Source organism: Hypanus sabinus, chromosome 9, assembly GCF_030144855.1.
Source record: "Hypanus sabinus isolate sHypSab1 chromosome 9, sHypSab1.hap1, whole genome shotgun sequence".
In the NCBI taxonomy this organism is placed as follows: Eukaryota; Metazoa; Chordata; class Chondrichthyes; order Myliobatiformes; family Dasyatidae; genus Hypanus; species Hypanus sabinus.
In genome coordinates this window covers 137,844,232-137,916,320 of record NC_082714.1, presented here as the reverse complement: position 1 = coordinate 137,916,320, position 72,089 = coordinate 137,844,232, and the positions used below count along the sequence as shown (strand labels likewise).

The window sequence follows — 72,089 nt, the reverse complement described above, 5'->3', positions numbered from 1 at the left end:
CTGTAGACGCTAGAAACTGCTGAGGTCCCAGGAGATCAACAGTTTCTGAGATTCTCAAACCACAGACACATGGAATGGATAGTAATTCCACAGTCAAAGTCACCTAGATCTAATTTCTTCCCAACAGCAGATGTTTGGTCTGAACAACTACTGAATCTCTTGACCATGTTTGTATGCTTTTATGCACTGAGTTGCTGCCACATGATTGGCTGATTAGATATGTGTATTAACAGGTGTACCTATTAAAGTGGCTACTGAGTGTATGTTTTAATTTTAGAAGTAGTGTAAAATTCTTTGAAGATTTATCAAAGCAATAAATACCTTACTGCTTATAAAATAATTGCAGCATTTCCCAGTTAGCCTTTGCTAGGGGTTTCATCACTTACTTCTTTTAGTATATGGTAGACAACATATGCTATGCTGAAACAAATCCCAGAATAGTATATGGTGACATATATGTACATTGATAATAAATTCACTTTGAACTTTTGTGAAGTATAGTTTTTTGGTGTTGCCAGCAAAAATATTTTGATAAAGCCTGTAGTATATCAACTATGTTCCTCAGCTACCTTGTGTGATAATGAAGTTCATATTCTACCCACTTTATAAATTTCTCTTGAATTGCTTGTTGGGTAGGTTAGTAAATTTCTTGGTTACTAGTTATTGATTCTAATGTGAAATACATCACACTATTTGTGGAAAACAGCTGAAACAGCAGGTTGGAAATATCTGAAGCCCAAACAGAAATGCTGGAAAAACTCAGCCAGTCAGGCAGCATCTACAGAAATTGAAAAGTTGATAATTTCGGCCAACGAGCCTGCTTCAGAACTAAGGGAAGAGTGGAGGATTTACAGTTTTCATTGCAGAGCTGGGAGGGGGTCATTCAGTTTGTTCCAGGATAAGCTTAGAATTCAAATGCAAGAGCTTTGGAATTCCTATCCAAGTGATTAAAATTTAACTTAAGAAATACAGGTAGGAATGTTTAGGTCCAGTTGTGTTTAACACTGTCTATGCATTTTTCAGAGTTTTCTGGACATGTATCAACTATAAATTGTTCTGCTTAAGGATTCTTGCACAACTTTACTCTGGAGTTGATTTAGGCCCCAACCATCAAATTACTGAACAATTTACTTCCTCTGCTAAGTGAGAATTGTCTTCTAAGGTTACAATGTTTACCTTTCTGCTTCATTGAGGCTAACACCAGTGAAAGTGGACTTTGAAATTATTGATGAGGAACTAAATCATATTCTAATTTGTCTTTTTCTTCCTTAAAGCTGAACTTTACATGATTTGAAACCCATCCAAATATAGATGACTCAGTGTTGAATAAAACAGGTGGAGACACAACTCCATAGAAACTACGAAAGATTAATAGAAACAACCAAGTTGAGAAGTTCTGAGCTTGAAGCAATATTAGATTAAAGCCAAAATTCATAACTAATACAAACACGTTATGCCACGAAACTTTCTCCATCAGATAAATACGAGGGAAAAGCCATGTATAGGACTTTGCTTATCCATGTTTCGGACTCAGTGCTAGCTATTGCTATTACCATTACTATTGCCGCTGCTTTTAATGCATTTCATTTCCTACTCCACCCTTCCCATTTTAAAGACTACTAAAAATACTCTTCAATGCCCATCCAGTCTCCAGTAAGTTTGTAGAATGTGACAAAACAACACACACGAAATGCTGAAGACCTGAAGAACAGTCTGAAACCAAAATGTTGACTGTTTACTGCTTTTCCATAGACGCTGCCTGACTTGCTGAGTTGCTCCTGCATTTTGTGCATGTTGCATTAGATTCCCAGCATCTGCAGACTTTCTCATATTTATGTAGAATGCAACATCTCATTTGTGAACCTGAAGTTGATAAAGAAGACACAGCTAGTCTTGACAGCCAAATAAAGTGCAGGTCATTTGGAAGGACTGCTTTCAACATTGGCAATATCTTATCAGAGCTTAAATTCATAATGATTTATCTTACACTTATAGTTAAAGATTAATAAGAAGGAGCTTAAGGTAAATGAATCCTTAGGAACCAGTGATCACAATATGATTGAGTTCAGTTTGAAACTTGACAGGGAGAAAGTAAAGTCTGATGTCGCAGTATTTCAGTGGAGTAAGGGAAATTACAGTGGTATGAGAGAGGAGTTGGCTAAAGTAAATTAGAAGGAGTTGCTGGCAGAGATGTCAGCAGAGCAGCAATGGTGTGTGTTTCTTGGAAAAATGAGGAAGGTGCAGGACCTGTGTATTCCAAAAATGAAGAAATACCCAAATGGTAACATAGTACAACCATGGCTGACAAGGGAAGTCAAAGCTATTGTAAAAGCAAAGGGCATACAACAAAACAAAAATTAGTGGGAAGATAGAAGATTGGGAAGTTTTTAAAAACCTGCAGAGAGCAACTAAAAAAAATCATTAGAAATGAAAAGATGAAATACGAAAGCAATCTAGCAAATAATATCAAAGTGGATAGCAAGCGTTTTTTCAAGTATGTTAAAAATAAAAGAGAAATGAGAGTAGATATAGAGCAGCTAGAAAATGAGGCAGGAAAAATAATAATGGGGGACAAGGGAGATGGCTGATGAATAAAATGAGTATTTTGCATCGATCTTCACTGTGGAAGACACTAACAGTATGTCTGAGGTAGTGTGTAAAGAAAGAGAAGTGGGTGCAATTACAATAACAAGAGAGACAGTGCTTAAAAAGCTGAAAGACCAAAAGGTACGTGAGTCACTTGGACCAAATGAACTGCACCCTAGGGTTCTGAAAAAGGTAGCATTAGACATTGTGGTGGCATTAAAAAAGATCTTTCAAAAATCATTGGCATGGTGCCAGAGGACTATAAAATTGCAAATGTTACTCCACTCTTTAAGAAAGGAGGAAGGCAGCAGAAAGGAAATTATAGACCTTGACCTCAGTGGTTGGGAAGGTGTTAGGGTAAATTGTTAAGGATGAGGTGAGGGAGTACTTGGTGACACAGGACAAGATATTACAAAGTCAGCATGGTTTCCTTCAGGGAAAATCCTGCCTGATGAACCTGTTGAAATTCTTTGAGGAGATTACAAGTAGGATAGATAAAGGGGATTCAGTGGATGTTATACATTTGGACTTTCAGAAGGCCTTTAGCAAGATGCCACACATGAGGTTGCTTACCAAGTTAAGAGCCCATGGTACACCAGGAAAGTTACTAATGTGTCTAGAGCATTGGCTAATCAGATAGAGGCAGTGAGTGGGAATAAAAGTATCCTTTTTTGGTTGTCTGCCAGTGACTAGTGGTGTTCTGCAGGGGTCAGTGATGGGACCACTTCTTTTTATGCTGTATATCAATGATTTAGATGATGGAATAGATGGCTTTGTTGCTAAGTTTGCAGATGAAACGAAGACTGGTAGAGGGGCAGGTAGAGTTGCAGAAACAGATACAATGCTGAAGGATCTAGACAGATTAGGAGAATGGGCAAGAAAGTGGAAAATGAAATACAATGTTGGAAAATGCATAATCATGCATTTTGGTAGTAGAAACAAATATACAGACTGTTTTCTAAATGGAAAGAAAATCCAAAAATCTGAGATGCAAGGTGATTTGGGTGTCTTTATGCAGAACACCCTAAAGGTTAACTTGCAGGTTGAGCTGGTGGTGAGGAAGGCAAATACAATGTTAGCGTTTATTTCAAGAGGTCCAGAATACAAGAGAAGGGATGTGATGCTGAGGCTTTCTAGGGCACTGGTGAGGCCTCACCTTGAGTATTGTGAACAGTTTTAGGCCACTCATCTTAGAAAAATGTGCTGGCTTTGGCAAGGGTCCAGAGAAGGTTCACAAGGATGATTCCAGGAATAAAAGGGTTATCATGCGAGGAAAGTTTGATAGCTCTGGATCTGTACTCGTTGGAATTCAAAAGGATGAGGAGGGATCGCATTGAAACCTTCCAAATGTTGAAAGGCCTAGACAGAGTAGATGTGGAAAGGATGTTTCCCATGGTGGGAAAGTCTAGGACAAGAGGGCATAGCCTCAGGAGAGAGGGGCACCCTTTCAAAAGAAAGATGTGGAGAAATATCTTTAGCTAAAGGGTGGTGAATTTGTGGAATTTGTTGCCACGAGCAGCTGTAGAGGCCAAGTCGTTGGGTGTATTTAAGGCAGATATTGATAGGTTCTTCACTGGACATGCATCAAAGGTTACGGGGAGAAGGCCGAGAACTGAGGTTGAGGAAGAGAAAAAAAAAAGGATCATCTATGATTGAATGGCGAAGCAGACTCATTGGGCTGGATGGCCCATTTACGCTCCTATGTCTTATGGTCAAATAAGGAAATCTTTGTTTACTTCAGTAATACTTTAAATGGTTCAAATGGTTCAATTTAATATCAGAGAATGCATACGGTAAACATCTTGAAATTCTTACTCTTTGCAGACATCCAAAAAACCGGAAACCCTGTAGAATGTATGATAGAGAACATTAGAACCCTGAAGACCCCACTCCCCTCCCATCATACAAACAGCTCCAGAAGCCTCGACTTACCCCCTATGCTCATCTGCGCCAGCAGAAGCACCGACTCCTCAGCCCTACTATGTAAGCAGTAGCCAAAGCCCCAAAGAGATCTTGATCTAGAGTCCATCAAAAACTACAGTATATCACCAAGCACTTTGGTATCTCCTGCAACAATGAGAGCAGAGACCAGCAATTCACTGTTCTGATCTTACTAACAGTGAGAGGGATCACTTGAGTACAGAGACACATACCTCCTACTGTCTCAACATTTCAGACCCCACGATGCTTCAGTCAACAAAATCAGCGAGAAACCAAATCATCTACCAGGCTGGTCTCTGAAGGTGCATGTCTTCCAGGCTTTTCCTGGAGATAGTGAAGTGCCAGGCCACACACTGACCCGAAGATCTGCTGCGTGCAAAGAACTGTAGTTTTTGCCGTAGATCATGGACCGCAGCAGATGCTTGAAAAGTAACGAAAGACGTAAGAGAAGAAGAACAAGCTGTTTTGTGGATGAACTGAAAGAAGTCGCTTGAGTCCACTGGAGCCATCTTTCTGAGCTCCTCCTGCAGCTAATTTGATCAGCACATATAATAGATAAGAAATAAATCTTTATGTTTCAGTTTAGTGATAAAAAAACTTACTGATGTGTTTGAAAAGTTATTTTTAATAACATTATTTTAAGGCACCTCCAACAGGAAAGGATATGTTCTCACAATTTTATTTTAAGTACTTGCAGAATTCTTAGTAAGTAGGGTAGTCTCCTTTTCCATGTGGGGACCCTGTGGTATATACGTGCCTATAGTGATGGCAAAGAGGTTTTGCCTCTGAATTTGTTGCAGGTATGACCTCAAACTCCACTATGGCAGCAGTGAAATTTGAAATTCATATAAAATAATCCATAATCTTAAAAGTGATGACCATATAATTATACAAGTTGAACACCCTTATCTGAAATGCTTGGGGCCAGAAGTATTTTGGATTTTGTTTTCTTTTGGATTTTGCAATATTTGTATTTATATACTGAAAAACTTTGGGAATGGGATCCACGTCTAAACACGAAATCCATTTACATCACATATACAGTTCTATAGTTAATAACTATCACTATCTTGGTTGCTCAGGTGGCCAGTCAGTTTCTGTTTGGCATTGCCATCATTTCTGACTCTGAATCTATGTGCTACAGGTAAGCAACCTTTGTCTTACACTTTGGTACCACACATATGTACTGATGGAGCCAATCAGCATGTTAGATTTTCATCAGCAACAATCTCGGTAAACTCATCAATGATTTTCTCTGCTGCTTTGTGATTAGCAGATGATTTATCACTGCAAATCTTTAAAAATTTAATGGCTTTCTTCAACCGGCCTGCTGAATATTCACAATTACCTTCAATTTTAGTTCATCGTGATAGACCTTTGCTTGCTTCATGATCAACTTAACATTAAGCGGCATATGATCACCCCAACGCTGACGAATCCCCTCTTTCAGTACACGATAGAGACTTTCATTTTTTGTGTTTTCAGTGATTTTCTATTTTTCATTAATTTCTGCTCATGCTTCAACAGCATGGGCCTCAACCTGGACTATCATCCAATAGCATTCATTGGAAGTGCTTTGGGAGGTTGGTCATGGCTAGAATCAACACCTGTCCCAGGAAAGACCTGGACCCTCTGCAATTTGCCTATCTTCACAATAGATCTACAGCATATGTGATCTCAATGGCTCTTCACACAGCAGTGGATCACCTGGACAATGCAAATACCTATGTCAGGATGCTATTTATTGACGACAGCTCATCATTTAACACCATATCTCCTACAGTCCTGCTTGAAAAGCTACAGAACCTAGTCCTCTGTAACTGGATCCCCGACTTGCTAACCAGAAGACCACAATCTGTGGAGATTGGAAACAATGTCTCCACCTCACTGACAATTAACACTGATGTACCATAGGGTGTGTGCTTAGCTCTCTGCACTACTCTCTGGACCCTCTGACTGTTTGGCTAGGCATAGCCCAAATGCCATCTATAAATTTGCTGATGATACAACCATAGTTGGTAGAATTTCAGATGGTGATGAAAGGGCAAAATATACCAACTAGTTGAGTGGTGTCTCAGCAACAACCCTGCACTCAATGTCAGCAAGACTGAAGAGCTGATTGTGGACTTTAGGAAGTGTAAGACGAGGGAACACAAACAAATCCTCAAAGAGGATTAAAGTGGAGAGAATGAGAAATTTCAAGTTTCTTGGTGTCAATATCTCCGAGGACCTAAACTGTATGCAACATATATGCAGCTATAAAGAAGGTAAGACAGCAGCTTTATTTTATGAGGAGTTTGAGGAGATTTGGTTTGTCAACTAAAACATCTGAAATCTACAAATATACCACGACTGGCTGCATCACTGTCTGGTATTCAGATGGGGGAGTCGGGGTGACTACCAAACAAGATCGAAATAAATTGCAGAAACTTGTAAAATTCATCAGATTCAGATTCAACATGGGTACCAGTCTCTGTAGTAATGATGGTGGCGTCCATCTTTAAGGATCCCCATCATCCAGGACATGCACTCTTCACACTGTTACCATCGGGAAAGAGGTACAGAAGCCTGACTGCACAAATTCCTGGCTGCAAGGTGGTGATGACTGGGAATTAAATATCCAAGGGTATCAGGTAATACAGAAAGATAGGCAGGAAGACAGAAGAGGTGGAGTGGCGCTTTTGATCAGGGATGAGATCAGGGTGATTATGAGAGACGATATAAGATCTACAGAGCAAAATGTTGAGTCCATCTGGGTAGAAAGTAAGAATAGTAAAGGGAAAAAATCATTGCTGGGTGTTGTCTATAGGCCACCTAATAAAAACATTGCAGTGGCATAGGCGATTAACCAAGAAATAATTGAGGCTTGTAAGAACAGAACAGCAGTTGCTATTGGGATTTTAACTTCCACATAGATTGGGTGAATCAGGTTGGTCAAGGAGGTCTTGAGGAGGACTTCATAGAAAGCATCTGTTATGGCTTTCTTGAGCAGCATGTTAGTGAACCTACAAGGGAAAATGCTATCTTAGATCTATTCCTGTGCAATAAAACAAGTGAGATTAACAATCTTGTAGTCAGGGATCCTCTTGGATAGAGCAATCATAGTATGATTGAATTTCACATTCAGAGGGAGGATGAAATAGTTATATCTAAAACTAGTGTATTATGCTTGAATAAGGGAGACTACAATGGGATGAGGAAGGAGTTGGCTAATGTGGATTGGGAGCACAGGCTATTTGGTAGGACAGTTGAGGAACAGTGGAATGCTTTCAAAGAGATTTTTCACAGTGCTCAACAAAAGTATATTCCAGACAAAAGTAAGGACAGTAAGTGTGGGGAGAGCCAGCCTTGGATTATTAAGGAAATAAAAGATAATACCAAATTAAAAGCTCATGTGTACAAAGTCACAAAGAGTAGTGGGAAACTGGAGGCCAAGACAATTAGCACAAAATATAAAAACAGATAGCAAAAGTTTTTATGTATATAAAGTGGAAGAGGGTGGCTAAAGTCAACATAGGTCCCTTGGAAGACAATAAGGGGAAATTGATATTGGGTGATAAAGAAATGGCTGGTGCATTGAATGACTATTTTGTGTTGGTCTTCACAGTGGAGGACACATCTTATATGCCAAAGAAAGATGTTATGGATGAAATGGGAGGTGAGGACCTCGATAAAATCACTGTCAGTAAAGAGATGGTGACGAGCAAATTACAGGGCCTGAAGGTGGATGAGTCCCCTGGTCCTGATGGAATGCATCCCAGGGTGCTGAAGGAATTGGCGGAGGATATAGTAGATGTGTTGGTAATCATTTATCAAACTCTCTGGATTCTGGGCCAGTCCCTGCAGATTGGAAGACAGCAAATGTCACGCCACTTTTTAAAAAAGGATGTCGGCAAGAGATAAGCAACTATAGGCCAATTAGCTTAACATCTATAGTTGGAAAAATGCTGGAAGCTGTCATTAAGAAAGAAATAGCAAAGCATTTAGAAACGAGTGGTTTCATTTGATAGATGCAGCATGGATTCAAAAAGGGCAGGTCCTGTTTGACAAAGTTACTGGAGTTCTTTGGGGACATAATGAGTGCAGTGGATAGAGGGAACAGGTGGATGTTGTATACTTGGATTTCCAGAAGGCGTTCGATAAGGTGCCGCACAAAAGACTTATAAGTAAGATATGGATGCATGGAGTCGGAGGAAGTGTATTGGCATGGATAGTGAATTGGTTAATCGATAGAAGGCAGAGAGTTGGTATAAATGGGTGTTTCTCCGGTTGGCAGTCAGTGGTGAGTGGGGTGCCGCAGGGGTCGGTGCAGGGTCCGCAGCTGTTTACCATTTACATTGATGATTTGGAAGAGGGGACTGAGTGTAGCGTAGCAAAATTTGCTAATGACACTAAACTAAGTGGAAAAGCAAATTGTACAGGGGATGTGGAGAGCCTGCAGAGGGATATAGATAGATTAAATGAGTGGGCCAAGGTCTGGCAGATGGAATACAACATTGGTAAATGCGAGATCATCCACTTTAGAAGGAACAATAGAAGAGCAGATTATTATTTAAATGGTGACAGATTGCAGCACGCTGTTGTGCAGAGAGACTTGGGAGTGCTTGTGCATGAATCACAAGAAGTTGGCTTGCAGGTACAACAGGTTATCAAGAAGGCAAATGGAATGTTGGCCTCCATTGCTAGAGGGATTAAATTCAAAAGCAGGGAGGTCATGCTGCAAATATACAGGGTACTGGTGAGACCGCGCTGTGAGTACCGTGTGCAGTTCTGGTCTCCATACTTAAGGAAGGATATACTGGCTTTGGAGGCAGTGCAGAGGAGGTTCACCAGGTTGATTCCAGAGATGATGGGGTTAATTTATGAGGACAGATTGAGTTGCCTGGGACTATACTCTCTGGAGTTCAGAAGAATAAGAGGGGATCTTATAGAAACATACAACATTCTGAAAGGGATAGATAAAATAGAAACAGAAAAGTTGTTTCCATTGGAGTGTGAGACTAGAACTAGAGGACATTGCCTCAAGATTCAGGGGAGAAGATTTAGGACGGAGATGAGGAGAAACTGTTTTTCCCAGAGAGTGGTGAATCTGTGGAATTCTCTGCCCAGGGAAGCAGTTGAGCCTTCTTCACTAAATATATTTAAGAAGCAGTTAGATAGGTTTTAGATAGTAAAGGGATTAAGGGTTATAGGGAAGAGGCAGGTAGATGAAGCGGAGTTTATGGACAAATCAGCCATGGCGGGGCAGGCTCAATGGGCCAGATGGTCTACACCTGCTCCTCTTTCTTATGTTCTTATTTCAATGTGCTGCTGCTGTTATGTTAACAAATTCCTTGACATATGCCACTGATATAAAATCTGACTCTGATTCTACGTACGTGAGCTCACCTCAGAAATTTCTGTGGTACATAGAGACCTGAGCATTGCCTGGAAACCTTCCATCGCCTTGTGGAATTTTCCATTTGTGATGTAGCGTCAGCGCTCAAAAAAATTTTTTGGATTTTTGAAGTTTCTGGATTTTGGAATTTTGGATAAGGGGTGATCAACCTATATAAAGTACCATTTTTAGCATTTGCAATCTCTTTTGATTCACCGTAAAACCACTGTTTGCTTTGCATAAACCTATCTGAATTATTTGTGATTGCAGGCTCACAGGTATCTTATGATGCCTGGCAAGCTGTTTAGTGGTATCATAACCACCATGTCAAAAGATGAAGAGAGCTCAACATATCACCTGGGTACAAAATTTGGACATGACAGTACACTCAAAAGTATCTCTTAAAAATATCTTGGGAGCAATATCTAAATTAGAAGAACTGAACACACAGGCAAAATGCTGGAGGAACTCAGCAGGCCAGGCAGCATCAATGGAAATGACTAAACAATTGATGTTTCAGGCCAAAACCTTTCAGGCCTTGACCTGAAATGTTGACTGTTTATTCATTTCTATTGTTGCAGTCTGACCTGCTGAGTTCCTCCAGCATTTTGCTCTGGATTTCCAGCAACTGCCAAATCTTTTGTTTTAGAAGAGCTGAGCCACAGACAAGCTATGAAATAGCCCAGCATAGACACACACAGAAATCTGCATTCAATATAAAACACCAGGCTCATCCATCACTGTCCCTCGTACTGTGTTGACTTGCCAGAAATTGTGCTTTGCAGATGACATGAAAGGAGTAACCCTGGAATCCTCAACATTAACTCCAAACTCCATGAAGTCTCATGAAATCAGGACAAAGAGGCTAACAATTTAAACCCCCACTTCAGCTCATGAATCAGTGCACTTCCTCTTCGAAAAATGATTGAAAGAAGCATTATCAAATGTATTCTGGGTGGTTGGCTTCAGCATTGTAGCACCAGCACTGACCAAGGTGGTTGAACCAGAAGGACAGTTTACAGACTGGATCTGTCATTGAGTGAATCAAGAATCTACCTGATCTTGTCCTCACCATATAATTCCGTCTATAATAACACTTGTGAGGGTGATCTCTTGCAGCCTTTGTGGAAAAAAGATCCTCATATCAAACATCCCCCACTGTGTTGTACGTTGTTTTAAAATGGAATAGATACATGGTCAGCACAACATTGTGGGCCAAAGGGCCTGTAATGTTCTGTAGAGTTCTATGTTCTATACTGAAAAGGTCTGGCAGTTCAAAGCATAATATACATGAAACAGCGGCAGAATAAAATAATTACATAACAATCTGTAACCTTGCAGCTTTGTAAGTATCTCACTCTACAATGCAATCAAGCCTGAAGAAGCTCAGAAAGATATCACCAGGTATATCTAACTGTGAGGTACCAACCAGTAAACTGCATCTTCAAATAGAGCATGCAAAGAATTGGTGATCTCATAAAAGATCAGATAAAAGTACTGGAGTCTGGTATTAATCTAGTTGGCAATGGTGCTGGATAACTAAACCACTGACATGAGGAGGAGGCTTCAAAAACACTACGGCCTTCAGTAATTGTAGAGCAAAACATTATGATTGCACAGGAGTGTACAGTAGCAACACACACAAAATGCTGGAGGAACTCAGCAGGTCAGGCAGCATCTCTGGAAATGAATAAACTGTCGATGTTTCGGGCTGAGACTCTTCGTCAGGACTGAGAAGGAAGGGAGAAGACACCTGAATGAAAAGGTGGGCTAAGAGGAAATAGGCTAGCTGGAAGGTGATAGATGAAGCCTGGGGTGAGAAATATCAAGGAGAAGAATGAATCTGATAGGAGAAGAGAGTTGTCCAAGGGAGAAAGGGAAGGAGGAGGGGACCCAGAGGGAAGAAATAGGCAGCTGAGAAGAGATAAAAGGTCAGAGTGGGGAACAGAGGAAGGGAGGCAATTGTTTACCAGAAGGAGAAATTGATATTCATGCCATCAGGTTGGAGGTCACCCAAACGGAATATAAGTTGTTGTTCCTTTACCCTGAGAGTGGCCACATCTTGGAACAAGAGGAGGCCCTAGACTGATACGACAGAATGGGAACTGGAATTAGAATCAAAATGTTTGGCCACAGGGAAATTTCGATTTTGTCTGATGGAGTGGAAGGGCTTGACAAAGCGGTCCCCAATTTACAACTGGTCTCACCAATGTACAGCAGGCCACATCAGAAGCACCGGACAGAATAACCTACCTCAGCAGATTCATAGGTTAAGTGCTGCCTCATGTGGAAGGACTGTTTGGGGCCCTGAATGGAGGTGAGGAAGGAGATGAATGAGCAGTTGTAGCACTTAGCTGCTTGAAAAGGAAACTGCTGGGCAAGAAGTTAGTGGGGAGGGACAATTGGACAAGAGAATCCCAGAGAGAGCGATCCCTGCAGAAAGCGGAGTGAGGGCGGGGAACGTAAAGATATGTTTAGTGGTGGGATCACTTTGGAGATGGAGGAAGATGTGATGGATGTGGAGGCGTATGGGTTGGTGGGTAAGAACAAGAATTCTATCGCTGTTAGCATTTGTAACAAGGTGGATGAATTGAATGTGCAGATAGTTATGAATGAATATGATATAGTTGGGATCACAGAGACATGGCTCCAGGGTGACCAAGGGTGGGAGTTCAACATTCAGGGATATTCAATATTCAGGAGGGATAGACAGGAAAGAAAAGGAGGTGGGGTAGCATTGCTGGTTAGAGAGGAGATTAATGCAATAGAAAGGAAGGACATTAGCCTGGAGGATGTGGAATCGATATGGGTAGAGCTGCATAACACTAAGGGGCAGAAAACGTTGGTGGGAGTTGTGTACAGTCCACCTAATAGTATTCTTGCCATAGAGGGAGTACAAAGAAGGTTCACCAGATTGATTCCTGGGATGGCAGGACTTTCATATGAAGAAAGACTGGATCGACTAGGCTTATACTCACTGGAATTTAGAAGATTGAGGGGGGATCTTATTGAAACGTATAAAATTCTAAAGGGATTGGACAGGCTAGATGCAGGAAGATTGTTTCCAATGTTGGGTAAGTCCAAAACGAGGAGTCACAGTTTAAGGATAAAGGGGAAGCCTTTTAGGACTGAGATGAGGAAAAACTTCTTCACACAGAGAGTGGTGAATCTGTGGAATTCTCTGCCACAGGAAACAGTTGAGGCCGGTTCATTGGCTATATTTAAGAGGAAGTTAGTTATGGCCCTTGTGGCTAAAGGGATCAGGGGGTATGGAGAGAAAGCAGGTACAGGGTTCTGAGTTGGATGATCAGCCATGATCATACTGAATGGCGGTGCAGGCTCGAAGGGCCAAATGGCCTACTCCTGCACCTATTTTCTATGTTTCTATGTCAAGATGGCAGGAAGATTTGGTGAGTGTGGATGTTCGGGAAGTGGAAGAGATGTGGGTGAGGGCAGCATCGATAGTGGAGGAAGGCAAACACCATCCTTTGAACAAGAAGGACATATCTGATGTCCTGGAAAGGAAAGCCACATCCTGTGGACAGATGCGGTAGAGGGGAAGGAGGCTGAGAAAAGGGAATAGCAATTTTATAGGAGATGCTATGGGAAGAGTCAAGATAACCATGGGAATCAGTAGGTTTATAAAAGATGTCAGTTGACTGCTTGTCTCAGAAAGCTTAAGAAAGGGAGGGAGGTGGCAGAAATGGTAGAGTAGATGATCCATCTTAGAATCCTCCTGAGATCCCCACTAGTCTCAGGCATTTCAATTTACATCATGTAACCAGCTGGGAGTGCTGGATACCACAAAGACATCCCAGCTGTGGTACTGAAAGTTATGCTAAGAAAAATGATTCAGTTCATGCCTACAGCCAAATTGTTTTGTATAATTACTACACTAGTCTAACAGACAACATGTACAATTGTCTGGATTTGTTCTCATCACAAAATGCAGGAAAATTCAGACTGGCTGACTGTGATCCAATCAGTCTTCCTCCCAATAAAATATTGAAATGTATTGTAATTGTAATTAAGTAGCTGTTACTCTAAAAGAATGTGCTCAACAGTACCAGTTTGGAATTTTATCAGAGCCATATAGCTCCAGATCAACCATGGACAAAAGAGATGAGGTGATCATGATTTCCTTTGATTTTATGGCCGCCTAGATCAAATGGGGCAATAGGGAGCCCAGGTAAAGGTGAAGTCAATGAATATGAAAAGGAAATACTTTAATTACTCAAAGAATACTGTACTGGCTATTGCAAGTCCTCATACAAGCCTCCCCGCTCCCCCCCCTACCCAGGCCACATAATCTTACGTTGCTTCAATTCTCCTATCATAAAGTCATTGGGAATGTTTGATAATGATTGCACTAAATACAGTTTCATTAGCAATTCCATGTAAAATGAACCAGTCCATGCATGCATGCAGCAAGACCCAGACAATATACAGGCAAAGTCCAATAAAGTTACAGAATTCCAGGAAGGATTCCTGACACAGCCTGTGGATAATTAGAGGAGAGGCCATACTGGATCTTGTACTAGGTAATGAAATTGGATAGGTCATAGAACTTTATACGAAGCTGCCTATGAGGTCAACAATGCACCAACCGAAAATCAACCAATTGGTTGTCCTTTCATATATTGGAAATATCTCAGAAATGACAGCCTGACTGCTCCTAACGTGGGATTCAACTCGCACACAAGCCAACAGCAATTTTGGGAAGAGTACCTTGCAGACCAAAAGAACAAACCAAGCTGTTAAGACAATACCAATGTGGTCTAGAAAATCAATACATGGACTGCAGCAAATATTACGTCAAACTGGGAATAAACTATCCACAAGCATCCATGAAGATCCATTGACTGTAAAGTGACATGATCAATTCTCCCTTGTCTCTACCCATGAAGATTGAGAAGGGCACGAATTCAACTCACCTTCTGTAAAAGTCATGGTGCAAGTGAATACATGGCATGCAAGAGAATTCCTAGGGGTTTCTCACAAACAATTCTGTAAACAAACATGCTGATCTTGATCCTATTTATGAGCCACCTAATTCCAGCCCACGAGGCACGAAATTCGCCACAAAGCCAATCAGATTTCCTCCTTATGTCACAACTGAGTTTCCAATATTACGTCCAATCAGCTAATTGGAAAGTCTATAAATGTCAAGCATTCCAAGGAAACACCACAATCAAAAGCACATTGACAAAATATCTTTGCATGATGACGAGACATTTGCAAGTAAGTTGCCAAGGTAGAACAATTCAGCTCAAACAAGTCATAGAATTCTTGTGAGTTGAGCACTTTGAAGACAGTGACCATAGCTCCCTGATCTTCAGTATAGCCATGGACAGGAGAAGTCAGTATAGGAAAACATTTAATTGGGAGAGGGCTGATTATAATGGAATTAGGCAGGAACTTGGGAGCTGATGTTTCCAGGAAAATGACAGAGGAAATGTGGAGATTGCTTATGGAGCACTTGCATAGGGTTTTGAATAGGTTTGCTCCACTGAGGCACGGAAATGATGATAGGGTGAAGGAATTATGGCTGATAAGAAATGTAAGATGTCTAGACAAGAGAAAGACAAAAGCATACTTAAGGTTTAGGAAGCAAGGGTCTGATAGGGCTCTCGAGAGATGTAAGGTATTCAGGAAAGTGCTTATGAAGAAAAGGAGAGCCAGAAAAGGACATGAGATGGCCTTGGTAATTAGGATTAAGGAAAATCCCAGGACAATCTACACTTACATGAAGAACAGAAGAATGATTATTGTGAGAGCAGAGATGTAAGGTATTCAGGAAAGTGCTTATGAAGAAAAGGAGAGCCAGAAAAGGACATGAGATGGCCTTGGTAATTAGGATTAAGGAAAATCCCAGGACAATCTACACTTACATGAAGAACAGAAGAATGATTATTGTGAGAGCAGGACTGCTCAGAGATGAAGGGAAACATGTGCCTGGAGTTTGAGGAGGTAGAGGAGATCCTTAGTGAAAGGACCTCGATGAATGTGAAGTCAGTGTAGAATAGGCTAATATACTGGTGCAAGTTGTGGTTAAGAAAGAGGCAGTGTTGAACCTTTTGAAAAACATTAGGATAGATAAATCCCTGGGGCTGGATGGGACATACCCAGGTTACTATAGCAAGCAAGGGAAGAGATTGCTGGGGCATTGAATTGATCTTTATCTCCACATTGGCCACAGAGGTAGTGTCAGAGGATTGGAGGATGGTTAATGTTGTTCCTTTGGTCAAGAAATAAAATAAGGATAATCTTAAAATTATTGACCAGTGAGTCTTAGTGGGCAAACTGTTGGAGAGGATTCTTGGGGGCAGGAATTATGAGGATTTGGATAAACATAGTCTTATGAGGGACAGCCAGCAAAGCTTTGCAGGGGACATATTGTAACCCACATGCCTGATGGATTTTTTTCTAATGAAGTGATAAGGTAGAGGTGTATATGTATTTTAATAAAGCACTTCACAGGGATAACCATGGAAGGCTCATTCTGAATATCATGAGGCATGGGCTCAATGGAAACTTGGCAGCATGGATTTGGAATTGGCTTGCTCACAGAAGACAGAGCGTGGTACTAGATGGTGCAAATTCTGCCTGGAGGTCAGTGACCAGTGGTGTGCTGCAGGCATCTGTTCTGAGGCCCCTACTCTTTGTGATTTTTATAAATGACTTGGATGAGGAAGTGGAAGGGGGAGTTAGTAAGTTGCACAATCACTTACTGACATCCATCCTGTGCTTTTTCTCACACTCTACAAAGTACAAGTTAAGAGTGTGTTGGTAGTATTGTGGATGGCGTAGAAGGTTGTTGTAGTTACTACTGAACATTGACAGGATACAGAGTTGGGATGAGAGATGGCAGATGGAGTTCAATCCAGAAATGTCCAAGTCTATTAAACCCTCAAAGTTAGCATTCAACTTAATTGTTTAAGAAAGCATATGTTGTGTTGGCCTTTGTTAGTTGGTAGATTGAATTCAAGAGCCATGGGGGTAATATTGCAGGTCTATAAAACTTAGATTAGACCACACATGGAGTATTGTGTTCAGTTCTGCTTGTCTCATTCTTTAGTAAGAAGTGGAAACATTAAAGTGGATGCGGAGAATGTTTCTCAGAATACTGCCTGGATTAGAGAACATCTTTTATGCCAAAAGTCTGCGTGAGCTGGGGAATTTGTCTTTGGAGTGAAAGAGGATGAGAGGCAACTTGATAGAGGTTTATAAGATGTTAAGAGGCATAAATAGAGTGGACAGCCAGGGCCTATTTCCCAGGGTAGTGATTGTTAGCCAGAGGACATCCTTTTAAGGTGATTGGAGAAAAGTTTTTTACACAACGTGACAGATTTTTTACACAGAGAATGTCTGGAATGCTTTGCCAGGAATGGTGGTGGAGGCTGCTGCATTAGGGACCGTTAAGAGACTCTTAAATAAACACATGAATGAAAGGAAAATGGAGGGTTATGGTCTATGTCAGAGGGAAGGGTTAGATTGATTGTGGAGTAGGTTAAAATGCAGGCTCAAGATCATCTGCCAAAGGGCCCATTCTGTGCTATGATCTATTTTCTAACAAATAAGCTACAAAATTACAAAACATCTCAAAATGTGACCACCACATTTTGGTAACAAAATAATATTATTATTGCTGGCCTCTCTGGAATCAACAACTTTTCAATCACAATTGACTGTCAAGCTATAAGAGTAAGTTATAGGCTGGAAACTGTGCCATTCGTGACTCACTTACTGACATCCACCCTGTGCTTTTTCTCACACTCCAAAAAGTACAAGTTAAGAGTGTGTTGGAACATTCTCCACTGTGTATTTAACTGTTACCAACATTACCCAAGGTTCTCAATACCATCCAGTACGAATTAAATTATTTAATTGGAACCTCATCCATCACTGACCAGCAACAGCACCCACCACGTTCAGGAACAATAGACAATAGGTGCAGAAGTAGACCATTCGGCCCTTCGAGCCTGCACAACCATTTTGAGATCGTGGCTGATCATCTACTATCAATACCCGGTTCCTGCCTTGTCCCCATATCCCTTGATTCCCCTATCCATAAGATACCTATCTAGCTCCTTCTTGAAAGCATCCAGAGAATTGGCCTCCACTGCCTTCTGAGGCAGTGCATTCCAGACCCCCACAACTCTCTGGCAGAAGAAGTTTTTCCTTAACTCTGTCCTAAATGACCTACCCCTTATTCTCAAACCATGCCCTCTGGTACTGGACTCTCCCAGCATCTGGAACATATTTCCTGCCTCTATCTTGTCCAATCCCTTAATAATCTTATATGTTGCAATCAGATCCCATTTATTACCCTTCAACCATCAGGCACCTGAACCAACGTAGATAATTTTATTCACTTCAACCTTCACTGATTCCACAACCTGTGACTCACTTTCAAGGATTCAGCAACTCGTTTCCTCAGGATTATCTATCTATCTATCAATTTATTTATTTATTTATACCGTTTGTCTTCTTTTGTACGTTGTGTCTTTGTCAGCTTTTCGTTGATTCTATTGAATTTCTCTGTTCTGTTGTGAATGCCTGTAAGAAAATGAATCTCAAGCTAATATATGGTGAAATACATGTACTTTGATGACAGCTAATTTCAACTTTGAACCTTAGCATACATAATTTGATTATAAATGTACTTTGAACTTTGAAATTTAAAAAGTTATTCTTTCCACTGCGGCTCTATTATGTGCCATCTTTAAAGTGACTACTATAATTTGACTAATCTGTTGGAGTTTTTTGAGGGTGTAACAAGGATGTTAGACGAGGGTAAGCCAGTGGATGTTGTGTACCTAGATTTTCAGAAGGCATTCGATAAGGTGCCACATAGGAGATTGGTGAGTAAAATCAGAGCTCATGGCATTGGAGGCAGGGTTTCAACATGGATAGAAAACTGGTTGGCAGATAGAAAGCAAAGGGTAGCAGTGAATGGGTGTTTCTCGGACTGGCTGGAGGTGACTAGTGGGGTACCACAGGGCTCTGTATTGGGACCACAGCTCTTTACGATTTATGTCAATGATTTAGATGAGGGCATTGAAAACTATATCAGCAAGTTTGCTGACGATACTAAACTGGGTGGCAGTGTGACATGCGAAGAGGACGTTAGGAGAATACAGGGAGACTTGGATAGGCTGAGTGAGTGGGCAGATACTTGGCAGATGTCATTCAATGTGAATAAATGTGAAGTTATCCACTTTGGAAGCTGGAACATGAGGGCAGAGTATTGTCTGAACGGTGTCGAGTTAGGTAAGGGAGAAATGCAAAGAGACCTAGGAGTCCTAGTTCACCAGTCAATGAAGGTGAATGAGCAAGTGCAACAGACAGTGAAGAGGGCAAATGGAATGTTGGCCTTTGTTACAAGGGGAATTGAATACAAGAGCAAGGATGTACTTTTGCATTTGTACAGGGCCCTGGTGAGACCACACCTGGAATATTGTGTACAGTTTTGGTCTCCAGGTTTAAGGAAGGACATTCTGGCAATTGAGGAAGTGCAGCGTAGATTCACTAGGTTGATTCCTGGGATGGCAGGGCTGTCTTACGCAGAGAGATTGGAGAGATTGGGCTTGTACACGCTGGAATTGAGGAGATTGAGAGGGGATCTGATTGAAACGTTTAAGATAATTAAAGGATTTGATAGGATTGAGGCAGGAAATATGTTCCAGATGTTGGGAGAGTCCAGTGCCAGAGGGCATGGATTGAGAATAAGAGGTCAGTTATTTAAAACAGAGTTGAGGAAGAGCTTCTTCTCCCAGAGAGTTGTGGAGGTGTGGAATGCACTGCCTCGGAAGACGGTGGAGGCCAATTCTCTGGATGCTTTCAAGAAGGAGCTGGATAGATATCTGATGGATAGGGGAATCAAGGGATGTGGGGACAAGGCAGGGACTGGGTATTGATAGTGAATGATCAGCCATGATCTCAGAATGGCGGTGCAGACTCGAGGGGCCGAATGGTCTACTTCTGCACCTATTGTCTATTGTCTATTGTCTATTTACTTAGATTACTCTGACCATTCTTCCCAAATCCACAACCTTCCTCTCCAAAAGGACAAGAGCAGGAAACATTTGTGAGCACCTCCACATTCAGGTTCCCCCCCAAATCACTCACAATCCTGACTTAGAAATATCCTTCATCATGGCTGAATATAAATACCAGAACACACTGCCAAAAATTTTACCAGGAACACCCTGCTAATGATTTCACTAGAAATACAATGGCTGTTCAAGAATGTGGCTCAGTTTGCAACACAAGTGAAGTATGCATCATAAAAGAACACATAAGGAAAATATATAGCAACGTCCTTGTTTGGGAAGTGTATGCACAATGCTATGATCTGCTGTAGAAGTGCTTTCAAACTGAAACGTTGACTGTTTGCTCCCCTCCATAGATGTTGCTTGACTTGCTGAGTTCATCCAGCACTTTGTGTGGGTTGCTCAAGATTTCCAACATCTTCGGAATCTCTTTTGTTTATGACAAATATTTTATCTAAACCAATCTGCAAAATGCATTACTGAGTATAGAGTAGTTGAATCAATGGAAACTGGCCTACACAAATAAATACCAAAATTATGAGCAATACTATTTAGCATCTAACAGTCTTTTATTTGAACTTAACGATCAAATAGTGTTTTTTTAACTGATAACCAAAAGAAATTCAGTCATAAGCAGTTAAACTATCGAACTTCAATGTCATAATTAATTGCATTCCCATTTGGTAATGTGAACTAGTCAAATCTTATTTCCAATCTAGCAATAATATCTATTTAAAATAGAATCTTCATGTATAAATTGTATTTGATTAGAATTGTCAAAATACAATTGTCATACACAGAGCTTGTCATGGGGTGCTGATTCCTTGATCTGCTCTTCCTGGCACAATAGATTACAAGGTGTAATAACAGAAAGTGGTAGTCATGGTGAGTGTAAACTCAATCACAGCATGAAGAGCATGACAGAGTGGTTTTTCTGACATCAGAAGCTGACATTTACCATCAGCTATTACCTTCATTTGTCCATTTGGATAAATTCAGCAAACTGCTAGAAAATGCACTTATAGCAGTTGTGTATCACAAATCCTTTCCAAAGTTTAGACTACCAATAAATATGAAGAATTTTACAATAACACCACAGACTCTATTTTTTTAAAGAAGTAGAGTTACATTTAAGAGGGTATCTTCTATCAGATAAACTGTTAACGAGTTATTACTTGTAAGGAGACACTTTGCTGTTTCATAATTGCGTACAGATACATCAAATTTTTCATTTTGAAATAAATGATGCAGGAAGTAGTTAAATGATAAAGAATAATGCTAATATATACTTGGACAAGAATAATTAAGTTGAAAAATAAATAGATTTCTTCATTCCATTGGGATTGAAATATATACCTGAAAAAGGATTTCTCCGATCAAACTTATAGAATTATAATCTCTATTGTTAATTAAGTAGATCCATCAGTTGGGACTCCTCTTGGGTCAGGGAGCTGGTGAGTTAATATAAGCTGCAGCAACGTCAGCAACTGGATAAATTGAAAATAGCACTCATTGTCATCTTTTCCCTTCCTGGATATCAGCTGAGGAGACATCTGCAGAATCAAAATTCAGTACCAGCTGTATGTACTTGGCCATTACTGAGCGTGGACTTGGCTGGTACTGAATATATTTTCCTCATAAACTTCTTTGCCAGTTTTTGCACAATTACTGGATGACGGAAATGTTTATGTTTAGGTTCTATTTAATTGGTGTTGCCGAATTCCTCCTCTAAATATATTGATTAACTGATTATACAACATTCTTACAGTTTTATGAGGCTTACACAATTCCACTAATTGAACAGTTATTTACAGTAAAAGGAAGAAAGTATCAATTGAACTTGGAATTACCTGACCTTTATCAAACGAAGTCACTGAGCCATAGAAAGATACAGCAAGGTGAAGTCCCTTCAGTGTATTGAACTGCCTCCCCAGAGCCTAATCAATTCTCTCCACATTCTCATCAAATCCTCTCAGAAGATAGTATTTACCTATACAGCAATAAATTAACCTTCCAACCCATGAGTCCTTTAGAAGTCAGAGAAAAGTAGAGCATCCAGAGGAAAATATCCTCTCCTACAGTTGTTTTGGATTGGAGTATATTAGCTATAACCAAACTTGAGTTTTTTTTCTGAAGTGTCAGTAGCTGAGAGGAGACCTGATTGATGTATACATACACAAAATGTTGAAAGAACTCAGCATGTCAGACAACATCTATGGAGACAAATAAACAATTGATGTTTGGGCTGTTGCCCTTCATCAACACTTGGAAAAAGGGGGAAACAAGCCAGAATAAAAAGTTGGGGGAGGAGAAGGAGAACAAGCTGGAGGGCGATAGGTGAGGAAGCCAAATGAGAGAAAAGGTGTTAGGTGGGTGGGGGAGAGGTGATGAAGTGAGCAGCTGGAAGGTGATAGGTGGAAAAGATAAAGGGCTGAAGAAGGAGGAATCTGAAAGGAGGGGAGAGTGGACCAGGGGAGAAGGGGAAGGAGAAGGGTACCTGAGACAGGTGATAGGCAAGTGAGGAGAAGAAAAGGGGTAAGAGGGGAGCCAGAATGAGGAGTAGAAAAAGAGAGACGCAGAGGGGGGAATCTACCTGATGTTGGAGATATCAATGTTCATTCTGTCAAGTTGAATTCTATACAGATGGAATAAGAAATGTTGCTGCTCTAACTTTACAGAGGCCTCATCACAGCAGTAGAGGAGACTGTGGATATTATGTTCAGTAACTGCAAAATGTAAACAAAATATTAATTGAAATAACAACACAGAGTTGAGAGATAACTCATGTACATTCGTTTTTACTTATAGCGAAGCGTTCACGTATGACGTGGCAGTGTCATGACATATGCCATCCAAGTACTATTACATATAACCTGTAATGAATTATTTAAACAAACAACAATGCTTAGTCAAACATTATTTTTTAAAATATTCCAAAAATAACACTCATATATTAAATACATAGCATTATATACAGTATATTGTACAATACAATTACTATATACATCTACAGCATGGTAAATTTTAAGTTGACCCATTTAGGCCTAAAATGTTAATCACTGTGGAGGCTTTCATACTCTTATGTACTCTTACTCTTACTCTTGTAGTCTTGGCAGATGAGACTTGTGGCTGTGACATAATCACAGGTTCTACGCTCCCCACCCTCCCATGGTGGTTGTAGGAGTTGACTCTGGGACTGCTAGAAGTGATCATGACAGCCCTGGTCATCTTTCTTCTGGATGTGTTGGCGTCTGGAACCATACATGGCAAGCTTCGCTGGACAATGTGGATCATAATGTGTGAGTACAGTGCCTGATGTCACCACTTCCTTTACCTGATGGAAAGCCACCTCACACAGCTTTACCTCACAGTCTCTAGTAATGAGTTCAAGGGGTGGTGCACATTAGCCAGGTTTAACAGGAACCTGCCATAGTAATTGACAAATCCTGAAAAGGACCCCAACTGTGACACTTCCTTTGGCCTTGGCATCCATCACTGCTTGAATTTTATCAGCATACTTGTGTAAATCTTGTGCATCAATGGTGTGGCCACGGTAAGAGATGCTTGAATTTATGGTAAGAATTTATACTTGCTGTTCATGCACTAAACCTGTAATCTTCTAAACCTTTTAACATTGCTTTGAGATTTTGGAGCTGTTCCTTGTCATCCTTACCAGTAACAATGATGCCATCCAGGTAACACTGTGTGCCTGGATAGTCTTCCAGCACCTGGTCCATTGCTTTCTCCAAAGTGCAGGTGCAGATACTACTCCAAAAATTAGTCTATTATAGTGATAAAACCCTTTATGAGCATTTCTTATGAGGAACACTTTGGACTCTTTTCCATCTCCATCTGTAGGTAGGCCTCAGCTAAGCCCACTATGCTGAAGTGAAAGGCTTGCAAAGACATCCTCTATCCTAGGCAAAGGGTATTGATCTACTTTCATTACTAAGTTGATGGTGACCTTAAAATCACCTCAGATCCTGACAGATCTATTCTTCTTTGCTACTGGACCATTGGCATTGCCCATGAGCCCCACTAAAACTTGGAAAGAATTCCTTCAGCTGCCATGCGATCAAACTCACTGGCTATTTTCATCATTGATGATAAAAGGAACTGAATAGGCTTTACAAAGCAACTTGGGTACGGCATTTTCATTTAACACTAGTTTACCCTTGATATGTTTGAGTTTTCCACTGCCATCCTTGAGCACTTCTGTGCCATTATCCAGTACCTTCCTTAAGTCATTTTCAGTTGACTCTATTACAGAGGATGTGGCATGCACATTGTGGATGGAGCTGCAATCATGATGTAGTTGTCTCAGCCAATCACATCCTTACAATGCTGTCCCTCCTGTTCTTATCATATAGAAACCCAATGGGGTTTCTTGTTTGCTGTAGTTCACTGTTACATGACAATGCTTAGATATCTTCTCCAGTTCAGCCAGGTATGCTGAAATGGACTACCCTTCCTTTTTATTCTGCTTATGAAACCTAAACTGTTCTGCAGTCAACAATGGTTTCAGTTCTAAATATTCTTCCATTACTTTCATGATAAAGCAAAGCTCATTTCAGTTGGATTGGTTGGAGCAGTCAAACTTCTAAGTAAACTGGATACTTTTACACCCAAAGAATTCAGCAAAACTGGTACTTGTATCTTCTTGGCTATTCCATTTACTTTAATGTACTGCTCAATTTGGTCAGTATACATATGCCAGTTATCTCTTGTGCAATTGAACTATCTTTCCAACGTGGTCAGCCATTTCTTCTTTTTTAAATCTATGATTATTATCACCTGGTACTCACTGTTTATGAACCTGTGAACTTGTCCATCTTCTGCCATTTTCAACTCATAAACATCTCCTTTTCCGAAGAACCACATCCTGCACTGTGATTAATCTGACCGTTTCTTGCTGCACTTTTTTAACTCGAATGTCTCACTGCGCAGCAATAGGGAGACAATCATCTTGCATTCATTTAAAACTTCCTCATCACCACTGTTATGTTTTTCAACTCCAAAGTATAAATCTAATCAAAATAACACCATGGTGCCATGAGATACCTCGTGCACGTTCATTTTACTGTAAAACAATGTGTGCATGAATGACGTGGTAGTGTCATGTCAAATGCAATTCACTTATTTTTACATCTAACTCATTATGAATTATTTAGACACACACAAAATGCTTAATCAACTAATATATTTACAGTATTACTCAAATATCACTGAAATATTAAATACACAAGAATGAACTTGTATTTCTGACTGAAGTACATAACTTCATAAGAGTTATAGACAGGTTAGATGGTCAGAGTCTTTTCAGCAGAGTGGAAGTGTCAAATACTAGTGGGCATAAGTTTAAAGAGAGGGTGGAAAGTTTAAAGGGCATTTTAAACTCCCCCCACTTTTCTTAACAGAGCAATTGAAGTGCTTATCTAATTAATTCTTACATGATGTGATGGCTGCTTCCCACCTGCTTCTGACACCTCCTTATCAACCTCAAAACTGCTTCCAAATTCTACTATATTCTGTGGGATGAAATGCCTCCCCAGGTTTCCTCTGAATCATTTACCCCTTTCCTTAAATCTATGCCATCTGGTCCCTGAAACGATCTTAATAATAAAAAGCAAAATGTTTAAGCTATTATTGCTTTAGCAACAACTAATCAATAATTCTTTCTTGGAGCTACCAGGAATGTTCATAGTATAAGACTCAGTAGTGAGAGTAATGTTTAGTGTCCTTCTTTAAGGGAATATCTTTGTAAATACAATTTGTCATTTTTTGTATTGCTTTTAGCAATTATATAATGTTTTAAAATATTTCCTCAACTTCCTGATGTTCTCTTTTCAAGCAGAAGAAGATTACTTCCTTTCTTCCTGGATAAAGATCATCCACAACATAATACATGTAGTGGTGAGCTGTAAGTTGCAACATATAGTGGGTAACACCCATTGCCTTTTGGCATTATCTGGAGGCAAAGAAATATGAGACAAAATGTCCACTATCCAAGCAGGCATGACCGTTTTGGTATGAATATGTGGTTGGAGATCTAATTAACATCTTAACAGAGGAGAAAGAGAAGAAGGAGGTGCTCAAACAGAATCATAAATGAAGACAATTTTCGCCTTCAAAATAATCTAAAAACTTTGAAGGTTTTATATAGAGGAGGTGATAAACTCTCCCCAAGCCAGTTCCCAATAAACCTAACCCTGACTATGCTTAGGTACAGGATTGGTGTCATCATAGTCAGGTTACTCATTACTACAATTTCTTGTTTTACCTACACCACTGTGAGCTATATGACCTAGACTAGATAGCCCTGCCAAATAAAGATGTTGATTAAAAAGACTGGCTGAGAATAAACACATGACTATGTCACACAGGGATTTTCATAAACAAAACATATATTTCTATAGTCATTCACATAATTGGCTGCATGGTTTATTGAGAGTCTGGACACTTTCAACTATTGTGGACTATTGTGACTTTGAAGAGAAAACTCATAATTTTCACTGAACAGGACATCCACACTATCCACAGCCACTTTAGACCAAAGTTTACTGTTCTAAGTTTTGATTCATGCTTTGATTATGCTTTATTTTAGCCACAGGACTTATTCATTTAACTTTGTCTTTATATCTGTTCTGATGAAATATCTTTACTGTGTCAAAGTCCCACTCATAGAAAATTGTTAACCAGGGATGTATAGTTATGGAAGAATGAATTGCATACAGTTTGCAGTCATATGCATGTGGAAGTGGCAACTTTGAGAGATCAAGACATAGAACAGAGCACAAAGATACCAATCTGTTGTGGTCAGATCCTTTGACCCCTTATCAATGTCACAGGAAGGGTACCATAAATGTTGGTTATTCATTTCGAGCATCTACAATCTCTATTGCTTTGGTGTAGCGAATAGTCTTTAAGTAAATGAGCTATGTAAAAATTCAGAGCAGCTTCCAATTTAATGTACAATGTGTGTTTACCCAAGTGCAATGCTTTTCCCTCCTGTTTAGATTAAATTTACTGTTCATTATTTACTCTACACATTAAATTAGACCTGAACTAATATGATGGATCAGAAGTCCACTGTTATAGTATGAACAGCTTGACCATCTTTGGCTGCATACAAAAATACAGCTATGTGCAAGCATCACTAAATTTGTATGTACCTACATAGCAAAGAATTTTCTTACTGGCATTTGATAATCTCTGTTACCTTTTCAAATGAATATCCAATTTAGCCCTTTCTGTGTTAAGACAATGTTGAAATATGAATCAAGAAACTTACATCATGACAATGACATTCGTCACTGATGCTAATTTTAAAAAGTACCTTTGAAATTACTTGCTGAAATTCAGAAAGTAGATATTGACTTCTAAATAGTTATTTTGAACTTTTGACAACTGTCCTCAAAAACTGGTAACATGACACTGCAGTGCAATGTACAATTCCATGTTTTCTTATTATACACACCAACAATTACATTTCTCAGATAAAATCAAGTTTTGGTCATTTTTATTTTATTAAAAGTTCAACCTGTTGTTTGCATTCACTAATTCCAAAATGATTCATAATCATTACAAGATAATGGCTTCAAAATACTGTAGCATCAGGAAGGGATCAGTACCTGTGCTCCTTTTTACCTCAGTGGTGCTGAGGTCAAGAGAGTTGAATGCTTCAAGTTCCAAAGAGTGAACATCACTGATAGCCAGTCCTTCTTTACCCACATTGTTTCAATAACCAAAAGAATTCAAAGTGTCTATAGTTTCTCATGAAGCTAAAGAAATATGGCATGTCCCCTTCGACCCTCACCAATTTTTATTGATGCCTCATCTGGATGCCTTATGGCTTGGTATGGCATCTGCTTTGCCTGAGACCACAAGAAACTGCAGAGTGCTGTAGATGCAGATCAGCACATCATGGAAAACAGCCATCCCTCCATGTCTGTGGTGCTCGCTACTCTGTCAAACAGCCAGCATGATCATAGACCCCACCACCCCAAAGATTCTCTCTTCTCCTCCCACCCATCAGGCAGAAGATACAAAAGCCTGAAAACACATACTATCTGGATCAAGAACAACATTGTTCCCCATGTTGTAAGACTATTGAACGGATCTGCACTGCACATTCTCTGTAACCGTAACACTTTATTCTATACTCGGTTATTGGTTTATATTATTCTACCACAATGCATTTTTGTAATGAATTAATCTGTACGAACCATATGCAAGACAAGTTTTACACTGTACCTTGATACATGTAACAATAGTATCTAATTTACCAATTTACCCACCCCCATATAATCAAGATGGAGATGCATGCAACTGTATTCTTAAAATTAATTTCATTTAATCAGCGATGGATTAATACCTAAATGATATACTTCAAATATACTGTCACTATTTAATTTCCAACAGCTCAATAGCTTATAAATACTTTAATGGAAGTTTAATTTGTTAGATTTAAATAGATATTTCCACCAAGAACATGAATATCTTCTGATTTATGTTTAATCAATGAGCTATAAATTTTAATATTTAATGAGTAAATTCAGCATAGAATAGCCTTAAATTCTGTTGACACAACAATCAAGTTCTACTTTGAGGATGCCATGTGAACAGCACAATTGTGATGATAGTATAGCATTTTCCTCATGGTTCCAGGAACCTAGTTCAATCCTCATTTCTGGTGTTGCCTGTGTAGCATTTGCACATTCACTCTGACTACATGCGTTTCTCCTGGCTCTCTGATTAAATCCTACATCACCTAAGTTAACATCAGTTAATAAGTTAATTTGGTGGTTTGATGTTCCCTTTAGTGTGCAGGTGATTTGTAGGATCTGTGGAAGGATAATAGGAAATTTGAGAGACTAAAATGGGATTAGGATTAATAGTTATTTGATCATCAAAGTGTACGCATGGGCCAAGGTATTTGATTCTGTGGGGTTATGAATTAGTACCCCTATTTGTAATTTTTTCCTTACAGATTTTCATAAGCAACCATTGCTTTTTTTTAGTAAGTAGCAATATCACATTGGAGCAAGGGTTCATTTTGACATACAAGATCACAGATGATGAGAAACAAATGTTCTTCTTGGCACAGTTCTTAATATCTGGCACAACCGGACTAAAGGCCATTTTGAACCTAATTCCTCAAATCATTACTTACTCTGAAATGTTGACCTTTGCTAGCTTGATGTAGCTAATAATAATTCCAAGATTTGAATACTTTGGATACTAATATATAGCTGGAATATCTGTTTCCAACCATGTTTTCTGCTGAATATTTTTATTGAGCCTTGCAGGCATGTTAAACCTATTTTTATTAATGAGATTAATTCCTTCACAGTTACATAAATCTTGCTTTTATATAAAATATTTTTAAAAATCTGATAGAGTTTATCATGTGTTTTAAAATCCTATGTTCAATGTTGCCTCTGATGCTTCTGATATGCATCACCCTCTAATGACAATACTTTAGAAACTAGAGTTGTTGAAATTTATTAATACAGAAGAATGGGCAAAATAAAATAAGAATGAGTGACTTTGGTGGTGGGAAAGAGATGTTGCTCAGGTCATTTACTTTGGCCCAACTATAATTATATTTACACTGTTGACATTGACATTTCTATGAAGTTAGTAGTTATGTAAATTTGATAAAATCAAAACAGGCCAGTAAGTTATTTTGCTCAGGAAGTAAAAAAATACATGTCTGTTATCAGCTTTACTTCTTCCATACCAAGTTACTTAAGGTCAGTCAGAATATAATTAGATTTGATTTCTGTAAAATAAACCATTTTATGATAGACTTATTAATTATTTGGGCAGCATATGACATGGCAGATAAAGGCAAATTACTAATGTAGTACATTTAAATTATTAGAAGACTTTCAGTTAAATTCCACACAAGAGTTGTTAAATAAAGTTAGGGCTCATCAGGTTAAGGATAGTCTACTAGCAATGGAGACGCAAGAGACTGCAGATTCTGGAAGCTAGAGCAACAAACAATGAATGGGAAGAACTCAGCTGGAAGTCATGATGCAGAGCTCAACCCAAAACATTGACAATTTCTGTCCTCATACAGATGGTGCTTGGCCCACTGAGATCTTCCTGCAGATTGTTGGTTACTGCATTAGCAAGTTGGAGTTCAGTTAATTACTGTACAGGGTTTGCACATTGCTGGCAGGCTATACACTTATAATTCATTCAACAGTCGCAAACTATTTTGGATTGACACATTTTAAGTTGTGGAGAGCAATTCTGTCTCTGCTGTATGTTTGCTTGAAATATTATTCTCTAATCAGTAATATCTTTTGTAACTCCAATGTCATTTTTGAGTTTCCAATTATATGTGACGTAGTTCAGTTATTTTAGTTTATAATAATAAATTAATTTACAAATTTTTATTTTGATGGTTAGAAACACTAGCATGATTTGTTTTTTAGTTTCCTACACTGTATAAATATGCTGTCTGTATTAGGGTAAAATAAAGTATCATTATGAATAAGTCACTGAAATAGTAACTAGAGTACTAGAGAAATAATCCAAATTACGTCTTATTCCACCATGGAACCTATGGGAAAAATATATTCCCTAAGCCCTTGCTTAAATGCTATTTTTAGTTAAGGTGACAATGAAACTGATTGTTGTTAAAATCTTTCAGGTTTGCTAACTCTTTAGGGTAAACCTGCATTCTTACTCAATCTGTGGTATATGTGACTCTAGCCTCACTGTTAAATTCCTCATAAGCTAGCACTTAACTCCCTCTTGATTCCTCTGCCACCCACCTACAATGGGTAAACATAGAGTAGTCAATGAACACATTTGCGTGTCTTTAGGATGTGGGAGAAGTCAGAGGACAACCCTCAAAGGCCCAGGCAGAATGTGAAAACTACACAGACAGCTCCAGGGGTCTGGATCATATATGGGTTACTGGAGATGTGGCAACAGGACTTACAGTACTTTTGCATTACTGAGATTTTGATGATGAAGCAGATTGTATATATCAGATGTGAATGTATTCTTTCAAAAACTATGCACTCTTTGTGAGATGACTTTTGATTTATACTTTTCATACATTTATACATTTCAGTTATACCGTATGTGTGCAAATGTATTTCTAGTAAAGGATGTGAGACAGAAGCTCTTGTTGCTTTACTTAGTGAACACCTGTATCGAAGAACCTACAGATGGTACATCGGCATCGACTTTGGATGCTGCTGCTGAGAAAACAGATAGGCTGCCATCAAGCAAGAAGTGAAGAAGAATGGGGTTTTCCAGAGGAGCATTGATTCATTAGTTGAGAAAAGTAGTCAGCCAAAGTGTTGCCAGTTTTGGCCTAGATGTCATAAGAGTTCACGAGGCCTGATGTCAAGGTTGAGAGCTCTGGCCTTTAACTGCATCTTTGCTAGTAGAACATGAGGTGCTTATTGATTGTGATGGAGGAGTTTGGCATGTAAGGTATGATTTTGTGAGCATAACTATGTCATATTGTTTACTTGACATCTCTCCTGATGGAGACACACTCCTGTAATGCTTTAACGACCTGGATTTTTGTGAAGACGGTTGCAAGATTGTATGACTGCAACAGACATTAAAACTAAATTATTCTTCCGATTCTTCCTTTATTGTGTTTTAATGTTGCAATTGTGCAATAGCAATATGGCTGGCTCACCCACTTCAGTGTCAATTATATTACTATGGGTCTGGAGTCACAAATAAACCAGACTGTGTAGGGAAGCTGGACTTCCTTCCAGATGAATATTAATGAACTGGCCTGCCTTTTACAACAACCCTATGGCATTATAGGAGGTTCACGAGGATGACTCCAGGAATAATGGTGTTAACATATGAGGGACGTTTGGCAGCTTTGAACTATATTCACTGGAATTTAGAAGAATGTGGAGGGGATCTCACTGAAGCCTACTGAATGTTGAAAGGACTAGATAAAGTGGATGCAGAGAGGATGTTTCCTATGTGGGAGTACCCAAAACTAGAGGGTACAGCCTCAAAAATGAAAGGCGACATTTTAAAAGAGGCAAGGAGGAGTTTTTTTAAGCAGAGAGTGGTGAACCTGTAGAATGTTCTGCCACAGACAGTGGTGGAAGGCCAAGTCTGTGGGTATACCTAAAGCATAAGTTGATAATTTCCTGATTGGTTAGGGCATCAAAGGAAATGGTGAGAAGACAGGTGTATGGGGTTGAGTGGGATCCGGAATCAGTCATGATGGAATGACAGAGCAGACTTGATGGGCTGAACAACCTAATTTTGCTTCTTTGCCTTATGGTCTTATTGTAGTCACCATTACCTCAAATTGAAGTTTACGGGTGAATCTAAACTCAATACGACTAATTTCACCGGTTAGGTTTGAGCATTTGCTTGTACATTGTTTGATCAGGCCTTGTGATTACTATTCTGGCAATTGAACTATTGCACAACCGTAACCATGTGCTCCTTATCTCACTTCCTCTTTCAGCTCTAATGATGGGGAATATACTAATATTTAATATTTAGGTTAAATGACCTCATTGGTAATTTCTGTTATCTCCAACAACATCATAAACAGGTTCTTATTAAACGGCTCATGAATCAGAAGATAAATCATGGTAAGGGAGTTTTTTTGTGGGAAAGATGCAAATTAGCCTGGGGTAGAAGAGGTTGAAATGTTTATTATGATATCTAGTGGAAGAAGCTTCATTAAAAACATCTGGTACTTAATAACATTACCTCTCTGATCTTTGATCCTGTCCCAGTGATCTGCACTTCTGGGGAGATGTATGGTGGTCAAAATTGTTCCTGTACTATCAGTGTTGGTATAAAGACTTCACATCTTACACACAAACATGGAAGGTTCACTTATAAAAGAATCATTAAAATCTGAATGGATGATCACATTATAATTAAATATATTTAAGTATTCAACTGTAGCATGGCAGCTTTCACATTAAACCTTCAGTGGGAAAGATGAATATCATACAATCCCTCCTTCTATATAAAGTAAATCTCTGACATCCTGCATTAGGTTAAAGTGACTGCCTGAAGTTGGACACCGTACAGTTGTATTTCTGCCTTGTGGACAGGAAATGTTTGATGTTTCTGCTGCAATGGCTGGACGTAGATAAGATCGTTGTAAAAGTCAGCTTAGTGACCTCTCCCACCACCCAGCTCACCAGGCCTGGCGTCCGACTTGTTGGCCCTCACCCAGCTGCTGACACTTTTGCTCAGAGTGTGCCTCTGTCTCATACAATCCTTCACAGCAACTGCAGCTGCACCACACCTAACAAAGGAAATCTGGCTCAGGCACCAGACTCCATGACTTATTTCATTTAAACATACAATTTTTCTCAGCAAGGTCACATTCACAAAGGGGTTCCCATAGTCTATTTTAGTTCTCCAGGATAGAAATAGATTATGAGGAGAATATTTCTGGACTCCTCTCCATACTTGAATTAATGCAATTTAAATATCACGTATTCCCAAATATGCCTTCACATATGTTAGACTGGAGTGTAGAATTGCTAGTTTTCTTGTAACTAACTTTTCTATGTTTGCTTGTATTTTTATATGATCACCTATGGACATGTAATTGTTCAGTTAATTTTCCAGTAATTATGCTACAGTTGCTTCTGTATTTTCTAGAAACTTCTTAGTTTTCTGTAGCAGGTGTCACGCTATTTGAATCTGGCTATTTCGTAAGTTGATTGTTATCACTGCAAATTTGTTTATTTGATGCTTATCTTATCACTGAAACTTTGTCTATGAGATGACATGACTACTTTTTATCTTTGTCTTTCCTTTGTTCTCTCAGCTCTTCTTTATTTTCATTTTCTGCTCTTGTAACAATTTATAGAAGATTTGATGTCTCATTCTTGAGTTCCGAAGCATTGCAAAAGCCTCAGGATCCAACACATTTGGAATGTTGTTGTTTTGCAGTTTATGTTGGTGTATTTCTGTCTATTAACACCCTTTTAAGCGAAAAAACATTTGGCATCTACTGCTTGAATTTAAATCTGATATTTCATGCCAGATGAATCAGAATCAGAATCAGGTTTAATATCACTGGCATATGTTGTGAAATTTGTAAACTTAGCAGCAGCAGTACAATGCAATACATGATACTATAGAATAAGTAAGTTAAATACAGTAAGTATACAGTATATATGCATATTAAATAGTTAAATTAAAAATCACTGAGTGTGTGCTTTCAAGCTTTAGTACCTCCTTCCAATGAGAAGAAACTATATCCTGGGTGATGGGTGTCCTTAATAATGGATGCCACCATTCTGAGGCATTGCTACTTGAAGATATCTTGGATACTACAGAGGCTACTACCCAAGATGGAGCTGACTAATTTTACAACTTTCTGTAGCTTCTTTCAATCCTGTGCAGTAGCTCCCCCCCTCCATCCTAGAGAGTGACACAGTCTGTCAGAATGCTCTCCACGGTACATCTGTAAAAGATTTTGAACGTTTTAGGTGACAAACCAAATCTTCTCAAACTGCTAATGAAATATAGCTGCTGCCTTGCCTTCTTTACAGCTGCATCAATATTTTGGGACGAGGTTAGATACTCAGAGATCTTGATCCCCAGGAACTTGAAGCTGCTCACTCTCTGCACTTCTGATCCCTCTATGAGGATTGGTTCGTGTTCCCTCATCTTACTCTTCCTGAAGTCCACAATCATCTCTTTGGCCTTACTGACGATGACTGCAAGGTTGTTGCTGCAGCACCGCTCAAATAGATAGGGTAACTCTCTCCTGTATGCCCCCCTCATCCCCATCTAAGATTCTACCAACAATAGTTGTACCATCAGCAAATATTGTGATTACCTTACATAGAGCAAAGCACCAGAAATAGGCATAATGTTGGGCTGATTGGTTTACAATTTGACCTCCATCTGAACTAGCCTCTGAGCAATTCCCTCACATCTGGTACAAATGCCTGGCTCCAATCATCCTGGGACTTCCAATCCTGGAGTCAGGCAATGAGGTATGATAAGACTCCAGTGATGATTAGGCCTCATGTGTTTGCAAAGGTCCCATTCCTCTCAAGCCCTGACAGTCCTTGATGAGAAGTAAGGCTGGTGGGTATAACTTCCTATAAAAGCTGTGAAAGTTGTTTAAGTATTTTAAAATGTTTCTGATATGCAGAGATATTTATAAAATATTAAAAACTATTAAATTGCTTAACAACTAGAAAAAATAAAATACATTTCCAAAGCACATTAAAACATTAAAAAATTTAAAAACACATGAAACTCACGCTTTATATCAATCTGTCTATCTTCAGGCCATGCCACTTAGGGACTGCTAATACTACTTTGTGACTCTATGTGCCGGATCGTATCTATGTGTGAATACTTGTACTGTACTGTGTTTTGCCCCTTGGCTCCAGGGAAACAATGTTTCTTTTAGCTGTGTATGGTTGAATGATAATAAACTTGAACTTGAAGCACCAGTAAGCCAAGTAAAGTAACCAACATGGAAATAACTGAGCTTTTCCTTTCCTTTCAGATTCCAGCCAGGGAACATTCATTCAAATGAATCCATAGAGTAATCCTGTACAAGATCTTCTGGTAAAGAATTACAGAGGCAGATTTCCCTGTGCAAACTGTAGAGCAATCTCTGCACATCTGGACTGCACTGCAGTTTTCCATAGTTCATTTGCTGATGGAATGGGGGAATGAAAACAAGGTTATCCATAGCTCGGCTTCTCCCCAGATTTAGAGTGAGACCAAATAAGTGAAGAATTAGTGAAGAGATAGATGTTATTGCGTTCTCTCTGAAACCTCCAGCCACGGCTATTATTTATTTATATCGTATGGAATAAACCCTTCTGGTCCTTCAAACCACAGTGCCCAGCAATCCCCAACAACCCCTATTTATGTGTGTTGTTTCTCTTCACGCCTTGAGACTCATCAGGTGGCAACCTTGCCGTTTCTTTTGCAATTGTCTGATTTTTACAAGGTCAAGTTGCTAGGACGACACTCAACTTGTCACAGATGGAAAGCATTCAAAAAGATGGCCAGATTCCAACCCGGGACCACTCCCCTCGAAGTCCAGCATGAATGTCACTACATGACCGGCTGACTGACCCCTATTTAGCCCTAACCTAATGATGGACCATTTTACAATTATCAATTAACCTACTATGAATGGTACGCCTTTGGACAGTGGGAGGAAAACCAGAGCAATGGGAGAAAACCCATGCATTTCATAGGGAAATCTCCTTACAGAAGATGCCAGAATTGAATTCTGAACTCTAATGCCCAAAGCTGTAACAGCATTGCGCTAACCACTACACTATCATGGCTCCCGTGGTAGTTTGATTCAGCCCTTTAACAATCAATATACTGCATCTATTTATCTGCATTCTATTACATTTTAATGAACTCAAAGTTAACAGGAGGACAATCAGTCTTTACTAATAATGTTTCAATTCCTTGATTGAAAGAAATTGGCTTCCTTATTTCTGTAGTTGTGAAGGATTCATAGAGTACCCAACCCTGCATTATTACCTCTCAGGTGTTCCTGAGGATTGAAAGTGCAAGGCATCTGCTCTGTACAGAGAGGAAAAGGAGGCTGGAAGCTACTCATAAGCACCTTAGTGTTACCTCCCAGTCTATGCTGACGTGGTTCTCTCAGGAGAACTCTCAGGCTCGTTTTGCTATCCTACATCAGGCAGATTAACTCCACCTATTGCCTGATCATCCTTGACAGATGATTTATGTCTCTGTTGATTTGCAAAAGTGCCTGGGAAACCTAGGCTGCATGGTTCTCAGATTTCTCAGTGCCGGCTTTGATACTTCCTCTGCCCTTTTCAGCTACCCCTTAGATGGACATTCTGCCACAGAGTGATGCTTGCAATGGAGGAAGTGATCCCCTGATGCTGGACCGTAAATGACGTGTCAAGGATGGCCAGGCAGAGCAGGACAGCAGAACGAGCCTGAGGTTTCTCTGGAGAATGACACCTGTCAGTTGCTGCACATTTTTGAACATGGTATTTTATTTTACTAGTTTTTTCCAAGTAATTATCACAAAGTTGGGATTTCACAATTCTAAAGCCAAAGTCATTTTTATCCTTAAACATATCATGCATCAATTTTATCTGTCACAAGACTGAGCAGACTAATGAAAGGCTAACAATGAAGTGTTAAGTACAAGTGGGACAGAAATACAATAGCAACAATTATGATGGATGTAAGTTTCTTTAAGGCTTTGCCTCTAAGAAATTAGAATTACATATACTGGAGTACTATTCCATCTACTAATCTGCTTTGCAAAGGGTCACTTACCTTAGGAAAGGAATGTCAGCCAAAGATCCCATATCTGACTGCTGTCAACATACTATTGGCAAGTGCCTATAGGTAGGTATTGGATGAAATTATATTGAAGTTCACTATGATGGTCAAGAAGCCTGCCAAAATCCTGCCGTTTGAATTCCTGTATAAAATATTACCAAATATGTGACATACACATTCTGATTTTTTTATATTTAAAATCTTAGTTTAACAGCATCTAAAATACAGTATTTTGAATTTATTTCCTTTCTGTGATAACAGCAAAAAAAACACAAATTAGTCAAATAAGTTGCTTTTAACTTGTGAGTCCCATCTCCTCACTATTCTTTCAGTTTATTATGTATATCTGCTTTGTGCAGAGCTTTCTTATTTTTCTCTCTCATTTTATTCATTTCTAAATAAATAGTTGCTATCCCAGGTTTGGCTTTATTGTTCCCAGCTTCATCACTTTTCATCCTTCTGGCCTAGCACCTGTTATTCCCTCTGCTCTGTCACTAAATGTTAAAATGTTTGGGCAAGTTATGAAAATGCTATTTATAGTGATCTCAGTTATGCTGTCAATGATGCAATGACAAGACAGATATTTATTTTTATTAATATTTATTAAAAGTCAGAGAGCTAAAAGATCACTACCAATTTTGTACTTCTTAAACACAACCCACTGTTATGTTTGTGATACTGGGAAGCTGGGTGGCTGTAAGTAATGCACACAAGAGATGGAACAAGCAAATTGCTGAAGTGTTCCCGGGCTTCTAGCCGGGTGCAAGTATTGATTATAACCTTAAACAAGAAGTCAGAATTTGTCATTGAAACAGCGGTTTAATTAATATCTGTACCTGGCTGGAAGCTCGGGAAGAGTTTATTCATCAAAGATGCCAACAAAGTACTAGGTCCTTTTTTTAAACATTTTACTTGTAAGTTAGCCACCAAAATGTCCTCTCACATTACGTTCAGTGTGCTACACACTGAGAAGCTTGACAGTAATCTGTAATGGTCAAAAAGTACATAACATAAACCTCCGCCCCTTATTTTAAAGGTTTCTCCCCTTTTCCATACATGGACTAGCTGCTGAACCATTAAACTAAATGGAGTAATCAACCTGCAACAAAAGTTTTTTTTCTAAGCTAGGGAAAAGGTAGACTGCCTCTATTCCCAGATGTAAGACTGGGGATTATTCTGCCCCATGTGCTGAGAATTAGACACTAAACAGAGATTCAACCTGTCTGGAGGTCGCCTGTTCCTGTGAGGGGATGACATTAAAATCATTTTATGGGGTACTGCATTGCCAGTAAGGGACACCACAGGTGATGGGAGATGAATGGCCTTGCTGATTAAGGACTGGCATGTGACGATTCTGACTACCAAGTGGGTCAACTAGAATATCTGGGGATGGAGGCTGCTTTATGGGGAGAGGAGGTGAGTGGTAGGTGGTAGAATTCCAGGGGGTTTTGAATGCAAAGGCAAGATCCATTTGCCTTCATACAGTTAACTAGCTTATTGAAAGCAGTCATATCCGTGTCTTCTTTTTTTTATTTGTTTAGGACCAAGTGATGCAGTTAGAGTCTGTTCCAGATGTTCTACTATGAATAGAGCAGCAAGCTTCCTCTCAAATTCCATTTTTTGACCTTTCAATTCTGCATCTACCTCTTCCAGACAAAACCACTCTGGTCTGTGAACTCGCCTTTAGTTTCTCCTTGCAGGTAATGGGACTGGACGGCAGTGGTTTCACATCTGCGTTTGCTTTTTGCAAAATTTCTAAAGTATCAACATTTTTATCAATATGCTTGTCATCTTCTCATGATGGAATGGGAGCAAATTAATTTCCAAGCTGTGAAACAGGAGTTGCGATTCTGTGCTGCAGACCAAGTCTGTCAGGTTCTTCATGTGGGGTAGACCGCAGGCTCCAGAAGAGACTACCTCATCTACTTACTTGAAAGCCATTGACTGAAGTGGCTGGAGGATACTGATCCTTCACCAAGCACCTCTTCAATCATCAATGCTAGTCCAGGTAGACTTTTCTCCAAGTTGAAGAACTCATTGAAGTCAAACTCCCCGAGTGAGGGTTTAGGCAGGACTGCTTCCTGGGAAACTTGTTTGGTCAGCTTCTGATGCAGAAACTGCAGGTATCTGTGTATGAGCTGTACCATTGCATTCTACACCTTTAAAAGTTTCCGGTCACCTCCTCCATCTCTTTGCCCTCTTTCAGTATAGGAATCGCATCGTTCCTGCTCACCAAAAATGCATTTGTCATCACCAAATGCTCCCCATGTAGTCTTGTTCCCTTCCTTCTCCAGCATCACTGTCACACAATCCTTGTCTCTGCCAACCCAATCAAAGGTTCTTGATGCCATTATGCACCCACTTCCAATTTTCTATTGGCAGCCCAACTCATGAATATTTTCATTTAAAAAAAAATTCCAATGGGCTTCCAGACTGTCGACTTTTGGAGTTATTGGTCGCATGACAGGCACTACCAAAGCTTTGGCACACAGGTCTGAGTACAACATCAAGAGCTTTTGTACCCATCACAGTCAGAAAAGTCAGACCATGAATATCATTTGAAATTTGATTTGTCAGTAAATAAACTCCATTGCTCGGTTGTTTCATCATATGGCCCCATACTTCCATAACTTGTCACCATTTTCAAACACAATCGTGTTCCAGCAAAGTTAACTTGTCTTATCCATCTTGCTTTCCCACTTATATGTTTTATTGAACCATCCTGTTCTCATTTTCTCCCCTTGGATTCTTCCCTCGCCATGCTTCCTGTGATTGTTCACTCATCGCATTTCTCATAGAGTGCAGCATTTTCTTTTCGCTCAGCCACTTTTCTTTCACTTTGACTTTTCTTGCTAACACCTCGTCACCAGTTGTTATATTTTGGAGGTGGAAAGCCAGGTGGTCTTAAATAACACACACAGGAGTTGGAGAGATAAGAAACAAATGAGCTGCTGTCTATTTACTTGCAAGTCATCTACCATAACGTTTAGTATGTAACACACAGAGGAGTTTGACAGCAACCCCTAAGGGTCAAAATATACATGAATACCCAACACTCTCTACCTAATATTCTAATTGAAAACTTACATGCATAACAATAACTTTACCTTAATATAAATCATTTATGCAATATTAGAATTATGTATAAAATCCTCTGTAATAAGCAGAGGAAATCAATTAGGTTTGTCTCTTTCCTTTGGAATTGATTTATTACTGCCACATACTGAGATATCAGTGAAAAACTTGTCCCGCATATTGTTGATTAGATCAGGTTAGAACAAGGTAAAATAATAACAATGCAAAATAAAGTGCAACTGCTACAGAGTAAGATCAATGCATACAAACAAAAAAGTGCAAGATCAAAACAAAATAGATTCTGGGGCAAAAAAATATCTATCTTACCGTACTAAGGAACAATTTAATATTCTTAAGACAGCAGGGTAGAAGTTCTCCTTGAGACTGGTGATAGGTACATTCAGGCTGTTGTATCTTCTACCTGATAGATGAGGGGAAAGGAAAGAATGTCAGGAATGTGTGGAGTCATTGATTATGCTGGCTGCTTTGCTGGGGCACTGAGAACTACAGAGTCTATAAGGTGAGGGCGGTTCCCATGACATAGTGGGCTGTGTTCACAACTCTCTTCAGCTTCTGCAGTTACAGGCAGAGCAGTTGCCATAACAAGCCATAATACATCCAGATGTAGTGCTTTCTATGGTGTATCAATAGAAGTTGCTGAGGGTTAATGACGGAATGCCAAATTTCATTAGCCTCCTGAGGAAGTAGAGGCATTATTGAACTTTCTTGGCCATGTTGTCTACGTGGTTGGACAAGTACAGACTACTGGTGATTTTAACTCCTGTGAACTTGAAGCTCTCAAGCCTCTCAAACTGAACACATAGACAAAAACAACATGTGTGTCACAACCCTCCCCCACCTTTCTGAAGTCAATGACCAGTTGTTTTGTTTGGCTGACATTCAGTTTGTTGTCACGACGCCATATCCTTCCTGTACTCTGCTTCTTCGTTATTTGAGATCCGCTCCACTACGGTGATATAATCTGAAAACTTGTAGATGGAGTTGCAGGAAAATCTGGCCATAAAGTCATGAGTTAACAGGGAGTAGGGTAGGGTGGCTGAGGATACAACCTTGTTGAGCAGTGGTGTGCTAAATAACCAGTTGCAGAGAGAGACATTGACTCTCAGAGTCTGGAGTTTGTTGGTATTTGCTTGAAATTATAGTATTGAATGTGGAGCTGTAGTTTAAAAAATCAATCCATCATTGACCTCTTTCAGTGTAAATGACTTGCATGAAGTTGAGGTTTTCTGGAAGGCAGGAGTTAATGCATGCCGTGATCAACCTCTTGAAGCACTTCATGATGGTAGATGTCAGTGCCTTTGTGTAGTAGTCACTTAGGCATGTTAACTTGTCTTTTAGGTACTGGGATAAAAGTGGTCTTCTTAAAGCTGGTGCATATCGCAGATTGGAGCAAGGAGAGGTAAAAATGTCAGCAAATATACCCGTCATCTGATCTGCACATGCTCTAAAGATGCAACCAGGGACACCATAAGGACCAGACGGTTCAATCTCTGGACCACTGATTTTACATCCGCAGTGATGACTAAGGGTTCAGGTTCAGTCTGTCAGGATGGGTGGTAACATACCCATTCGCTTCTGTTCAAAACGTACTTAGATGAAATGTATTTGGTGAATGATAGAACGACAGAAAGATGGGCAAGTAGTGTTGAGGAATCAAGGAGCCTGCAGAAGGACTGAAGACAGATTGGGAGAATGGGCAAAGAAGTGACAGATGGAATATAGTGCAGGGAAGTGTATGGTCATGCACTTTGGTAGAATGAATAAAGGATGTAAACTATATACTAAAATTCAAAAATTAGAGGTGCAAAGGGACTAGGGAGTCCTTGTGCAGGATTCCTGAAAGATTAACTTGCAGGTTGGTTCAGTGGTAAGGAAGGCAAATGCAATGATAACATTCATTTAGAGAAGATTAGAATATAAGAGCAAGGATGAGGCTTTATAAGGCATTGGTCCCCTTTTCTAAGAAATGATGTGTTGGCATTGGAGAGGATCCAGAGGAGCTTCATGAGAATGATTCTGGTGATGAAAGGGTTAACCTATGAGGTGTATTTGATAGCTCTTTGCCTGTACTCACTGGAGTTTAGGAGAATTTGGGGTGGGGGGAGGGGGTGCTCATTGAAACCTACCGAATATTGAAAGTTCTGGATAGAGTTGATGTATGGAGGATGTTTCCTATTGTGGGTGAACCTAAGACCAGGGGACACAGCCTCAAACTATGGGGACATCCATTTAAGACAGAGATGATGAGGAATTTCTTCAGCCAGAGGGTAGTGAATCAGTGGAATATATTGCAAAGGCAGCAGTGGAGACCAATCATTGAGTATATTTAAAGTGGAGGTTCATGGGTTCTTGATTAATCAGGGCAACAAAGGTTACGAGGAGAAGGTGGGAGGGTGGTGTGAGAGGGATAATAAATCAGCCATGATGAAATGGCGGAGCAGACTGGCTTAATTCTGCTCCCATGTCTTACAGATTACATTAAGCTCATCAAGAAGGAATATGCTGGGTTTCCGGTGACGTCATCGTCGAGAATGACAGCTTAAGTCAATAGCTCCTCCGGAAAAACATATATAAAGCCCCGTTAACCCATCAAATATAGTATTTTTCAAAAATATTTGAACTGATAAGAGGGGTAAGAATGGGGAAAAAGAATGGAAATAAAAAAAGCGACACTGCAGAGCCTGCGGCTGAGAGGAGTGCAGCGTGCGGCTCTCCTACCCAACCGCATACTAGCGAGGTGGACGCTGGGCCTCTTTCAGGCGAAGCGGCGAATATGATCGAAATTCTGAAAGAGATAAGGGAGTTCCAGAAAGATATAAAGCAGCAGCTACATGATATTAAGTCAGAGCTCACCAACGTCAATCAAAAAATAGTGGTGGCAAAGACTCGAATTGAGAAGGTGGAACACCACATTCAAAACATGGAACGGATACTGAGTAAGATGATAAAATTACTAAATCACCAAGAAGGTAAACTGCTTGACCTGGAGGGAAAATCATGGCGGAAAAATGTCAGAATATACAACGTTCCCGAAGGAGCGGAGGGCTTGTCTATGATGGAATTTGTTGGAAAGTTGCTGTGGGATGCACTGGAGCTTCCCTCAACTATGGAGCTGGAAATTGAGAGACCGCATTGCGCGTTCGTCCCGAAGCCTACTCGAGATAGAGCAGGTAAGCCATGCTCAATAATAATTAAATTCCTTCAGTACAGTACCAAGGCAGAGATTCTATGAAGGGCCTCCCCCCGCGGTCCTGCAGAAACGTAAAGAATACTCTGAAGTAATGCGAATACTAAAGCAAGAAGGGATTAGATTTCAAACTCTGTACCCTGGTAAACATCCAGTGTTTTATCAAGATGGGATCCAACTGTATTATACAGTGGAAGAGGCAACTACAGGCATGAAGGCCAGAGGGTTGCCCATCAGCATGATCAAACCCAGGGAAAGCCTGGCAGAGGAATTATCCCGCTCCGCTTGGGAAATAGTACAAGAATTCGGAAGGCAGGAGACTGGAGGAGGCCGAGAGAAGTATATCAGGAAGAGACCAGGAGTTTTCCAAAGACAGCCCTCACCCCCTTCAGAAGAGCCATAAGGTTTGGCTAACTTTAAAAATTTGAGAAGCTAAACGGAAGCCAAAGTAGACAGTGAAATACTCAAGAAATACATATATATATATATAGGAGGAGTACACAGGGAAATCTTTTCTGTGTAATGGATTTGTTCACTGACTTTTATGAATACTGCAATGGGGGCCCTCAACTCAAAAGTAGGAGGGGTTATCCCCCACAGCTAGACATTTCCTCTAGCTCAACGCAGGGTCATCTACTAGAGACCTCAGCCTTGGAATCACACATTCGTTGCCATTTTTGTTATTATTTGCATTTCTTGGTTCTTATTCGTTCAGGGAGTAGATCGATTAAGTTTTATTCTGCTAATTTCAATGATACATTGACAGATAAATACAGATGGCTAAGGACAAAGTTAAATTCATTTCTTTTACAGTCAATGGGCTATTAAATCCAATCAAACGTAATAGAATTTTATCCAAAATGAAAAAAAAAGTACAAGCCCATGTAGTATATTTACTCATTTAAGGAAACTCATTTAAGTGATAATGAGCATAGAAAACTAAAGAGAATGGGCTTCACTAATTTGTTTTTCTCCTCATACAAATCAGGACATAGGAGAGGAGTTGCTATTCTTATCTCAAGTAAGCTAAATTTTGAAAAAGTATTCGAAATGGAAGATAAAGAGGGCAGATATATTCTTGTAAGGGGGAATACGGACAGAAATTCAGTTACTCTCTTGAATATATATGCACCCCCTGGGAAGTGATATTGGTTTCTTTCAGAAAATTAATGTTATTATGGTAGCGGAAACAGAAGGTCTCCTGATATGTGGGGGAGACTTAAATTTACAATTACAACCAAACTTAGACTGTTCCAATAGAAAAACCTATGAAACAAAATCCTTACATAAGAAAGCTAATATACTTTTTGAGGATGTTGGTTTAATTGATATATGGAGGGACCTTTTCTCCAACAGAAGGGATTACACTCATTATTCTGCTCCCCATTCTGTATATACAAGAATAGACTATTTCACAACATTTGGAAAAGACAAAGACAAAATAAACACCTGTGGAATTGGGACAACAGATGTAAGTGACCATGCACCTATATATTTATCTGTTGATTTTGACCTACAACCAAAGAATACTATTTGGAAACTAAATTCAAGTCTACTCAATGATCCATACTTTAAGGAACATATTAAAACAGAAATTGGTCTCTATTTAGAATTTAATGATAATGGAGAGGTTTCACCTCCCATTTTATTGGATACTCTGAAGGCTGTCTTAAGAGGGAAAATTGTAGCAATATCTTCATATAAGAAAAAAATAAGGAATAAAACATTAGAGAAATTACAAAATAGGCTGAAGGAATTAGAGAAAAAACACAAATTGAATTTGGCACAGGATACATTAGGGGAAAGTTAAAAAATTAGGATTGAAATTAATAGTTTGGCTATGCAAGAAATCAGGAAAAAATTAATGTTTCTGAAACAGAAACATTGTGAAAGTGGATCAAAATGTATGAAAATAATGGCGTAGAAACTGAAAAAAAAAGAGCAGAAAATACAATTCATAGAATTAGGGACCTAAGAATGAAAATAATAAAAAATAAGATAAGTGAAATTCAAGAAGCTTTTGAAGTGTTTTACAAAACTCTATATTCCAAAGTTCCGGGGGAAGCATAACCCAAATTGACACCTTCTTGAATTCTCTAGAGTTACCCACTTTAAGCGAAGAACAAAATAGAACGATGACTGCTGACATAACTGAAGTTGAATTAAAAGCTGCAATTAGTAGGCTTAAATTAAGCAAGTCACCAGGATCAGATGGGTATACGGCATAGTGGTACAAAGAAATTAAAAATGAGTTAATTCCTGTTTTATTCCCCACACTGAACTGGGCTCTAAAAAAAGGCACAAATGCCACCCAGTTGGAAGGAAGCTATTATCTCAGCTATACCAAAAGAAGGCAAGGATAAAATGGAATGCGGGTCATTTAGACCAATATCCATTCTTAATGTAGATTATAGATTATTTACCTCCAACATGGCCAAACGATTAGAGGAGTTTCTATCCATACTGATACGTAATGATCAGACAGGTTTTATACGACAATGCCAAACACAAGACAATATATGAAGGACACTTCACATTATGGATCATATACAAAAAAAAATAAAATTGAAGCAATAGTGATAAGCGTGGATGCTGAAAAGGCATTTGATTCAGTTAATTGGAATTTTCTTTACAGAGTTTTACATAGATTTAGTTTCCAAGAGACAATTATTAAAACTATACAGACACTATATGACAACCCTACTGCTAGGATTAAAATCAATGGATATTTATCAAATAGTTTTACCCTAGAAAGGGGCACAAGACAGGATTGTGCATGGTCACCCGTTACTCTTCGCACTATATCTGGAACCATTAGCTCAATACATCAGACAAAATAAAGATATCAGGGGAATTACTATTAGAGGGACAGAGCATAAATTGGCTTGTTATGCAGGTGACATTTTGATCTATCTGGGGCAACCAACATACTCTTTACCTAAATTGATGCAATCCTTTGAACAATATGATCAATTATCATGATACAAGATCAATATAGATAAAACCCAATTACTTCCATATTACTATAGCCCATCAAGAGAAATTGAAAGTAGATATCCCTGGGCATGGCACACAGATTCTTTCAAATATTTGGGCATCATTATGCCAAAAGATTTGGCAAAATTATCAGAATGTATTTATCAGCCTTTATATAAAAAATTAAGGAAGATATGGCAAGGTGGAACCTGATACCTTTTTTTCAGTCTCAGTTCAAGGATTGAGTCTATTAAAATGCAAATACTGCCCAGACTGTTATATCTCTTTCAGACCCTACCAATAGAGGTTAATCAAAATCAATTCAATGAATGGAACAAAATGTTATCAAGGTATATTTGGCAGGGTAGAAGGCCTAGAGTTCATCTCAAAACTTTGCAATTAGCAAAGGAAAAGGGGGGATGGGGCCTACTTTCTCTTAGAGATTATTATTTTGCAGCACAGTTGAGAGCTGTGATATGTTGGTGCAACCCATCATATGATGCTCAATGGAAGAACATTGAGGAGCAGGTACCTCCCATCCCCATACAAGCAATTTTGGCTGATAACAACCTGCAAAGGTACATAAATACTATTGATAACCCATGGTTGAAATTGACTCTTAAAATATGGAAAACTACTATAAAAGAATATAATCTAGAGGGAGATATTGCAATTCTTAAATGGTGTGCATATGACTCGGATTTTACACCAAATGAATTGGATGCTCGATGTAAGGACTGGAAAGCTAAAGGAACAACAGTTCTTTGCAATGTAATGAAAGAAGGAACACTGTTCAGTTTTGAAATGCTTAAACAGAAACACTTATTAGAAAAACAAGATTTTTATCGGTATTTACATATGCGAGAATATATTAATAAGACACTTAAAATTGTAACCAAGGCAAATACATGCTTGATAGAGCTATTTAGAAAATCATAAAATTCAGATAATGGTAGTAGAATCATTTCAAGCATGTATAAAGGGTTGTCAAATCTTAAAACACATCTGACTTCATACATTAAAACAAAATGGGAGAAGGAAGGACGGATAATTATATCTGAGGAAGAGTGGACAATAATATGGAGGTGTCTTGAATTTTGAATGTGTAGCTTGAACTTCCAGCATCTGCAGATTTCCTGGTGAAAGTTATAATGTGTTCAGATTCGTTTTTCAGTTTTGACTACTGTAGTCTTAAAACAGATCATTCTAGCATTAGGTCTGATGTACTGCTGGAAGCTCTTCAAACTTTATTTCACCTTCAAAGTACTGGTCTATATGTCTTCTTCTTATGGGTTCCTGCACATAGAGGTGTTGAAGGGAATGAATGGGTTGATTGTTTGGTCAAAAGTGCTGATGAAAGGTCATCTCCGGATATAGACCTTCCACTTAGCAAATCAGAAGCTAAGGGTTTGATGGGTCTAAGAATTAGGGAATTATGGCAAAACCTATGGGATAATGGGCATAAGAGGAAATCACCTTTACAGAATACATAGAACTGTTGGATTGATGGGAACAGGGAAGGAATTATATTGACACTACTTAGAATTGGGGCATACTATGCTTAATTATTCCTTGTATCCTGTGGATAACATCACTCTGGGTGTGTAGGATTTGTATGTGAAGAATAGAAGGATGTCAAGAATGAAGGTGGGACCGCTAAAGGATAAAGAGGGCAACATGAGTCTGGAGGTGGAGGAGGTTGGGGAGGTCCTAAATGAATACTTTGCTTCAGTATTCACAAGTGAAAAGGATCTTGATCAGGTTGAGGTTGAAGTAGAGCAGGCCTGTGTGCTGGACAATGTGGAGATTAGGGAAGAAGGAGTGCTGGATCTTCTTAAAAACATTAAGATTGATAAATCCCCAGGGCTGGATATGATACACCCCAGGTTGTTGTGGGAATTGAGAGAAGAGATCGTAGGGGCATTAGCTATGATCTTTGGCTGCAGGGGAAGTACCGGAGGACTGGAGAATGACAAATGTAGTTCCCTTGTTTAAAAAAGGTAATAGAGACACCTGGGAGCTATAGATTGTCTTAATAGTCTTATATTGGTGGTCTGCAAACTACTGGAAAGGATTCTTAAGGATAGGATCTACGAGCATTTGGAGAAGTACAGTCTACTCATGGATAGTCAAAATGGCTTTGTGATGGGAAGATCGTGCCTCACAAGCCTGATTGAGTTTTTTGAAGAGGTAGCAAAAGAAATTGATGAGGGTAGGACAGTGGATGTGGTCTACATGGACTTTAGCCAAGCATTTGACAAGGTCCCTCATGAGACACTCACCCAGAAAGTCATGAGGCATGGGATAAGTGGAACCTTGGCTGTTCGGATAAAAAATTGGCTTAAAGGAAGAAAGCAGAGGGTAGTTGTGGAAGGAAAGTATTCTGCCTGGAGGTCAGTGACTAGTGGAGTGCCGCAGGGATCTGTCCTGGAACCCTTGCTATTTGTGATTTTTAGAAATGACCTGGATGTAGAGGTGGAAGGATGGGTGAGTAAGTTTGCGGATGACATGAAGATTGGAGGAGTTGTGGATGGAGCTGTAGATGGCCGAAGGTTACAAGTGGATATAGACAGGCTGCAGAGTTGGGCAGAAAAATGGCAGATGGAGTTCAATCCGGACAAGTGTGAGGTGATGCATTTTGGAAGGACAAACCAGAAGACTGAGTACAGGATTCATGGTCAGTTACTTAAGAGTGTGGATGAACAAAGGGACCTTGGGGTTCAAGTCCATACATCCCTCAAGGTCACTGCACAGGGTGATAGGGTAGTTAAGAAGGCCACACGAGGAAATCTGCAGATGCTGGAAATTCAAACAACACACACAAAATGCTGGTGGAACACTGCAGGCCAGGCAGCATCTATAAGGAGAAGCACTGTCGACGTTTCGGGCCAAGACCCTTCATCAGGACTAAGAAAGCCTATGGGTTGCTAGGATTCATTAACGGAGATTGAGTTCAACAGTGGAGAGGTCATATTGCAACTCCACAAATCTCTGGTGAGACCGCACTTAGAGTATTGTGTTCACAATATTGTCTTTCATTATTTAAAATCTATAGGGCTTTTGGGGGTAATTTAGTTTACATTTGATAAATAATGAGTAAAGGTTTTATTTCCCATCTCTACACCACACTCGTCCATTTGGTGGTAGTAATGCACCTTTAACTAGGTTTGCCAACTGCCAATAAAAATTATCAGAAGAAGAAGACGAGGAAGAAGGTCCAACTGCTGGTGAGTCAGTATCCTGGCAAAAACTACACCATGGAGCTAAAAGAACACTCAAAACAACTCTGTGGAAAGGTCATTGAAAAGCGCAAGACAGGAGATGGATAAATGAACATTTCCAAGTCACTGTATGTCCACTGGAGTCCAGTTAAGTCAATCATCAAGAAATGGAAGGAATATGGCACAGCTGTAAATCTGCCTAGAGCAGGCCATCCTCAGAAACTGAGTGACCGTGCAAGTGAGTGTGGCCACCAAGAGACCTATGACAACTCTGGAGGAGCTGCAAGCTTCAGTAGCTGAGATGACAGAGACTGCACTTACAACAATTGTTGGATGCTTCACCGGTTGCAGCTTTATGGGGAAGTGGCAAAGAGAAAGCCACTGTTGGAAAAAGCTCATGTGAAATCCTGGCTAGAGTTGGCCAGAGGGCAGGTGGCAGACTCTGAAGTCAGCTGGAAGAAGGGTCTATGGTCTGACGCAACCAAAATTGAGCTTTTTGCCCATCAGACTAAATGCTATCACAAACTAGAGAAAATCTGCTGATGCTGGAAATCCTAGCACCACATACAAAATGCTGGAGGAATACAGCACGTCAGGCAGCATCTGTGGAAAAACTACAATCGATGTTTCAGGTTGAAACCCTTCACCAGGACAAAAAGCTATATAAACCAAACACCACGCATCATCAAAAACACATAATCCCTACTGTGATGTATGGTGGTGGCTGCTTCATGCTGAGGAGATGCCTGCAGCAGGCCCTGCAAGGCTTGTGAAAATAACTAAATACAGGAAAATCCTGCAGGAAAACCTGATATAGTCTGCAAGAGAACTACAACTTGGGAGAAGATTTGTCTTGCAGCAAGACAATGGTCTCAAGTATAAAGCCAAAGCTACACAGAAATGGCTTAAAAGCAACAAAACAAATGTCCTGTCATAGTCAAGTCAGCGTTCAGACCTCAATCCAATTGAGAATTTGTGGCTGGACTTGAAAAGGAGGGTTCACTCATGATCCTCATACAATCTGATAGAGTTTGAGCAGTTTTGTAAAGAAGATTGGGGAAAAATTGCAGAGTCCAGATATGCAAAGCTGATAGAGACCTATCCACACAGACTTAAAGCTGTAATTGCTGTCAAAGGTGCATCTATTAAATACTGACTTGAAGCGGGTAAGTAATTTTCAAAGAATTATTTTGTGTTTAATAATTTCAATAAACTTCGACCAATTTATAGAAAATTGTTTTCACCTTGAGATGAAAGAGCCTTTTCTGTTGGTCAGTGTAAAAAAACTATATCCACTGTGATTCAATGTTGTAAACCAATAAAACATTAAAACTTCCAGGGGGGGGTGAATACTTTTAAAAGGCACTGGACGTGGATGTGAGGGACCTGGAGGTACCTAGGCTAAAAATTGGAAATTAGGACTAGCTGGGTCAGTTTTGTGATCAGCATGGACTGTTTGGCTGAAGGGCCTGTATCTGTGCTGTGTTACAGTGTGACTCCATGACTCACTCAGTGACATGAAAACAGCTGTTTAATATTAGCAAAGATACTATAATCTTAACTTGACATGCATGCCAGAGAGACAGGTATTCTAGGCAAAATTTTTCTTCCACCATTTTCCCTGAAGGCTCTCTGCAATGTACAAAGCTCATGAGAGAATCTGAAGGATGGATTCATCCATGCTTTTGCTTTGTTTTACCTTCGCTGCCAAACATACTATCTATGGGATACACAATAGATACACAATGTTCAATAGATTCACAAGGGCAGTAGGTGAGGAACACAGTAGCGTAGTGGTTAGCACAACACTTTACAGTACCAGCAACCCAGGTTCAATTCCCACCACAGCTTGTAAGGAGTTTGTATGTTCTCTCCGTGAGTGCATGAATTTGCTGTGAGTGCTCCATTTTCCTCCAACAGTCCAAAGACCTACTGGTTGCTAGATTAATTGGTCATTGTAAATTGTCCTGTGATTAGGCGAGGGTTAAATCAGGGTTTGCTGGGGGCACGGCTCAAAGGGCCGGAAGGGTCTATTCCACACTGCATCTCAATAAATAAATTAGAAGAATGCTCTTGGGGCAACTCCAGGAAACTCTTCACTGCTTGTTCGTAACCTCCAGTACTAACATGTTTGTTGGGCACCTACTTTCAAACCACTTTATCTTGCTAACTATTTTGCCATGTGTTCTGATCATTAAAAACTTAAAAATTTAAAAAAAGTACAAATGAAATATTGTATCTCTTACATATGAGAATCTTTTATTCAGAAATTCCATGTTTCAATATCTAGTAGTTCAATGTTCACAACTCAATATATTAAAAACATAAATAATTGTCACTGTATTTATCTAGCCTGGAGCTAGAAACTTTAAAACCCTTGCTAATCAGTGAACTTTTCATGTCAACAACAGTTAACCTTCACTTGATCCTTTTTTTATACATTTTTCTTGGAAAGAGGAGGAAAATAATGCCTTTATTTATTACCTACTTGACTTAAGAAGTCTTGAACTACTGGAATCCTGCATTAATGGTGTTTTGCAAAAATATTAGATAGGGAATTTCAGATTTACACACAATGAAGAAACAATGATGTATGGCCAAGTCAGGGTAGTGTGTGACTTGAAGGCGACCTTGAAGGTGATGGTGTTCTCATGACCTTGATGTTTATGTCCTTCATATTAGTAGATGTTAGGAGTCTGGGAGCTGCTGTCAAAGTAAGTTTGATGAGTTGATGCAGTGCATCCTGTAGATAATACATACTGCAGTCACACTGAGCCAGTGATGGATGTTGACTGCAGGGGCAATGGTGCCAATTAACTGGGCTGTAGTGATCTGGACAGCACCTTCCCAATATTTTCAGCAATTAATTTGTGTTTCCTTGAAGTTATGGGACAGATTAAACACCATACTTTTTGTATTATTGGGTATTTTTCTCCTATTATATGCTCTGGATTATCAAACTAAACATCAAAGAAGATCCATTACTATACACTTAAAATAAATAGGATTGTTTCATACAAATGGACAGGAAAGTGGAAACAATTACCTATAGGACAAATACAGACCTTTTCTAAACTGTTTAAAAATGAATGTGCTTGTTTGCACTTGATCCTCTGTATTTGGAAAGTGTGTGTATTTATTTACCGTGAGCTGTTATGTCTAAAGCATTGTTTGGCCACTTGACCTTTGCCTTAAAAGTCATTAGAGCTTGAATGATGCCTGAATGAATTCATGGCATGCTGTGGCCTTTGTGCTAAGCTAAGGGGATAATGGCATGGATCTTGCTGGTACTCCTCTTTATATGAAATTTTGAACAAACTCATTATTGATTTGCACATTTCAAGTGCACTACTATTAGATTCCCCGTGTGGAACCCCATCTTAGTAAGATGCCCCACCATTTACCTCAACTTACAGATATTAAGGCTTAAACTGATCCAGGATTCAATTGATTTCAATGATGGGAAGAAAAGTTAGAAGAGCAAGTTCCTTTCATCAAATTATTTTGTGTTTTAATTTGAATACTACTTTGAATAATCAGTTTTAATGCTATTTTTTCAGTTTTATTATGATTTTACTAAACTGATGCTCTATGCGGGCATACATTAAACAATCCATGGTGTTCTAGTGTTATAATTAGCATTCCTTGAAGTTTACCAAAAGGGGATTATCTTTATTTCTATTAGAGCAGACCTGATGTGCTGAATGGATTAATTCTGCTTTAAATCTCGTGGTCTTATTCCCTTATTTAGAGCCTAACTGAGGATGTGTTTAAATATATAATATTTATTTGAATTTAACCCAGGGTTTTGGAAACTGTGATTGCTGTAATATACTTGATATTTTGGCAAATTGGACTGTTGTTGATTATGATGTGTATTTGAAGTACTTTCTTTTGCACTAGAACAAAATGTTGTTGGGCATATTTCGAGGTAGGATCCTCAAGTAATGGGGAAGGTGAACTATTGGCTGCCAATGGAGACAGTGTCTGGTTATCAGTCATAGTTATGGGTGTTGAGCAAGTTTCAGTCATCACAGAAAAAGATTGGATTGAGCTGCTCAGCTTTTGGGACTAAATTTAGAGCGTGTAACTATTACATTGGACAATGGAGGGATTCTAAATCCTGTCTTTCTTCAGGGTGTACTGCATTTACTCAAACCACAAGGTGAGTTTGAGAGGCATCAAGTTTCAATGACAATGGCAGACTGAGGTCACAGAATGTAGCTTCAACAAAATAACAATGGAAAACAAGACATTGATAACTACTATCGTACTGCCTCAGACCATGAAGTAAATTATAACTTAGAATAAGAGAGCTGCGAATATTGGTAGTTCGATTCAGAGGTGGGTGTGGTGATCAAGCAATATCCACCATCTTCATTGCAGCTGGTTTGTTGTATCTGTTCACAATATGAGTTCACCATTGGCAACAGCATCAGCATAATGCTCAATTTGGATTCACCACTGCAGTAGACTGTTTAGCAGTATATTTCATAGTTGCTATTTCAAGACTAGCTGTTCTTTCAATGTTCCACATTTATTTACCTACATTAGTTTAAGTTCCCCAGCTACCTTTGTGGGATTTGAACTCACATATCTGGATGTACGGCTGCTAGACTAGTCATTTGAACATTACGTCAAATTCCTCCTACCATAGACTTGCTGATGTATTGTAGCATGACTGCAACAAAGGAGAATTAAAACTGTTCTGACAGAATTGCAAGCCTCAGAGACAATCTGGAAAGGGGAAAAAGTCGTAATTTCAAAAAGGGACAGAGGAAAGGTTCAGTAAATGTGAGAAGATGAACAGGGAATCAGACTGTTTGTGCCACAGCAAGAGCTTCCAAAGAAAATAGAAATTCTTGTGATTGAATTCATGGCACGGTTAATAAGTGTTGTTAGCCTGTGCTAAATTTAATATTAACAGTTAATGTTTAGAAAACACTTGAGATACTTAGAGCTGAGCCTAGTCACAGGGACAGTTATGTTAATGCGATAGTTGCAGAATAATTTTGATTAGTTGTACAAAATGTTCATCTGGGGAATATATCCCCTGAAATTATCAGGACCTTAAATGGATGCTTTAGAGATATTAAATACAGTTCATGGCAAAGTATTTGGAAACATCACAGACTGAATTGGCGGTTTTTACTCCTATGAACATGAAGTTCTCAACCTTCTCAACCTCTGCACCAGTGAGGCATACTTCGAGCAAAAACTCTGCGAACCTTTTGGAAGTCAATGTTCAGCTTTTTTATTTTGCTGACCTTGGGGGAAAGGTTCTTGTCATGACACCATGTCTTCCTGTAGACTGATACATCATTATTTGAGATATGGCCTAGTATGGAGGCATCTTCTGTAAACTTGCAGATGGAATTAGAGCAGAATCTGGCCTGCAGTTATGATGTACAAGGAGCAGATTTGGAGGCTGAGGATGCAACCTTATGGAACATCAGTGTTGAGAATAATCATACCACAGATTTTGGAATTTGCAACAAACAACCTGCTGGATGAACTCATTGGATTGATTCTCATGTATGTGAGGAAAGAAATTGTTGACATTTTGGGTAAACCCTGCAACAGTATTATGAGTGTACAAAAAGTTTTTAGAGACTAAGCAACTTCATGTTTGATGACATTTATAGCTATTTATGTACACTCAGTGATCATTTGGACACCTGCTTGTTAATGCAAATATCTAATCAGGCAATCATGTGGAGGCAACTCAGTGCATAAAACATGCAGACATGGTTAGGAGGTTCAGTTGTGTTCAGACCAGCATCAGAATAGGGAAGAAATGTGATCTAAGTGAATTTAACTGTGAAATGATTGTTGCTGCCAGACAGGGTGGTTTGAATATCTCAGAAACTGCAGATCTCCTGGGATTTTCATGCATACCAGTCTCTAGAGAAGGGGTTCCTAACTATTATGCCATGGACTCCTACCATTAACTGAGATGTCGTGGACAACAGGTTGGAACCCCCTGCTCTAGAGTTTACAGAGAATGGTGCAAAAAACAAAAGAAAGCTAGTGATATCAATTCTATGGTCAAAACCACCTTGTTAATGAAAGAAGTCAGGAAAATGGTCAGACTGCTTCAAGCTGACAGGAAGCTGACAGTAACTCAAATAACCACACATTACAACAGTGGTGTGCAGTAGAACATCCCTAAATGCACAACATGCCAAACCTTGAGGTGGATGGGTCACATCAGCAGAAGACCAGACTGGGTTCCACTCCTGTGCCTAATAAACTGGCCACTAATTGTATATGCTTATGAATAAAAAATTGCATAAGCTTACAGATCCGAAAAGTTAATTGAGGGTATGATTTTGTATGTTTGGTTAATTTATTATTTTTTAGAAGTAGCAGTACCACATAAATGAGTTGGAAAGCTTTAAAGAATCAATGTTCCATGTGCTATAAATGTTTATACATTGCTCTAACAGCCATTGTTGTTTGTGTGCAATGGCCACCTTCCATAATAGATAACTTTCTGGCAGTTTTACCTCTATAATTTGCCTTTGTCAGCAGCATCAGTGAGGTTTCTATGGACACTTCATGGAAGTGACTTCAACTACTCAGTAATGCTAACTAAATTTGTACTGGGATATATTGGTTAGTATTATGGTTGTCATGAAAAAGACGAGAAAAATTAAAGTATGGACAAGGAATGGGGGGAGGGAGGAAATAAAAGGTATTCACAAAAGAAAATAAAGACTTTGTTGAAGAAATAATTACATTCAAGCTAAAACTAATCTGTTGCTGATTATTATCAATATTTGTATTTAGTTGTACACCACAAAGACCAAAGTTAACAAATTTCTTGACTGGACTTTTTCCGATAACTTGAAAGAGTCCAATTTTTCTAAGCAAATGAAAACAAAAAAATTAAGCACAAATAGTAACAATCAATTTTAATGTTTCCATATTTTGATTTTTATAACAATTTATCTGGGACAACTGTATATTATTTGGTCTGATCTGTAATGACAAATACTTGCACGGGTATCACCTTAGCATAAAAGCTGTTTGGCATTTTTGGGAGATGATGCACAAACCATGTAAAGAGAAGAGATACGCAAGGAAGGAAAACTTGCTTCAGCTTTCTCATGCTTTACAGCAACAGTTTTTTTTTCTGAGGTTTGAGACCTAAATCGAATTCTCAGTTCAACTTATAAAATGCACATCTTGCTCATTTTCTTCATCATTACTTTTCACTATCATTATGCCTTCATAAATTTAACAAATAGTTGATGCATTATTTTGTGTTATAAAAGCGGAAGCTAGTGTGTAATTACTGTATATGATCATGGATGATCAATACTCTCCTCAAATCCTCAATTCTTAATTTTTTTCCAAACATTTTCCAATAAGTCTATCTCTTTCTAAAATACACTGTATCTAGTGATCAGCCCGCCAACCCCCAGGAACAGAGAATTCTGGATATTCTCAACACTCTGAGAGAATAAGCTTTTACCCAGTTCAATTCTTCTCGTTTCGGAGCTGTGTTCCTCTCCCACTAGTGGAAACCAATCAGCATCCATCCTGTCAGGCCTCTGATGATCTCCTATGTTACAGTAAGGTCCCCTCAGAGTAACCTTCTTAATGACTATTGTCTAGCGGCATAAATAATAATTAATATAAACCATTATGAAATATTTTGAGCAGCTGATCATGGAACACATAAAAGTCTTTCTCGGAGCCACATTGGACCCTTTCCAGTTCACTTATCGCTCAAATCGATCCACTAATGATACAATAGCTTCTGTCATTTATTCTGTCCTGTCCCAACTAGAAAATGGGATCTCATATACCTGACTGAACTCTAATTCAGTTCAGTGTGCACCACCATCATTCTCCAGAAGCTGCTTGGAAAACTGTCCTCACTGGGTCTCAGCACCTCCTTCTGCAATTCAATATCAGACTTCTTAACAGTAAGGCCATGATTAGTTCATTTGGGCAGCAATGTCTCTTGTCCCATTATGCTGAGCATTGGCGCTCCCCAATGCTGAGCCCAGGCCATTACTGTTAACACTGCTGATGCATGACTATGTCACAGGACCCAGCTCAAACTGTGTTCATCATCGAGAATGATGATGGGATGAAGTATAGGGAGGAAGTGGAGCAACTGGTGGATTTCTGTGAAAAGAATAACCTGAATGTGGAGAAGACAAAGGAAATCACTGTGGCCTTCAGGAAATGGCAGACGAACCATACCCTGCTGCGAATACATGGCTTCTCCATACAGAGAGCTCAGTGTACCAAGTTCCTGAGAGTTCACAACATGGATGACCATATCTAATCCTGTAATATCACCTCCCTGAAAAGAAGGCACAGCAGCACCTCCACTTCCTAAGAGGGTTGAGGAAAGCAAGGCTCCCATCTGCCATCTTAACTGCATTTTACATGAGCACTACTGAGAGCATCCTGACAAATTGCAAGTGTGTTTGGTGTGGGAGCAGTTGAGCATTGTACCTTAAGTCCCTACAAAGGACTGAGAGAACAGCTGAGAGGATCATAGGGGTCTCCCTATCATCAGCGACATTCACCAGGGGCGCTACATACCAGGGCCCTTAGTATTAATAAGGATCCCACCCATCCATCCAGCATCTTTTTTGACTTTCTACCATCAGGCAGGAGAAAATGATGCATAAGATCAAGCATGGTTAGAATGAGAAATTGTTTCTTCCCCCAGGCCTTTAGGCTTCTGCATTTCTTGCCGCATCATATTTGAAGTGTCACTGGCTAATCTGTTCTATACCTTACAATATTTAACATTACTGCACTTTAATTTGTTACTTATGTGATTCATCTGTAGATGTTATCCTTACCTTCATAGGTTATCATGTGTTATGTGTACTACTGTGCTTTACGCCTGGTTCAATAAAACATTATTTTGTTTCTTTACAGTATACATTATATGGTTATATACATTGTATATATAGTTAGATGACAATAAACTTGACTTGATCTGAATTCTGCTGAACTCCAAGAAATATAAATACAGATTCACAGGTCTCTCATATTAGAGCAACCGTCTAATTATTGAAATTAACCTGGTTAATCTGCCCCCAATGCTGCTACATCCTTTGTTGTTTAAGGGATCCAAAAGTGGGCACAGTATTCCAGAAGCATGCTCATCAAAATCACGTCCAAGTGTAATTGAACTCCTTTGTTAATATTCAATCCCTTCACAATTGCTCATTTGCCAGCTTAACTACTTGTTGGACCTGTCTACCAACTTCTGTGATTCATGCACTAGAACATCTAAATTCCTCTACACTGCTCATTTTCAGTCATTTACACTAGTTACTTTAATTATATATATATCTTATAGTAATTTCTCATATTTTATTATATATTTGCACCACTGTGGCAAAACAACAAATTTCACAGCAAATGCCAGTGATATTAAACCTGACTGTGATTTTGATTCTGATCGATGGGACTGAGAATTAAGGTGACTAAAACATGATCCATGCAGATATTTCCAGCAATTTTCCTTTCTATAACAACAAAAAAAAACCCACTGAAGCCATGATCCAGCTGAGATTAGTTCACAAGGCAGAGAACAAGGATGGAACATGAATTTTGCCAGACTATTCAGCTCTGCTCACAACTTAATTTGCTAGCTATTGGGAAGCAATGGTAATTAAGAACTAAAAGAGGATAAACTTAATCATTGTTCATAAACATCCAAAATAAGTGTAAGAGCTCACATTCTATCTTGCTCATCATAAATGCCAGAAAAGCTTTAAGATTTGATACTCAGATAAGCCCATTAATCACCACAGTCTGGGTGGAGAGTCATCAACCCTGCTCTTTATGTTCTTACAAACATATTTAATCCAACATACAACATGCAATATTGTAAAATATTCCAGAATTCTTCTTTCCTGTTTGTTATTAAAGCAACCTTATTTTTTCATGATATTATGATTTATGATGATGCTTTTCAGAACTTGTGACATCAAGATAACTTGGTTCAGAATACACCTGCTAACTATTGAAGTGTATCAATATTGAAATGAGATAGAGTGGACATGGAGAGGATGTTTCCTATAGTGGGGTAGTGTAGGAGTAGAGGGCACAGCCTCAAAAAATAACGATGTCCTTTTAGAATAGAGGTGACAAGGATCTTCCAAGAAATACAACAGAATCAATGAAAGACAGCAGCCAACAGGACAGACAAACAACCAATGCATAAAAGACAACAAACTGCAAATACAAAAGAGAAAAAAAATTAATAGTAAATAAATAAGTAACAAATATCAAGAACATAAATAGAAAGCCCTTGAAAGTGAGTCCATAGGTTGTGTGAACAGTTCAGTGATGGGGATTTTGTGTAGGATTTTCAGTTTAGCATTGATGTTTCCATACCAGGCCTTGGTGCATGCAGTCAATATACTCTCCACCACACATCAATGTAAGTTTGGCTAAGTTTTAGATGACATGCCACAAACTTCTCAGAAAGTAGAGGCGCTGCCATGCTTTCTTCATAATTGCACTTATGTGCTGAGCCCAGGATACATCCTCTGAAATGATAACACCAAGGAACTCATCTTCATATCTTGTCACACCAGACAGTCAGCCGTTCTCATCTGGCACATAGTGTCAGGATTGGTCTCCTTTCAGATTAACTGGGTCACAGTATGAATGCTCCTGACTCGACCCTTGTTTCTTTAATGAGGCTGAATGGCTAGCTTGGTGCTCAACCCAGTACGGATGGAAAGCATGCCCGGGGGGTGGGGGGGTTTCCGACTGGGTTCGAACTTGGGAGCCTTCACTTCCGAAGCCCGGCGCTGATGCCACTGCGCCACTAGCCGGCACCAAGGAATTTAAAGTTGCTAACTCTCTCCACTTCTGATTCCTGGATGAGAACGGGCTCAAAGCCCTCCACTTTTCTCCTCCTGAATCAGTAATCAGCTCCTTGATCATGCTGACATTGAGGGAGTGGTTGTTATTGTGGTACTACTCAGCCGGATTTTCTATCCCCTTCCAAATGCTGACTCGTCAACAGCCCTGATGTGCTGACAACAGTGGTGTCGTCAGTGAACTTACATATGGCATTGGAGCTGTGCTTAAGTGCAAACGGAGTAAAGCAGAGGAATAAGCACAGAACACCTTGTGGTGCACCTGTGCTGATGGTGATTGTGAAGGAGTTGTTGTTCCTAAATCAGATGATTTGGGCCTGCAAATGAGGAAAGCAAGGATCCACTTGCACAAAGGGGTATTGAGGTCAAGGTTTAAAGCTTATTGATTAATTTTGAGGGGACAATAATATTGAATACCAAGCTGTAGTCAATAAAGAGAATCCTGATGTATTCATCTTTGAGCAACGAGCCATTAAAATGGCATCTGCTGTTGATTTCTTGTGCCAGTAGGAAAACTGGCGCTTTTTGGGCAGGAGTTAGTATGTTTCATCACCAACCTCTCAAAGCACTTCATCTCAGTGGATGTTAGTGCTACTGGATGATAGTCCTTGAGGCAGGATACCACCTTTTTCTTAGTCACCAGTATTGTTGAAGCCTTTAAAAGCAGGTGAGTACCTCAGACTGCTGAAGTGAGAGGTAAAGATATTGGTGAACTCTCTGGCCCGTTGATCAGCAGAGGTCTTTAGAACTTGGCCAGGTATCTCATCTGGGCCAGATGATTTCCGTAGATTCTCCACCACCCCACCTCACCACCTGAAGCATTCTCCCACGTTAGCCTCAGAAACTGAAATGATAGGGTCATCAGGGGCTGTGGGAGCTCATGATGGTTCCTCCATGTTTTGCTGGTTAAAGTGAGCACAGAAGGCATGGAGCTCAACCAGAAGTGAAGCCATGTTATCACCTACATTGCTTGGCTTCACTTTGTGAGAGGTAACGGCATTCAAGCCCTGCCACAACTGGCAAGTACCCTTCAGTGAATCAAGTTTGGTCCAGAATTGCCACTTCGCATGTAAGATACATTTCCAGAGATCATACCTGGACCTCTTGTATCTTACTTGGAAAGGGATTGTTTCAGGAGTGTGGTGCTGTTGCATTTTGGCTGCTCATGGATGAGCTGTCCATCAAGTGAAACTGAGTTGAAAGACAAAAGTATAAAAATATATTTCATAGATTAGCAAAGGCTCACTATTTAGTGTGAAAACAAGTTTCCTGTAGTTTGCATAAGGATTGCATTTGGGATTAAATGAATATGTCAATGTGGTTATGTAATAACTAGAAATACAGATAACTTAATCAGATCACACTTGATCTGCACTTTAATTCTATGCACACAGCTCACTTCAGTTTATATAATTTTAATAATGTGCTCAAAGGTACTAAAGAATTGGAATGACTTGATCAACCATAACAACTGAATCACAATATTATTTAAAAATTCAAGTTTGAAATCATTTTGTTGTTTTTTTTTCTGACAAGGGAATGGAGAACCAAAGTAAAGTTAATTAGCAGGCAGTGAGCTGTGTTTACCTGTAGCATTGATACAAGTATATTGAATTAATGTATCTGAATGGAACTCAAAAATCAGGTGATCCTGAAAATTTTAAATAAGAACAGAAAGTGCTGGAAATAATCAACAGGTTAGGCAGTATCTATGGAAACAGAAACAGTTAATGCTTCAGGTCAATTCTGAGAATGGGTCCTGGACGTTATTCTTCCATAACTAAGAAAAATGTCTTGGTCAGAAAATGTATCCATATCATAATTACTTTACCCATTAAATTTATCCATACTATAATTACTTTACCTATTAAAATTCAGAAATACCAACAGTCCCCAGTGAAATGTTTATGTTAAATATCAAAGACTGATTGTATCATCACAAATTTTCTATTTTCTGACCTGATATTTCCTAAAAACTATCTGAATATTTGCTTTCTCAGATCTCCTAAGTAAGAAAACAATGATACATGCAATTGTGTTGTGAGAGTTTTTTCAAACCACTTGTAACAATAAGAAAATATTATGTTTACATAAACTCTACCAGGAACTTCCTCGAAGTACATACGAAGGTGATAATCCTGACTTTCTACAAATGTTGTGCCCTTTAAATTATCTCACAAGGCCATACGTGGGTTTACTTTTCATATAAAAGATAGTGAATTAAGGATTATGATTGTAAAACTAATTGTTATCATTACACAATTGACTTTGACATCTTATTTTCAAATTCAAATCTGTAATTAATATTATCAATATAAAATAACTTTAAAAGTAATAGAGACACATCATATTTCTTGAGAATCCACAAAATAAGGACTTTCTACTGATTACACAGAGTCATAACCTCATTTGGAGTTTGTTATGAAACAATTTTTGAAAGTTAACTCTACCTCACTGGATCCAACTTTTCAAATACTTTTCCATATTTAAGAAGCAAATTGAAGAATTAAACTTTTGAGTTAACAAAAGGTAAGTTATATAGGAGCTAATTTGTTTTTTATCCTTGTACCTTGTACATAGATTGTTTCTTACATCTATGTCAGAATTACATCTATGTGGAGATGTACAATTCCACATACCCAGTATATGATATTCAATTCGCAGTACAGACCAAAGGAATATTCCACTTTTAAAATGTAAAGAAGCATGTAGAAAGGCAGCTGGGAGAGCATAATGGATGTCATAATGGTGTTGTGGTTATAGAAGTAGGAACATTCCACTAATCTCAATATAAGAGGCTGGATCAGAATGAAGAAGTCTTATGAATAGATATTATTACCAATTCCACTTCCCTGTCATTTAAGCTATTCTTTACTTCTTTGTCTTTTCTCTACTATTATGCAGCACTCTACATTATCCTGATTACAAATAAAATCTGTCATACAATTAGATGTCAATACAATTATATCTCATCAAGTAGAAATATAATAATAATAGACACAAAATGCTAGAGGATCTCTGCAGGCCAGGCAGCATCTATGGAAAAAAGTAAACAGTCAACGTTTTAGGCTGAAACCCTTCATCGGAACTGGAGAAAAAGGATGAGAAGAATTCCAGCTCAGATTAAAAAGGTGCGGCGGGGGGGGGGAAGAAATACAAAGTAGTAGGTGATTGGTGAAACTGTCAGGGGGAGGGATGAAGTAAAGGGTTGGGAAATTGATTGGTGAAAGAGACAGAGAGCTGGAGAAGAGGGAACCTGATAGGAGAGGACAGAAGACCATGGAAGAAAGGGAAGGGGAAGGAGCACCAGACGGTGATGGGCAGGAGATAACATCAGACAGGAAGATGGGAATGGGGAATGCTGAAGGGGGGAATCATCACTGGAAGTTAGAGAAATCAATATTCATGTCATCAGGTTGGAGGCTACCCACATGGAAAATAAAGTGTTTCACCTGAGTGTGGCCTCATTACTGCAGTAGAGGAGCCCATGGAATGAATCAGAATCAGATTATTAATCACCAGTATGTAACGTGAAATTTGTTAACTTACCAGCAGCAGTTCAATGCAATACATAATCTGGAAGAGAACAAATAATAACAAATAAAATTTTTAAAAATAATAACAAGTAAATCAAATACAGTATATGTATATTGAATTGATTTAAAAACGTGCAAAAAAACAGAAATACTGTATATTAAAAAAAAGTGAGGTAGTGTCTAAGGATTCAATGTCCATTTAGGAATTGGATGGCAGAGGGGAAGAAGCTGTTCCTGAATCACTGAGTGTGTGCCTTCAGGCTTCTGTATCTCCTACCTGATGGTAACAGTAAGAAAAGGGCATGCCCTGGGTGCTGGAAGTCCTTAATAATGATGATGCCTTTTTGAAACACCACTCCCTGAAGATGTCCTGGATACTTTGTAGGCCAGTACCCAAGATGGAGCAAAGCATCCTTTGCAGCTTCTTTTGGTCCTGTGCAGTAGACCCCCACCCCTCCTAATACCAGACAGTGATGCAGCCTGTCAGAATGCTCTCTATGGTACATCTATAGAAGTTTTGAGTATATTTGTTGACATGCAAAATCTCTTCAAACTCCTAATGAAGTCTAGCCACTCTCTTGCCTTCTTTATAACTACATCAATATGTTGGGACCAGGTTAGATGGTTAGATCTTCAGAGATCTTGACACCCAGGAACTTGAAACTGCTCACTCTCTCCACTTCTGACCCCTCCATGAGGATTGGTATATGTTCCTTCGTCTTATCCTTTCTGAAGTCCACAATCAGCTCTTTCGTCTTACTGACGTTGAGTGCTAGGTTGTTGATGTGGCACCATTCCACTAGTTGGCATATCTCACTCCTGTACACCCTCTTGTCACCACCTGAGATTCTACCAACAATGATTGTATCATTAGCAAATTTATAGATGGTATTTGAGCTATGCCTAGCCACACAGTTGTGTATATAGAGTAGAGCATTGGGCTAAACACACCCCTGAGGTGCGCCAGTGTTGATCGTCAGCGAGGAGATGTTATCACCAATCCTCACAGATTGTGGTTTTCCAGTTAGGAAGTTGAGGAACCAATTGCAGAGGGAGGTACAGAGGCCCAGGTTCTGCAACTTCTCAATCAGGATTGTGGGAATGATGATACTAAATGCTGAGCTATAGTTGATGAACAGCATCCTGACGTAAATGATTGTGTTGCCCAGGTGGTCTAAAGCCATGTGAAGAGCCAATGAGATTGCGTCTGCCATTGACCTATTGTGGCGATAGGCAAACTGCAATAGGTCCAGGTCTTTGCTGAGGCTGGAGTTTTGTCTAGTCATGACCAACCTCTCAAAGCATTTCATCACTGTTGATGTGAGTGCTACCAGGCCACATTATTCTAGGAAAGTCAGAATGTGAATGGAAAGTAGAATTAAAATGGGTGGCCACTAACCCACTGATTCTCACAGCTACCTGGCCCCTTCCCACCCTGTTACTTGTAAAAATGTCATCCCCTTCTCTGAATTCCTCCCTCTCCCTCTGCTCTCAGGATGAGGCTTTTCATTATGGAACTAAGGAGATGTCCTCTTTCTTCAAGGAAAGAGACATCCCTTCCTCCACCATCAATGCTGTCCTCACCTGCATCTCTTCCATTTTGAGCATGTCTGTCTTCACCCCATCCTCCTGCCGCCATAGCAGGGATAGGGTTCCTCTTGTCGTCACCTATCACCCCACCAGCCTCCGCGTCCTGTATATAATTCTTTGTATCTCGCCATTTCCATTGGGATCCCACCACCAATCACATCTTTCCTTCCCCACCCCCAACTTTTTGCTTTCCGCAGGGATTGCTCCCTACATTACTCACTTGTCCACTTGTCCCTCCCTACTGTTCTCCCTCCTGGCACTTACTCTTGCAAGACGAATAAGTGATACACCTGCCCCTACATCTCCTCCCTCTCTAACATACAGGCCCCAGATGAGGCGACACTTCACCTATGAGTCTGTTGGGGTAATTTACTGTATCCAATGCTCTCGGTGTGGCCTCCTGTATATCAGTAAAACCTGATTGGTAGACTGCTTTGACAGAAAAAGCAGGATCTCCCAGTGGCCACCCATTTTAATTCTACTTCCCACTTTCATTCTGATATGTCATTCCATGGCTTACACCACTGCCACGATGAGGCCACACTCGAATTGGAGGAGCAACACCTTATATTCCATCTGGATAGCCTCCAACATAATGGCATGAACATCGATTCCTCAAACTTCCAGTAATGCCTCACCCCATCCCTTCACCATTTCCCATTCACGTACTTCTCTCTCACATCTCCTTACCAGCTCATCACTTCCTCCTGGTGCTCCTCCCCTTCCCTTTCTTCCATGGCCTTCAATTCTCTCCTATCAGATTCCTCCTTTTCCAGCCCTTTATCTCTTTCACCAATTGACTTCCCATCTCTTTACTTGACCCTTTCCCCTTTCTCAGTTTCACCTATCATTGCATACTTTGTATTTCTTTCCCCATCCCCACCCCCCTTCTTATTCTGACTTTTCATTTTTTTCTCCAGTCTTGATGGCCAGGAAGATCGACTGTACTCTTTTCCATAGATGCTGCCTGGCCTGCTGAGTTCCTCCAGCATTTTATGTGCATGTTGCTTGGTTTTCCAACATCTGCAATTTTTCTCTTGTGTATATTATATGAATAAATACGCTTACAAATATTATCCATCAAAATCATTTTCTGCCTCAAAGTATTTCATTGAATAACTGAACTATCAATTCTATCAGAATCTTTGTTAAAGAAATTACTATGCATTAGAGGAAGGTATTAGAGTTTTGAGTTGGGATAATCTAACCGATATCCAGTCAATGAAAAATGTGCTTAATTAAGTTTAGCAGCTCATGAATCAATTAATTTCAACAAAATACTGAATGAGTTAACATGTTCTTAATCATTAGGATCATATAAGAATATAGTTAAAATATCAGCCATACCTCAATAGTAGTAAATTGCATTCATATAACGTAGCTATATTCATATAGCTTACAGTATTACAAGCCCTTCAGACCAAATTGCTGTACTGACCTTTTAACCTACTCTAAGATTAATCTAGCTATTCCATCCCAAATAATCCTTTATTTTTCTATCATTTATGAGCCTATTTAAGTGTCTCTGAAATGTTCCTAATGTACAAGGGGTGATTGATAAGTATGTGGCTAAGGTAGAAGGAGTCCATTTTAGAAAACCTAGCACATTTATTTTTCAACAAAGTCCCCTCCTAAATTTACACACTTAGTCCAGTAGCGTAGGAGCATATGGATCCCTTCTTTGTAGAAGCCAGTGTCTTGGACATCCAGAAGTGGTTGACAGTGGAGTGATTGATAAGTTTGTGGCCTAAGGTAGAAGGTGATGAGTTACACAGCTCTTGTTACACACACATGCAGTTCAAATCTTTGAGTGATTATGCAAGGTTAATAACCCATCTCCTTCTACCTTAGGCCACAAACTTATCAAATACACCTGCTGTTGACCACTTCTGGAGGTCCAAGGTGCTAACTTCTACAAAGAAGGGATCCATATGCTCCACGACCGCTGGACTAAGTGTGTAAATGTAGGACCATGTTGAAAATTAATTGTGCTGGGTTTTCTAAAATTGACTCCTTCTACCTTAGGCCACGAACTTATCATTCACCCCTCGTATCTGCCTCTATCACCATCCCTGACAGCAAGGTCCATGCACCCACCACTGTTAGTATATGTATAAAAACACTTATCTCTGACATCCCTATCTATTTCCAATCACATTAAAATTATGCCCTCCCATATTGGCCATTTCACCCTGAGAAAAGTCTCTGGCTGTTCACTCAATCTATGCCTCTTATCATTTTGTATATCTCTATTAAGTCAACTCTCATCCTCCTTTGCTCCAAAGAGAAAACCCAAGTTGCTCAGTTTATTCTCACAAGGCAGGCTTTCCTAGAGTTGCAGCATCCTTGTAAGTCTCCTCTGCACCCTCTCTAAAGTTTCAACATCCTTCCTATAATGAAGCACCAGAACTCAATGCAATATTTCAAGTGTGATCATGTCTGGTTTTTATAGATTTGCAACATTACTTCATGGCCCTTGAACACAATCCCCTGAATAATGAAGGTCAACACATTGTATGCCTTCTTAACAACCTTATCAGATTGTGTGGCAAATTTGGATCACTGAGTCAGTATGGGTGGAAGTCAGAAACAAAGGGATCGATTACTCTATTGGGAGTATTCTACAGATACACTTCTCTTCCTCCAGTTTCAACAGAGACACTGAGAAACTAGAGAAGAGACTATACTGGATCTGGTACTAGGCAATGAACTTGGTCAAGTGTCAGATCTCTCAGTGGGTGAGCATTGACAGTGTCCATAACTCTCTGACCTTTAACATAGCTCTGGAGAGGGATTGGAGCAGACGGTGTAAGAAGGGGGGAATTATGATTCTATTAGACAGTAACTTGGGAGTCTAAATGTACTCACGGAATTGCATAATGGAAATATGGGAGGTTACTCAGGGAGCACTTACATGGGTTCTGGATAGGTTTGTCCCATTAAGGCAGGGAACAGAAGGTAGGGTGAAGGAACCATGTTTGACAAGAGATGTGGGCTATCAAGTCAGAAGATCAAGAAAAAGCTTGCTTAAGGTTTAGGAAACAAGGATCAGACAGGGCTTTAGAGAGTTACAAGTTAGCCAGGAAGGAGCTGAAGAATGGACTTCAGAGAGCTAGAAGGGAGCATGAGAAACCATTGGTGAGTAAGATTAAGAAAAATCCAAGGACATTCTACACATATGTGAACAGGAGCATGAATACAGTGAGGTCAGGCCAAATCAAGGATAGAAGAGGAAACGTGATTGGAGCTGGAGGAGGTAGGGAAGGTCCTTAGTGGATACTTCCCATCTTAACATCCTAAAGCATCTGCCAGCTAACAGTTAAATTAAGTATGGTATTGATTGTATTTGAAATCACATAAATGATGACATCCAAAAGTTAAAAAGGAAATTCAATGAAAAGTCTTTCTGTCAGAGATCACCAATAAAAAGAGAAAAAAGTCAACATGATGCCCTAATGTTAATTAAAACTGAAAATCTGAGTACCAGAACTATGCAATTCCAAATGCTAGCATTGAATCAAAGCATAATTTATTACTAATTACTTTACACTTTATAACCCATGTTTGTGAGTAAGTAAGTGTTAGACTGCTGAATCTAGCTACAAGTCCTATTTAATTACATTGATACGTTGGGTCACAATAACATTACAGGCACTAGAAAGATGGTTATCCTTAAGAAACAGAGTATTTGTATTTATTATCAAGCTATGTGGTCTATTTAAATAAATTAAAAGGGCACCATAGTAGCGTAGTGGTTAATGTAATGTTATTTCTGCTTGAGGCATTCCGGAGTTCAAGAGTTCAATTCTGGTGTCCTCTGTAAGAAGTTTGTGCATGCTCCCTATGAACACATGGGTTTTCCCCAGGTACTCTGGTTTCCTCTCACAGTCTGAAGATGTACCAGATAGAAGGTTAATTGGTAGCTGTAAATTGTCTTGTGATTAGGCTCGGGTTAAATTGGCGAATGCTGGGCAGTATGACTCAAAGAGCCAAAAGGGTCTGTTCTCTACTGTATTTCTAATTAATTATAGATGTGCAAAATCAGCCAAGAACTGAGTCAAACTCTATAAATGATTTGGAAACAATATAAACACAAGAGATTCTGCAGATGCTGGAAATCCAGTGCAACAAACACAAAATGATGGCGGAACAGGCAACATCTATGGAGTGGAATAGACATTCAGCGTTTCGGGCACAGACTCTTCATCATCAGGATCTGGAAATGTTGATTTTGCTTAATGAAGAAAAGTAAGCAGTCTCATTAAATATGATTTAAAACTTCAAAGTTACGGTTTGGAGGATGTACAAACTGTGTGACCAAAAATGTAACCTTAAATGTTCATTTATCAATTCACCACTGACTCTAAGGTAAACAACTTTCTTCTGTCATTAATTTATTTCAGTATTTGTTTTAACTAACTTAAACACAGTGAGCTGCATGTTCACCTTTTAATACCACTGAGGATACCAAAAACAACCTTTGAGCTTGTTTTTATGTTTTGACCATTGGGCTTCTTACAACAGAATCACACGAAAGAGTTATTTACTGAAGCTATTCATTTTATGAATTATTTTTGCAGTTAAACTGAAGGAAGAACAAAGATTTTTTAATCCTTTGCCAATTTTTATCAAAGTAGCTTGTATGTTAGTTTATCTGATTAATCTGACAAGTCTAACAGATGAACGCTATCGGTTCTAACCAGATTGAAATCTGGCGGAGTTTTAAGGAAAAAAATAAACAAATAGTCTTCATAAGGTGATCAGGATTTATGGGTGTGGGGCTCCATGTTTCACATTAGCAAATGCATCTGGGACTGGGTTGTCACTACACACCCATGTTTCCAACGAAACAAAATAGCAGAAGCCTTGAAGGAGTTGAATATTTTGTTTAATTTACCTTTTGCCATCAGCTTCCTGTTAAAAAGCTGGTCTTGGCACCAGAGTGGACTGACCATCTCAGTGTTTCTATGCCGATAAGACCTGCTGTAGGAAGCTATGAGGAGGCAGGAAGGAAATGCTATTGGTCTTTGATTGGGAGGCTTGGAACAGTCCATTTTTGTAACAGTCAAGACTTAAAATCTTCTGTAAAGTCTGTAGCACTGAGAAATATATTTGTCATGCTTTAAAATAATTTTTGACCAAATTTACAAAACCCGTATAGTTGATTAAAATTCTAATAAGAAAGGTGACAAGGTTTTCCTCCAAATACTGTAAACACTTCAGTATTTTACTAACCAGGATCTGAAGTTGGCAAACACGTCCCATTCAGTGTGTACATAGGGACTATTTAGCCTTGGGGCTTTTCTCAGATTGTGAAAGGAAGATTTAAAAAAATTATGTTAATATGAGCAGTCAGACAGGTTTTTATACAAAATGTCATGAATGTTAGGCAAGACTGGATATGTTACTCAGGAAGGCCAACTCATTTTACAGAAGAATACGTACATGACGCTGAAAGAACTCAGCAGGTCAGGCAGCATCCGTGAGAAAAGAGTAGCCAACATTTCGGGCTGAGACCCTTCATCAGGAATGGGGGGGGGGGGAGAAGAGAGGGCCAAAGCCCAGTAATAGAGATAGCGGAGGGGGAAGGGCTAGATGCACCAGGTGGAGAACCAATCAGAGGAAGGATAATGGGGGGGGCGTGGATAAGTATGAAAGAACTGTAGAGATAAAGGAGCAGAAAGTTGAAAGGGGAGAGGGGCAGAGAGGGACCTAGGATGGGGGGAGGAGGAGGGGGAGGCGGAGGGAATTACCGGAAATTGGAGAATTCAATGTTCATACCACCAGGCTGGAGGCTACCCAGATGGTTGATGAGGTGTTGCTCCTCCAACCTGAGTTTGGCCTCATCATGGCAGTAGAGGAGGGCATGTATGGATGTATCTAGATGGGAATGAGAGGCAGAGTTGAAGTGGGTGGCAACCAGGAGGTCCTGTCTATTGTGACGGACGGAGTGTAGGTGCTCGACGAAACAGTCCCCCAATCTGCATCGGGTCTCGCCAATGTAGAGGAGGCCACATCGGGAGCACCGGATGCAATAGACAACTCCAGCAGACTCGCAGGTTAAGTGTTGCCTCATCTGGAAGGACTGTCTGGGGCCCGGAATGGTGGTAAGGGGGGGGGAGGTGTGGGGACAGGTGTAGCATTTGCGCTTACAGGGATAAGTGCCGGGTGGGAGTTCTGTGGGAAGGGACGTATGGACCAGGTAGTTGTGGAGGGAACGATCCCCAAGAAAAGCTGAGAGGGGTAGGGAGGGAAAGATGTGCTGGGTGGTGGGGTCCTGTTGAAGGTGGTGGAAGTTGCAGAGGATAATGTGTTGAATTCGGAGGCTGGTGGGGTGGTAGGTGAG

General features: G+C 39.5%; 1 long non-coding RNA gene and 1 pseudogene across 1 annotated transcript; both read right to left on the bottom strand.

Annotated features, from left to right (window-relative positions):
• Window positions 1–37,261: 37,261 nt before the first annotated feature.
• LOC132398931 (uncharacterized) lies at window positions 37,262–70,703 on the bottom strand. The gene is made up of 4 exons (XR_009513847.1): window positions 70,641–70,703; window positions 64,167–64,193; window positions 40,663–40,756; window positions 37,262–37,402 (listed from the first exon to the last, which is right to left on the bottom strand). It is a non-coding gene; the product is annotated as an uncharacterized LOC132398931 (long non-coding RNA).
• On the bottom strand, window positions 38,528–40,514 carry LOC132398963 (eukaryotic translation initiation factor 4E transporter-like; annotated as a pseudogene).
• Window positions 70,704–72,089: the final 1,386 nt, after the last annotated feature.